The 69,145-nt window shown below is 42.3% G+C and overlaps 5 protein-coding genes, 1 long non-coding RNA gene and 6 other non-coding genes across 15 annotated transcripts in view; 2 read left to right on the forward strand and 10 right to left on the reverse strand.

Annotated features, from left to right (window-relative positions):
- Positions 1–5,895: 5,895 nt before the first annotated feature.
- On the forward strand, positions 5,896–8,160 carry arl2 (ADP-ribosylation factor-like 2). Its single transcript, XM_004554333.6, has 5 exons — positions 5,896–6,095; positions 6,383–6,493; positions 7,088–7,250; positions 7,669–7,749; positions 7,838–8,160. The coding sequence occupies exons 1-5, from the start codon at positions 6,031–6,033 to the stop codon at positions 7,970–7,972; spliced, it is 555 nt and encodes a 184-aa protein (XP_004554390.1). The 5' UTR covers positions 5,896–6,030; the 3' UTR covers positions 7,973–8,160.
- A 383-nt stretch (positions 8,161–8,543) lies between these two features.
- LOC101481460 (uncharacterized) lies at positions 8,544–17,083 on the reverse strand. Of its 3 annotated transcripts, XR_013096937.1 has the most exons (13): positions 17,062–17,076; positions 12,533–12,655; positions 11,930–11,963; positions 11,632–11,662; positions 11,223–11,270; positions 10,988–11,033; positions 10,678–10,726; positions 10,386–10,435; positions 10,133–10,187; positions 9,740–9,783; positions 9,187–9,225; positions 8,905–8,987; positions 8,544–8,707 (listed from the first exon to the last, which is right to left on the reverse strand). It is a non-coding gene; the product is annotated as an uncharacterized LOC101481460 (long non-coding RNA). The 3 variants fall into 3 exon arrangements; XR_013096938.1 differs by lacking the exon at positions 12,533–12,655 and having other exon boundaries at positions 17,062–17,083; XR_001167628.5 differs by lacking the exons at positions 12,533–12,655; positions 17,062–17,076 and adding an exon at positions 12,428–12,450.
- LOC111501099 (small nucleolar RNA SNORD31) lies at positions 8,777–8,848 on the reverse strand. Its single transcript, XR_002721380.1, has one exon. It is a non-coding gene; the product is annotated as a small nucleolar RNA SNORD31 (small nucleolar RNA).
- LOC111501098 (small nucleolar RNA SNORD31) lies at positions 9,052–9,123 on the reverse strand. The gene has a single exon (XR_002721379.1). It is a non-coding gene; the product is annotated as a small nucleolar RNA SNORD31 (small nucleolar RNA).
- Positions 9,893–10,018, reverse strand: LOC111501100 (small nucleolar RNA SNORD22). Its single transcript, XR_002721381.3, has one exon. It is a non-coding gene; the product is annotated as a small nucleolar RNA SNORD22 (small nucleolar RNA).
- On the reverse strand, positions 10,262–10,332 carry LOC111501097 (small nucleolar RNA SNORD30). Its single transcript, XR_002721378.1, has one exon. It is a non-coding gene; the product is annotated as a small nucleolar RNA SNORD30 (small nucleolar RNA).
- LOC111501095 (small nucleolar RNA SNORD29) lies at positions 10,538–10,602 on the reverse strand. The gene has a single exon (XR_002721376.2). It is a non-coding gene; the product is annotated as a small nucleolar RNA SNORD29 (small nucleolar RNA).
- A 2,249-nt stretch (positions 17,084–19,332) lies between the features above and the next one.
- On the reverse strand, positions 19,333–24,672 carry sb:cb1058 (uncharacterized). 2 transcript variants are annotated; one of them, XM_004554331.6, is made up of 3 exons: positions 24,526–24,672; positions 21,927–22,675; positions 19,333–20,532 (listed from the first exon to the last, which is right to left on the reverse strand). In XM_004554331.6, the coding sequence occupies exons 2-3, from the start codon at positions 22,578–22,580 to the stop codon at positions 20,380–20,382; spliced, it is 807 nt and encodes a 268-aa protein (XP_004554388.2). In that variant the 5' UTR covers positions 22,581–22,675; positions 24,526–24,672; the 3' UTR covers positions 19,333–20,379. The 2 variants fall into 2 exon arrangements, with proteins under 2 accessions (XP_004554388.2, XP_004554389.2); XM_004554332.6 differs by having other exon boundaries at positions 21,927–22,672; positions 24,526–24,636.
- A 4,341-nt stretch (positions 24,673–29,013) lies between these two features.
- On the reverse strand, positions 29,014–33,597 carry b3gat3 (beta-1,3-glucuronyltransferase 3 (glucuronosyltransferase I)). Its single transcript, XM_004554330.5, has 8 exons — positions 33,420–33,597; positions 32,951–33,058; positions 32,642–32,822; positions 32,365–32,548; positions 32,106–32,267; positions 31,930–32,016; positions 31,585–31,788; positions 29,014–31,332 (listed from the first exon to the last, which is right to left on the reverse strand). The coding sequence occupies exons 2-8, from the start codon at positions 33,042–33,044 to the stop codon at positions 31,234–31,236; spliced, it is 1,011 nt and encodes a 336-aa protein (XP_004554387.1). The 5' UTR covers positions 33,045–33,058; positions 33,420–33,597; the 3' UTR covers positions 29,014–31,233.
- Positions 33,598–34,626: 1,029 nt separating this feature from the next.
- naa40 (N-alpha-acetyltransferase 40, NatD catalytic subunit) lies at positions 34,627–43,344 on the reverse strand. Its single transcript, XM_004554329.3, has 8 exons — positions 42,981–43,344; positions 40,946–41,041; positions 40,075–40,127; positions 39,826–39,921; positions 39,353–39,511; positions 39,159–39,242; positions 38,842–38,919; positions 34,627–37,744 (listed from the first exon to the last, which is right to left on the reverse strand). The coding sequence occupies exons 1-8, from the start codon at positions 42,984–42,986 to the stop codon at positions 37,597–37,599; spliced, it is 720 nt and encodes a 239-aa protein (XP_004554386.1). The 5' UTR covers positions 42,987–43,344; the 3' UTR covers positions 34,627–37,596.
- A 2,478-nt stretch (positions 43,345–45,822) lies between these two features.
- On the reverse strand, positions 45,823–45,904 carry trnal-aag (transfer RNA leucine (anticodon AAG)). Its single transcript has one exon. It is a non-coding gene; the product is annotated as a tRNA-Leu (tRNA).
- A 13,353-nt stretch (positions 45,905–59,257) lies between these two features.
- rcor2 (REST corepressor 2) overlaps positions 59,258–69,145 on the forward strand; it is a 13,122-nt gene continuing 3,234 nt past the window's right edge. Inside the window, exons 1-12 of the mRNA XM_004554328.5 lie at positions 59,258–59,482; positions 62,644–62,769; positions 64,246–64,302; positions 65,058–65,138; positions 65,414–65,466; positions 65,561–65,722; positions 65,816–65,940; positions 66,212–66,278; positions 66,382–66,621; positions 66,777–66,854; positions 67,158–67,215; positions 68,825–68,892. Coding sequence (XP_004554385.1) covers positions 62,646–62,769; positions 64,246–64,302; positions 65,058–65,138; positions 65,414–65,466; positions 65,561–65,722; positions 65,816–65,940; positions 66,212–66,278; positions 66,382–66,621; positions 66,777–66,854; positions 67,158–67,215; positions 68,825–68,892 — 1,113 coding nt within the window. The 5' untranslated portion in view covers positions 59,258–59,482; positions 62,644–62,645. The remainder of the gene's footprint in view (positions 59,483–62,643; positions 62,770–64,245; positions 64,303–65,057; positions 65,139–65,413; positions 65,467–65,560; positions 65,723–65,815; positions 65,941–66,211; positions 66,279–66,381; positions 66,622–66,776; positions 66,855–67,157; positions 67,216–68,824; positions 68,893–69,145) is intronic.

Consider the following 69,145-nt stretch of genomic DNA (forward strand, 5'->3'; position numbering starts at 1 on the left):
TATGATTGGAAAAATTAATGTAATCCTTTTTTTTAGTGTAAGGCTGTAAAGTGACAAAATGTAGAACAAGACAAGTGCTCTAAATACATCCACTGTATGATATATTCAGTTTTTCCTAAAAAACAAAAAACAAAAAAAACAAACCAAAAAACCCCCCAAATGCTGCTATTCCTGGTGTTAAAGAGTGAAAATGTTTTCCAGCTGAAGTGGTGAGGGAAAGTACCAACAAGGTAGGTGGTGTATCCTCTTGACAGGAAATTAGAAAGGGAAAGTTGGTGGCGAATTAAAGACATACGGGAAAGCATTTGAAGGAAGAGTCTAGAAAAAAAAAGAAAAAGACAAAAAAAAAGTGGGAAATGAACAAAGTGCAATGAAGAACTGAGAAGCTAAGTGTACAGCAAGAAAAAATGTTTAGAGTGCATTGAATTTGAGTCTCGGCAATAAAGGAAGGCGAAAATAACTTGTCAATTGGCTAGACAGAGATCGAGCTGGAACGGATGAGCAGCAGGTTGGGGTGATTAAGGATAGAGTTGGAAATGTGCTAATGAGTCAAGTCAGGGTGTTGACAAGTTGGAAGAAATACTTTTGAGGAACTGATGGGTGTAGAAAATGTAAGAGAGAGTAAGATGGGTGGAACATGGATAAGAAAGGATGAAGTGAGGGCAGCTATGAAGAGAATGAAGAGTGCAAAGGTGGTTCATCCAAATGACATACACAATCAAAGGTTTGGACACACCTTTCCATTTAATGGTTTTTCTTTATTTTTACTACTTTCTATATTGTAGATACATCAAATGTTATTAAGCAAGATATATGGAATTATGTAGCAAAGAAAACATTGATAAAAAGCTCTAAATATGTTTTATATTTTAGATTCTTGAAAGTAGCCACGCTTTTCTTTGTTGACAAATGTTTTTTCTATCACAGGTCTGCCTTGTCAGGGTTCATTTGTGGAATTTCTTGCCTTCTTAATGCGGGGTTGGGACCATCAGTTGTACTGTGCAGAAGTCAGGATGGTACACAGCTGACTGTCTTATTTGACAACTGTTAGAATTCATTTTACGGCAACCAATCGCATAAGTGAAACGATAGTCTGTAATTTCTTTAAGATCTGAATCTAAGTCAGCCAAAATTTGAATGTGTCCCAAAGTGGAGTTACAAAAACCATCAATCGCTCTGGTGAAACTGGCTCACACGAGGACCGCCCAGGAAAGGAAGACTAAGAGTCATCTCTGCTACTGAGGAAAAATTCATCTGAGTCAGCAGCCTCAGATTAGAGCCCAGATAAATGCCACACAGAGTTCCAGTAGCAGACACATCTCTACATCAAATGATCAGACTGCACGAATCAGGCCTTTATGGTCAAATAGCTGCTAAGAAACAACTCCAAAGAAAAGCAACAAGCAGAAGAGATTTGTTTGGGCGAGGATACAGAAGGATTCAATTCAATTCAATTCAATTTTATTTATATAGCGCCAAATCACAACAAAAGTCGCCTCAAGGCGCTTCATAGATAAAGAGAAAAACCCAACAATCATATGACCCCCTATGAGCAAGCACTTTGGCAACAGTGGGAAGGAAAAACTCCCTTTTAACAGGAAGAAACCTCCGGCAGAACCAGGCTCAGGGAGGGGCGGGACCATCTGCTGCGACCGGTTGGGGTGAGAGAAGGAAGACAGGATAAAAGACATGCTGTGGAAGAGAGACAGAGGTTAATAACAGATATGATTCAATGCAGAGAGGTTTGTTAATACATAGTGAGCGAGAAAGGTGACTGAAAGGAAAAACTCAATGCATCATGGGAATCCCCGGCAGCCTACGTCTATTGCAGCATAACTAAGGGAGGATCCAGGGTCACCTGGTCCAGCCCTAACTATATGCTTTAGCAAAAAGGAAAGTTTTAAGCCTAATCTTGAAAGTAGATAGTGTCTGTCTCCTGAATCCAAACTGGAAGCTGGTTCCACAGAAGAGGGGCCTGAAAACTGAAGGCTCTGCCTCCCATTCTACTTTTAAATACTCTGGGAACAACAAGTAGGCCTGCAGAGCGAGAGCGAAGTGCTCTAATAGGGTGATATGGTACTACAAGGTCATTAAGATAAGATGGGGCCTGATTATTTAAGACCTTGTATGTGAGGAGCAGGATTTTGAATTCAATTCTGGACTTGAAGCCAATGAAGCGAAGCCAAAACAGGAGAAATATGCTCTCTCTTTCTAGTCCCTGTCAGGACTCTTGCTGCAGCATTTTTGGATTAGCTGAAGGCTTTTCAGTGAGTTTTTTGGACATCCTGATAATAATGAATTACAGTCGTCCAGCCTGGAAGTAATAAATGCATGAACTAGTTTTTCAGCGTCACTCTGAGACAGGATATTTCTAATTTTAGAGATGTTGCGCAAATGGAAGAAAGCAGTCTTACATATTTGTTTAATGTGTGCATTGAAGGACATATCCTGGTCAAAAATGACTCCAAGGTTCCTCACCGTGTTACTGGAGGCCAAGGTAATGCCATCCAGAGTAAGAATCTGGTTAGATACCATATTTCTAAGATTTTCAGGGCCGAGTACAATAACCTCAGTTTTGTCTGAATTAAGAAGCAGAAAGTTAGCGGCCATCCAGGTCTTTATGTCTTTAAGACATTCCTGCAGTTTAACTAATTGGTGTGTGTTATCTGGCTTCATAGATAGATAGAGCTGCGTGTCATCTGCATAGCAGTGAAAATGTATGCTATGTCTTCTAATGATGCTGCCTAAGGGAAGCATGTATGATGTAAACAGAATTGGTCCTAGCACTGAACCCTGTGGAACTCCATAATTAACCTCAGTGTGTGAAGAGGACTCTCCATTTACATGTACAAATTGGAGTCTATTAGATAGATATGATACAAACCACTGCAGTGCAGTACCTGTAATACCTACAGCATGTTCTAATCGCTCTAATGGGATATTATGGTCGACAGTATCGAATGCTGCGCTAAGGTCTAGCAGGACAAGCACAGAGATGAGTCCACTGTCAGAGGCCATAAGAAGATCATTTGTAACCTTCACTAAAGCTGTTTCTGTGCTGTGATGAGCTCTGAAACCTGACTGAAACTCTTCAAATAAACCATTCCTCTGCAGATGATCAGTTAGCTGTTTGACAACTACTCTTTCAAGGATTTTTGATATGAAAGGAAGGTTGGAGATTGGCCTATAATTAGCTAAGACTGCTGGGTCTAGAGATGGCTTTTTGAGGTTTAACTACAGCTAGCTTGAAGGCCTGTGGTACATAGCCGATTATTAGAGATAGGTTGATCATATTTAAGATCGAAGAATTAATTAATGGCAGGACTTCTTTGAGCAGTTTTGTAGGAATGGGGTCTAAAAGGAATGAACATTAGACCGGTGGACATCTGTGCTTTGGTCTGATGAGTCCAAATTTGAGATGTTTGGTTCCACTTGCTGTTTCTTTGTGCAATACAGAAAAGGTGAATAGATGGTCTCTACGTTCATGGTTCCCACCGTGAAGCATGGAGAAGGAAGGTGAAGATGCTTTGCTGGTGACAGTGTTGGGCATTTACTGAAAGCTGAAGGCACACTGAACCAGCATGGCTACCACAGCATCCTGCAGCAACATGCCATCCTATCGGGTTTGCCTTTAGTTGGACCATCATTTATTTCTCAACAGGACAATGACCCCAAAACACACCTTCAGGCTGTGTAAGGGCTATTTGACCAAGAAGCAGAGTGATGGAGGTCTGCACCAGATGGCCTGGCTTCCACAGTCACCTGACCTAAACCCAATGGATGGTTTGGGATGAGATGGACCTCAGAGTGAAGGCAAAAGGCAAAAAAGTGCTCAGCATCTCTGGGAACTTCTTCAAGACTGTTAGAAAACCATTTCAGGTGACGACCTCATGAAGCTCATAGAGACAATGCCAAGAGTGTGCAAAGCAGTAATCAAAGCAAGGGGATGCTATTTTGAAAAACATGTTTTGAGTTATTTCACACTTTTGTGTTCACTACACAAGTTGATGCCTTCAGTGAGAATCTACAATGTAAATAGTCATGAAAATAAAGAAAAAAGATTAAATGAGAAGGTGTCCAAACTTTTGACTAGTAATGTACATGTGGAGAAGTGTAGCTACTGATTTAGAAGAAAATGGTAATGTGCAAAGCTGTAGTAACTACAGAGAGATAAAGCTGATGAGCCATACCATAAAGCTACAGGAAAGATGTGCTGAAGAGTTGCTGAAGCTAGGTTAAGAACAGAGGTGACGATCAGTGAGCAGCAGTATGGAGAGTAAGAGCACTACAGAGGTGTTGTTTGCTTTGACAGTGTTGATGGAGGAGTTTAGAGAAGGTCAGAAGGAGTTGCACTGTGTTCTTAAGGATCGAGAGAAAATATAGGATAGGTCAGACGAGAGGAACAGTGGTGCTGTATCAGGAAGTCAGGAGGGTGGTGCAGGACATGTATGAGGACAGTGAGCCAGGGGATAGGATTACCATCTTGCCCCTTCTTGTTTGCAGTGATGATGGGCAGGTTGACAGATGAGGAGCCAGAAGTCTCCAGCAACTCTTATGTTTGCACATGACATTATAATCTGTAATGAAAGCAGGGAGCAGGTGGCGGTATGCTCTGGAGAGAAATGGTAAATGGCCTGTATTTGTATAGCGCTTTTACTAGTCCCTAAGGACCCCAAAGCGCTTTACACAACCAGTCATCCACCCATTCACACGCTGGTGATGGCAAGCTACATTGTAGTCACAGCCACCCTGGGGCGCACTGACATAGGCGAGGCTGCCGGACACTGGTGCCACCGGGGCCAGAGAAGAGTAATTAAAGTCAGTAGTGAAAGTGAAAACTGTTCTAAAATAAGCTGACTGCTTAGGAACGCTGCAGAAGTACAGAGTGTGAAAAACAGCATCACTATCAATCACAAATATCCACAAAAAAATCTTGATTTTCACCATCTTGTGAAGGCACCGCTGCAGAAGTATTTGCATACAATGACATTTGACCACATCCACACCAGCTCCCTGTGAGGGAGAGCTATTTATAATAATATGTTTTACTTAATGTAAATAGATTAAATGAGTTATTTTAGACCAATTATTGTTAGAAATGTCACATCTTATTTAAATATATTATGTTTTCTCTAAACAAATTCATATTTTACATTTAGATTAACTGACTTGTTTAATTCCCACATAAAAATGTTGTTAATTTAAATTGTTTTGTTATCTTAAGTAAATCGCGCAAGAAAAAAATGAAACAACTCAGATTTTACTTTACAGTTTAAGAAACTATGTTTTTGTTTTAATTTATTTTTTTTTAAGAAGAATAAGAAGAAGAGGGAAAGAGCTGGTATGGTAAAGCTTTGGACTACAGAGCCTGAACTGTATTTATTTTCTTTGGTTCTCTGTACATTAACTTAGATTAATTCGATTTTTAATTAGATTTATTAATATTTATTAATAAATCACATTTATCACATAATTCACAAAAAGGTGTCATTGCAATTTTTCCAGCGTATTTTGTTAAAAGTTAGAAAAGAAGCGCCTAAGAAATATTTGCAAAAATCTGTAAAGTGGATTCAGTGGTTGAAAACTGTGGTAAAAATAGCTGACTCGTTTATAACTCCTAAATGTAAAAATGTTCACATTTCTGATGCTTGTTTTCATTTTCACAAGATCGTTAACATTTTATATTTTGAAAATTAGAACATTCCCCAAACCGACTCAAATGTGTAATTTCCACAACAGACACAAGTAGGCGCTGCCGCAAACCATCACAGTAGTTCTCTGGCCTCCACAGCCCGGCCACACCTTAAATATGCACACTGACCAATCTGCCGGCGCCGGAAGTTGAAAGCAACCAATCCACGTTCTCTTGCTGCAAAACAAGCCAATCGGTGGCTACATGGGGCGGGATTAACACTCTGGCTTCTTCCTGAGTTGCAATGCTGCTTACGAGAGCCGAACATTATCATACTAAACTTTAAAATTATAACATACATTTATTACAGTATAACAGTTAAACGGGGCAGCGTCACGATGGGTTTACTAACAATTTTGAAGAAGATGAAACAGAAGGAGCGCGAGATGAGGCTGCTGATGCTGTATCCTTTCTGTGACAGGTTTGGCTAGGCTGAAAACAAAGTGGCATTCGTGCACTTGGTTTATTATAACTATACATGTATCAAATAAGAACCCGCAAGCTTCTCTGTGTGTCTGTGTCGTTAGATAAAGATGCCGGATAACGCCTTTCTCTTTATTTTTCCCTCTGTGCGGATTCATCCTTCTTGCTATGCTAGCTGTTACACGTATTCTAGTAAATATACGAGACGCTGATTAATCGATTAAAACCTCTCAGGTGTGTGAGTTGTCTTTAACCTGGCGCGTGCAGAGGTCTGGACAACGCGGGGAAGACGACCATCTTGAAAAAATTCAACGGGGAGGACGTCAGCACCATCTCTCCCACACTGGGCTTCAACATCAAAACGCTGGAGCACAAAGGGTAACGCGCGCACTGGCTCAAACACGCGCACACGCACGTTGCTTTGACACCCATGTTTCTTTAAAAAAAACTAATCTAGTCAAGGAAAAATTTCAAAGATGGTCGATATAATAATCTAAAATTAAAATGTGCCTATATGAATATGAAAGTAGGTATTGTGTATTGTCTTGTGTGAAAACCATGACAAATAATAAATGAAGCTTCAGTGTAATAAAGGAATAAAAGTCACAGGAAATGCTTTATCCCTTCAGATCTATTTGCCTCTATTTCCTTCCGCCTGTGGCGCCTTTTGATTTGGCTTTTATTTCTGTGTGTCAGCCTGTTAAATCCAGAATCAAAGTTAAAATCCTTCATCTCTTAAATAATCAGGCCCCATCTTACCATAAAACCAAATGGGACTATATCAGAGCACTTCGCTCTCAGGCTGCTTGCCAACTTGTGGTTCGTACGGTATTTAAAAGTAGAAGGGAGGCAAACGTTTGCTGAAAACCTCCTGTGTTAATGTACAAAAGTATTCTTTAGACCTGTTTTTTTTTTTTTTTCTAGCTCAGTCTGTACATTTCCATTCATGCCTCCCACTCCTTGTGTTTCCAGGTTTAAACTGAATATTTGGGACGTAGGCGGTCAGAAGTCACTGCGCTCCTACTGGAGGAACTACTTTGAGAGCACAGATGGGCTGGTGTGGGTGGTGGACAGCGCAGACAGACTCAGACTGGAAGACTGCAGACAGGAGCTCAGCGCACTCCTCCTGGAGGAGGTATATGAGAATGACACACAGTGGAGTGACAGAATCCTTTATATTGGTTGTTTTGTTTTTTAAAGGATAAAAGAGTAAACGCAATAGGTTTGCAGTAACCGTTAGACCAGAAGGGTAGGTGTGTAAAAATGTGACACTCACTAGTCCTGAATACCAGCCTTAACCCTGGTATTCCACCTGTCATTTAAAAGGAATATTTTGCCCAAACCAATCAGAAGTATCCATTTATCTTTAATAGAAAGCAAATCTTTAATCGTTTTTCTGAGTTGTCTGGACTTTCTATATCTTTTAAGATATTTTCAAAACTGGGCAACTCACACTGGCCTCCATGGACCCCTAAAAGCTAGAGTCAAAATATTTGATTTCAGTATGAACACGTTATGCTATTTTTAAATAAGCTGCGCTCCGTTCTTTGCAGAGGTTAGCTGGTGCAACGCTGCTGGTTTTTGCCAACAAACAGGATTTACCAGGAGCTCTGTCCAAAGAGGCAATACGAGAGGTGAGCTCTGCACCCACTTGACACTGCATTTCAGCAATGATATAGTTGCATATATCACGGTTGATGCTGACACTTTGTTCTTCTGCAGGCGCTGGCCCTGGATAACATCAAAAGTCATCACTGGTGTATTATTGGTTGCAGTGCAGTAACAGGAGAGAACTTGTTAGCTGGCGTGGACTGGTTATTAGATGACATCGCTGCGAGGATCTTCACTGCTGACTGAATGTTTAACTGCAGACCAGCTGGTCTCTGTTCATGACCTGCCGCCTTTAGTGACTGAATGCTTTTATACTTGTCCCATCAAGTAAGGATTTACCCAGCAGTCCTGGGTTTGCACTGATTTAAAGGAGACTTACCATAGTTTACTTGTATGAACCCAGTAATAAAAGTTCATCCATTCTTGTGGCAAAACACTGCAGTTGCCTTCTTACAACATCCACACTTGATTCTTGCAGACAACTTGTTATGCTTGTTCTTATGTAGTCTAAAGTTCTCTTTGACATGCAATTCTTTGCAAATTCTGGTTGTATCACAAGCGCCTACAGAGAAATTTGGTGCTTTCCACCATTCTTGCACAGGCCAGTTCTGCATAATTTGTCATCTCATCGATCAGCCTCAAGCCAATTCTTTGACAGTTAGCATTTAGGTTTGATTTAATTTGTGCTACAACACAAAGCATCCTGTGTTATCCCTTTAAGCCAGAAACCTGACATTCTAAAAACTTGCACTATTAAAATGTTCTGGTTTATCGAGTCTCCCCACAGTCACACTTGAAATAAAACTGCTTAGTCTGCTAAATTTTAAACACTTTATTGTTTTGTTACTGCAAATTTTAAGTGACAGAACCCCACAAATGTAAACATCACAGCTGTCCACACAATTCCAGTGTAGTTCAAACTGCAGTCATCTTGGTGGCAGCACACAGGAGATCATCACGATGTGGCACGTACCCTCCAATCTGCAAAGTTTAAAAACAAACACTTAGAAACATGGAGGGCAGGAACACTCATGTTACGATTAAGTCAGTTTTAAATCAGAGTACACCAATCAGTCATGAATCTTCAGACTGGGGCGGTAAAACAACCTCATCACTTCTGCTTAACACTAAACCGTTGCCTAATTAAGTAACTTTTCCAGTTTAAACTGGTTACTCACCATCATGACTGTGCGCAATGTCAGTCTCATGACATGAGGTGCTGGACACAGACCACATGACTCCATTGCCTCAAACAGGAAACCTGCAATAGATGAAATGTGTTAGTAGAGTCTGCTTGTGGAGTGACTGAGAACACATTTTAGCTGCTGAGATCAGAGTATACCAATCAGTCACGAATCTTCAGACTGGGGCGGTAAAACAACCTCATCACTTCTGTTTAATTTTTAACTGGACATTAAGCTGCTGCATGCTGTTAAAACAGAAGCAGAGTTTGTACTCACCAGCATGAACTGACTGAACCGACGATCTGGTGTTTAAAGCTGTTTAAAGACAGACAAGTATTAAGTATCCTGCTGAAGCTCTTTTGGGGAAATTGTCAGACTGACATTAACACTTTAGTGAAGCAAATCTATAAAGCAGCATTCAAAGCCACTGTGTTATAAAGTGTCAAAGAAGTTTAAATATGACATTTCTGGGATGTGATCAGAAGGTTTCATTTCAGCCATGCCTTGGTCAGCACTCCTTCTCCATCAGAGCACCAGCAGGTCACCTTACACCTGGAGGGGTAACAGTCAGGGTTCTCAGCACCATGCTAGGCCAACAGGAGGGGAGACCAACTGAGTTGGAGGGGGTAGAGTCAACCCCCTCTTTGACTGTGGTGTCATGTCATCATTTGCACAAACCCAGCAGTACTAAAGTCAAGATCCAGGGCTTTCACAGTCTTATCAGACAGGACGCATAACTGCACAGTTTTAGACCTTAATACCAGAATCATTCATCCTTTATTTTCACTATGATCACTTTTCTGTTGATGTTAACATGCACAGCACCTACCTAGGGCTTGCGTCCAGCTCACAGCTTTGACAGGCAGCTCTGTCCTGAAGGACGACACAAAGTTACATTAGCAACGTTTGCTCACAATGACGTTAGGCTACAGGTTTGTTCCCGTGCAGATAAACATCAGATGATTCACAATTCCAGTATGTTTCCATTCAGACTGTTGGTAACCCCAACAGGTCATCCCCTTATTGCCAAGGCAACACCAGTGGGTTCACCTTTTCAGGTCTGGCATTGACACGAGGCGTAAGACGTGTGCAAGTATCATCATACAGGAAACTTGAGTGACACCCATCAGTCTAAATAAAAGTTTAGAGTCCATCAAGCTCTAAGCCTCCTACATAAAGATGTCTAGATGAGCACTAAAACGAAGCTACAGAGTTCACCCACCTGGACAAACAGCTGGGATGGTGATGGCAGCATCTGGAGTCCAAACTTCAGCTACCTGTAAAATGATTGCATCAAGTCAAGGTACAGAAAGGAGGTTCAAGTCTCACAGCGTTTCCTGTGGACCGTCACTGACTTCAGATTTAAATTTTATCAACAGCAGTTCAGACGAACGAGATTCCAAAATTTCTCTCATCATTTTCAGCAGGTCTGAATATTTAAAACTGCACAGATTTTTTTTTTTTATTAAACATACCTTCAAACCGGAAAGCCTCCATGGAGCTGCTGAAGCAGTCATCAAGTCACCTGACAACAGAAATCATTTACATCACTCAAGTGGCCATGCAGATTGTATTATGACAAATAAAATACACAGATGATAGAAATCCTTCAAAGTGAAAAGCTGCAGTTGCTCAGACGTTCGTGTCGTTTCACATCGGGTCAAAGTGAGCTAAGTATCATCATCACTGAAACTGCGCTGCAGATGAGACGTCTCGTCTCTGCACGACAAGCTCAACAGAAAGAATATTCAAGTCTTAAATCCTTACCTTGAAACTTTCTCGACTGCCTTCCTCCCCAAGCATTTGGTGGAAGTCCCTAAAGGAGAAGTTGGGCCGTTAATAAAAAAAGCAGGGACTACTTCTTGTGCCATTAAGGACTTGCATGTTTGATCAGGGCTTTGGTGACAAACTGCCATGTGACATATGTCGTCCAGGTGTTTGATGGGTGCTAACCCATTTCATCCTTTCAAACAGTCAGAAATGCCTCACATTATGGAACCAATAAATTAATTTAGCATTTCAGATTCAATTTCTAGAATTTCACATTAACCTGAAAAAATTAAAGCTTAATACTTACATGCGGATTTGGCATCACTTCCTTCTGAAACAACTCCAACTTTAGCCTAGCAAAGAAATACGACTGTTAATCATTTGCAATAACTAACATTTACATGTTTGTTAGCCTAAATTAAAGGGTAATCAGATTAAAGGTTGACATCACATTAATCAGGCATATGCTTGTCATTAATGGTAATCATCATGCTTAAAACCCTACTGTGGAATTTTAACAACGGCAGAAAATCTTAACTGACCTCTGAATTTAAGCCACTCTGAACACTGCGGGGTTCACATCAGAGGACCTACACAGAAAAAAATAAATCTTTGTTAATGAGATCTGTATTTAAGCCCTCAAGAAATTAGAACTAGAGATTTGTCAATTCAATCACTGTCCTTAACTTTAAACCACAGTCATTGTCTTATAAAAGTGTTTTAAGAGCCATTACAGCACAATCAGGTTGGAGCCTACATGCTGCTCAGAATCTGGTAAAGAAGCTTCTTCAAAACGCTGATTCAGTAAGAGAGAGTTCCAAGACTCATCACCGCAGCACAACATGCTCATTTATAGCCACACAGATGTTTAACTGCAGAGCCACTGAGAGAGATCATTTAAATTCCTAATCCAGATTAAAATCTGAAGCACTCGGAGCCTTTTCTAATTACCTGATGTAGGAAGTGTCCTCACAGGCCATGCCTGAAACCAGACAAGAAAAAAAAAAAAAAAAAAAAAAAAAGATGGCGCCGTTAGAGAGTTGTAAAAGAAGAAGCACGAGACGATCAGTGGTGATTCCTTCATGCTACTCAGTGTTTGAAATGCTGTCTTCAGCGTTTTTATTCAGTGAGAGAGTTCAAACAGGTCATCACAGTAGCATGACCTTTCACGTTATGCCATTTAATACGGTTACATGACCCTACTCTCCATCTTATAATGCAATAAAGCGAATCTGTAAACAGACATTACCTGTGCAGGAAGCACGTTTCCAACAGCTCCACATCTGGAAAGAAAAGAAAGAATGCGTTAGCATGCTGCAGCTAGCAACCAGCTAGCCATGCCGTTTACCACGTGACCGCTAAAATTTAACGTGCTACTGTTCGCGTGAAACAGTATGAAAACTGAGTTTAACAGCGTCTCAAATCAGAATAAAAAGAGTGCAATCACTGCCATTCAGGACAGGTCTGTGAAAAGTTTCATCATTTAGAGACGCTGTTAGTTGCCGTGCGGTCACTTCTGAAGCCATTAAAATGCAAGCCTGCTTTACGTTTAAGTCTCAATACTGGATGCATCAGGTAGAGAACATATTTTTATTAGTAGTGACAGAAGTTTCAGTCGAAATGTTTAAATTCTGCTGGTGGATGGTTGAAGATTACGCTAAAATCTGGTCGGTGCTCAATGAAGAGAAACTTCTAGCAAAAACACCACGCAGCGTTTAAAATGGCTGAAAATGAGACGTGAACTAACGTGAAACTGCAGCATCACTACAGCAGTTTCTTTCTTTAAAATCATCCAGTTAGTGGATAAACTCTGCAACTAAACTAAAGCGGCTAAGTGTTGCACAAATCTTACCTCTGCCAGAACATCGAAGGAAGTGGAAGAAGAGCGCGGTACATCTCGTTTTTATGTCCCGCCTGTTGGACTCCGCCCACCGGCAAACGTCAACGAGTGGCTAACGCTTATCTTGACTCTCATCTGTATTACCAAACAATATTTGTCCAAATTTATGGCTGAAATAAATGTAAATTGTACCTTCTGTCAAGAACAACCTGAAACAGTTTCTCATTGGTTTTGGTCTTGTAAATTTACGTGTAAATTCTGGAAGGATTTCCACAAGTTTATTACTGACTCTGTTCTCCCTAATCTTCAACTATACTATAAGGATGTTGTCTTTGGCTATTATAATTTTAAAGACAAGGACAATGATGCTTTCTTCTTTATAAATTTGGTTTTATTTTTGGCAAAATTTCATATACACAAAAGCAAAGTCCTCGGCAGAAAGCCTGAACGTCTTGTATTAAAAATGGAACTTGCACAATATATAAGGACAATCTCCTCATCAAAAAACACTAAGGCTCTCAAGACTGTTAACATCTATAACCGATTGAAACTGCTAACTTGATTTTGGCTCTTGCAAACTTTTGTTTATTTATGTTCCCCTTAATTTATTTTATTTTTTGTACTCACTTTTGTCTCACTGTCCTTGTCCCTCTCTCTGTTCCTCATTGTACTACCACAATGTCATCTTTTATGTGATTCCTGTTTTACTTGACTGTATGTCTAAAATGTGATAAATAAAGTTAATTTAAAAAAAACAAAAAAACCCCTCTCATCTGTATTCAGCTATGGGTGAATTAAACTGGATAGAGTCTTTTGTACACAACCTAAACTCTGTATTTTTAACGCAAGAACATCGCTCTCAGCATGTAGCTGGAGAAAGCCTACAGAGAGTGGATTTTACTACGTCACTTCCGCTAAGATTGAGCGCCATTTTTACCTCCACCAGATGGCAGCAAAGACACAGAAACAGGCTGCAGATTTTACAGACCTTAGTGAGTGTGTGTGCGGGGGAAATCCAATTTCTACATCAGACAAGACAGAAAAGAATTATCCAGCTAAAGCATAACATATATTTAAACAGCGAAGCACTTTACTATCAGTAATACCTGCGTAGCCAAATAATGCAAAAGCAATTTTGACTCAGAACACGTGATTTTCTACTCTTCCACCCTCCACAGTGTTATTCTTTCATGTAAATATCCTCCATTCCAGCAGTGGGCGAGATCAGGATCTGGGTATGACTATTGCAAACTAAACATTGTTCATTTACTGGAGTGATTTCTTTTCACTGAGTTCAAGATTTGAACACAACCTTAAATTAGGAATGATTTTTTTTACTTATCATCTCTCATTCCCCTCTCTAGTCTTGACTTGTCCCCATGAAGAGATAATGTCCAAATGTCTCGCTTATTATGCTCGGATTCTCCAAAGTGTAAAAAAAGACATGGTTTTATCTCTCTCTCTCTGTTTTTTTTTAAGGCAGAAAATGAAACACCGTCCAGCCATCAATCTGGAGCACACAGTGCTTGGATGAAGTATGAAGTGCTACCACAACATGAACAACGTGTTTCTGATACTTCCTGCCAGCCAGCAGCTCATGTGTGAAGGCAAAATAACCTGATAGTGACAGCAAATGATGAATCCAACCTGAAACAGTACGTTCCATGGTAACCAGAGCAGCTTTTGAAGGAGCCATCCAAGCCAGGGTGTTTCAGCAGAGGCTGGACCACTGCCTGTTTAAAAATTACAGGTACATCGCCTAAAGTCAGGCTGCTGTTTATAAGCCTTTGAATATAAGGTCCAATAGTGTCCCAAACTTCTTTAAAAAAACGAGGGGGAAGGACATCCCTGGGAGAACCAGACTTGATTTGGGTGACAATTTTACCCAGATAAGACAGAGACACAGGTTCAAAATGGCTAAAAAATGCTAAAGGCTAAAAATAACAGAAGGGTCATAAGAAGGGGGTAAAATATGTGCTCTAATAGATAAAATCTATTAAAGAAAAACAAAGAAATTTAAAAAAGCTTCACAAGTTTCAGCAGAAGCTTCTGTACAGTTGGATTGGGGAGGGTTAAGAACAGAGTTTAAAATACTAAATAAGAGACGGGGCTTATGGCAGTTGTCGTTAATAACACCTGCAAAATAGGCGGATTTCTGGTTCTTAACAATTTTCTGATATTTATGCCAGCTATCTCTTAAGATATCATAAGACACTTGTAGTTTGTCTTTTTCCCACTTGCGTTCTGCTTTTCTGCGCTCTCTTCGAGCAGCCCGAGTGATGTCGTTCAGCCATGGCTCAGACTTCAGTTTAGACCGCCTGACCTTCAGAGGAGCAACAGAAATGCTCACTGACTCGACCTGTAAGAACCAAACACATTACTTGGTGGAAACTCACACTCCCTTTCTCACAGGTTCACCCACTGTGGGCAGCTCTTTATGTTTGAGTTGGAGCTCAGTGATGCCCTGGTTCAGATCTGGAAGGAGATTGACCAGGAGACCAGACTGTCTCATTAGGAGCATGCTCCAACAATCTGAGACATGCATACAAGCACGTGGGGGCTACACAAACTACTGAGTATCATTTTGAGCTGCTGCATAATTTGTTAACTTGATTTTTAAGGTGTCTTTGGAGCTGTAGGTTCTCTGTAGGTTGATCATTTTCATTTCTATCAATGTGGGATCCTTTATTTCCCAGCACATTACCCAGTCCATATCAGTATAGATCTGCATGATTTGTTCCCACTGAGATCTAAAGTGTTCATTTCCTTTAATTTTTTTAAAGTGTATGTTTTTTAAATTTATATATATATATGCGCTCTTCTGGACAGAGCTCGCCGATGTTGTTCCTGGGATCTGCTGGAGCCACTCGCCACATCTTCTCAAGCTCTTCTCTGAGCCCTTGGTATTTCTCAAGCTTCGCGTGTTCCTTCTTCCTGATGTTGCTGTCATTCGGTATCGCTACGTCTACCACTATGGCCGTCTTCCTCTGCTTGTCTAACGCCACTGTGTACGGTTGGTTAGCCACCACCATTGTGTCCGTATCTGGAAGGATCTTAGCTCGGCCATTCTCCACCACCGGGGGCGTCTCCCATTTTGACCTCGGGACTTCTAGGTCATACTCGGCACAGATGTTTCTGTATACTATGCTGGACACTTGGTTATGGCGTTCCCTGTATGCCCATATATATATGTATATATATGTATGTGTGTGTGTATACATATGTGTGTATATATATATATATATATATATTAGGGGTGCAACGATACACAAAATTCACGGTTCGGTTCGATACTTTGGTGTCACGGTTCGATATTTTTTCGATACAAAAAAAAATGTTCATGCCTTTTTAATTTGTCATTTATTAAAATTATAAATATATATTTTAACACAAAAGTACAGTTTTTAAATTTAACCCTAACCCTTGTGCGTGTTGTTTTTTAGCTCGTCATATTGCAGCCACAGAAATTCTTTTGTCCATGAAACCATAAAGCTGCACTTTCTTTTTGCCTTATAGTCTGATTTGTCATAACTTCTCCGTTTTGTGGTAAGCTTTTCTTTGGCTGTCACTTCTTCACCCTGACCTGTCTTATTTGGCTCAGCAGAACTAAAATATATATCTGTCTGTGAAGGTTCTCAGTCATCCAGGTCATCGTAGTGAAATATATATCCTGCCGCACTCACATAAGCTCAGCGATTCTCTGCGCGATCAACCTCTCACATGTTTAAGCTGCGGGAGATTTCACTTGTCATGTTTGCATAGTAAGCTAACGATTAATAAGACGATGTCAGAGGAATTGGTGCACAAATTATCATCACTCACAGATCAGTGCTGTCGCTCTCTATACACAGTTCGCGCGATTGCAAAGTGAAAGCAAAAAAACAAGCGCAAATTCAAACGCAATTTCAATATGTCACATATTGACAGTGGCTCACCCAATGACATAATTACCCAGCTACATTTCTGAAAGAATGCAAAAGCATTGACATATATTTTTCCTTCCTACAATAGCCCGACAGGCAGGGCAGAGATAGCCCCGGGACGTCGGGCTAGCGATATTGCAAGCCCTGTATCTGATTGAGGAATCACTCATCTTTGGAAAAGAGAGTTTATTACAGAGAAATGTCTCTTTCCAAAATAAAAGCTATACTATCCGCTTCTTCTGGGCTATATTCTCAGCAGCATATTAAACATATCAGGTCTCCATAAGGAGAATCCTGTGCTAACAGCTGTCTAAATGACTCGGCTAAAGTTAGTAGCATGCATGCTTGTTGTTTTTGTCTTTGCACTAGGATGATGTCGGTGTAAATGTGCAGTCATATTCGTTGTGTTCCCACTAGTGCTTTCAGGTTAATCTCGTTGAAATAACCTTAACGCCACAACACGGCAAATCTCCGTTAATGAGCTACCCTATACAGAGGGGCTAGACGGCCAACACGTTAACGAGCTAACTGCGCTAACACACTAGTTCCCACCCATGTAATTGAGCATTGCATGGCACATCCAACATACTGTTTTACTTTAGTCCATGACTCGCTTACCTTCAGGGTCATACGTCACATAAAAACCAAAATAATTCCAAACGCCAGATCTGAATGAGGGTGGGGAGGTCCACTTCTGTCTCGCTAGCTTGCCCTGCGCTCTTCCTTCTGACGATGCTGTCTGTGTTGAGTGCTCAGTGAATCTGCGTTTGACTACTCCGCCTAGGCTGCACTCTCGAGCCTAGGCGGAGTAGTCAAATGCAGATTCACTGAGCACTCAACACAGACAGCATCGTCAGAAGGAAAGTTGATAAAATAAATTACAAATTTTGTATTGTTCTTTTTTTTTTCTCCCCTTTGGTTTTCTTCCTTTCTCTCCCCCTCTTTCTTTCATTCTTTCCCCCTGTCCTATCCCACAGTCATGTCTGTCCCGTTTGCAACTGAAAATAAAATAAATTCATAATTATAATAAAGGTCAATCAAATGGACCAATATGATGATCCACTTAAAATAAATCCTCTTGGCATCTTTCTTGGCCTCAAGACAACAATTCTGATGGCTATAGATCCAAACGGGACACAAAAAATAAAAAATAAAAAATAAATTGAAAAAAATTGTATTGTTCGATACATATGCGTACCGAACCGAAAGCACTGTATCGAACGGTTCAATATCGATACGAATATCGTTCCACCCCTATATATATATATATATATATATATAAAACGGAAGGAAGGGGGCCGGGGACTGGTGAGTGTCAGCACCACAGTCCAGGATGAGACAACGAACATCCAAGAATACATTGGGAAGATGGCCCCAACTGACCGAGTGCTCAGTGAATACCTCAGGCAGCAGAAACCCAAGAAAGAGGAGGGAGACGAGGAACCATCATGGAAGGACAGGCCCCTGCACGGTATGTACCACCGGCAGATAGAGGAGGTGGCTGATATCCAGAAATCCTACCAGTGGCTGGACAAAGCTGGACTGAAAGACAGCACAGAGGCACTAATCATGGCAGCACAAGAACAAGCTCTGAGCACAAGATCCATAGAGGCTGGGGTCTATCACACCAGGCAAGACCCCAGGTGCAGGCTGTGTAAAGATGCCCCAGAGACAATCCAGCACATAACAGCAGGGTGCAAGATGCTAGCAGGCAAGGCATACATGGAACGCCATAACCAAGTGGCCGGCATAGTGTACAGGAACATCTGTGCTGAGTACAACCTGGAAGTCCCGAGGTCAAAATGGGAGATGCCCCCAAGGGTGGTGGAGAATGACCGAGCTAAGATCCTGTGGGACTTCCAGATACAGACGGACAAAATGGTGGTGGCTAACCAACCGGACATAGTGGTGGTAGACAAACAGAAGAAGACGGCCGTAGTGATCGATGTAGCGGTTCCGAATGACAGCAATATCAGGAAGAAGGAACACGAGAAGCTGGAGAAATACCAAGGGCTCAGAGAAGAGCTCGAGAGGATGTGGAGGGTGAAGGTAACGTTGGTCCCCGTGGTAATCGGAGCACTAGGTGCGGTGACTCCCAAGCTAGGCGAGTGGCTCCAGCAGATCCCGGGAACAACATCGGAGATCTCTGTCCAGAAGAGCGCAGTCCTGGGAACAGCTAAGATACTGCGCAGGACCCTCAAGCTCCCAGGCCTCTGGTACAGGACCCGAGCTTGAAGGATAAACCGCCCGCAGGGGCGTGCTGGGTGTTTTTATATATATATATATATATATATATATATATATCGTGGTGGAAGCAAAACAGCAAAAGTCAGAGGGAATTCATGACGACATTGATCAAATGTGAAGCGCAGTTTGCTGCTTCTTTTGCTGCTGGTTGGAGAGAGACAAAACCTGCAGCTCAGAATCAGCGCAAAAAGACGTAAACACAGCGCGGACCCGAAGAATCGCGAAGCTCCGACAGCGTGTCCGTGTTCGGGCCGTCGGGTGAGAAAGCCGAGAAAGACGAAGCTGATTCTGATGTGTCGGGTCCGCTCTGTGTTTAGGTCTTTGTGTGGAATCTGTTAATGAATTGATATCGCTTTATTCAAGCTACTCACCTCTCTCTTCCACCTGCACTTTCAACTGGACCACGGCCAATCAGAGAGGTCCCGCCCCTGACTATCTCTGATTGGTTTAGTCCACGATAGGGGCATAATGTGTGTCTGCTGTTGACCACACGGAGAGTTGCAGAGATTTTTTTTGTTACCGGAACAGTTGGTCGCACCTGTGCGACCAAATATTTATTTTTAGTCGCACCACTGAAAAATTTGGTTCAGTATCTGTGAAGTGGATAAGGGCAATAAAAAAATAGATGAATGAATGTTTGAAAATTAAAGACCATTTATTGCATTTTTGTCACATCTACAAACGTCCATTATTAATAGTTCTTAAATACAGTCGTCAGTTTTACAAATCAAACACATAAAAAAGACACAACTTTGCATTCAAATAGAGAAAATATGCACTATTTAATATGACTTTTTTGACCAAAAATAAGCATTATCTTTTTCTGGACGGACATCTAAGCTTACACCTCCCTGCTCTGTCCCTTCAGGTTTAATAACCTTCACTAGAACACACGCAGGGACCTCATGAGGAAAAAGCTAAAAAGCTGTAATAGAAACTCTTACATATTCCTTTGCACAAGGTTGGACCCTGTCCGTCTTTTTCACTTGCAATAAAGCCTACATAAATAATAGAATGTGTCCATAATAATGTGAATCCCTAATAAAGTTTAATTACTGATTTACTGCATACTATTTACTCATAAACAGCTTGTCTGATTAGGCAACGAGCACCACGGTTAATCCTACAGAAGTATGTATTACTCCACAGCTAAAGTCCATCAGTCAGCTGCTACGTTTTAAACTTTCCACCCCCTTTGGTTACACATCAACACTCGAGGAGTTTCACAGCGCTAAACCAAAGGAAGCAGAGATCATTTAACGAGCTCTTAGTAACGAACTGGATATTAAGAGCTAAAATGCTCTTACTTGACTAAAACTGGAGATCAGAAGGGGACGAGCAGCTGCTGAACTCAGTCACATAAAGACCAGGGATTTCTGTTCAGGCCAGTCTCATAGACTTCACTGTAAAACCAGCAGCCCATCGAGCTAAAGTGGATCCCTGCAGTTTGTGTCCTGACTAAGGTGCATCCTAATAAGGCGATAAAGGTTCAGCTGAGTAATCAAGACTCAGTAAGTTACATAATTGATTAATATTCCTGAGGTGATGACTCAGACACGTCATGTGGTAAATGTTATACAGGCAGGATTGTCCGATACTTTGCAGCAGTCGCGGTAAAACGCTGCATGACCCTGATATTATTAAAAGTTAAGAAGCCTCAAGCTTCATTGTCCATCTCTATCTCCATTTCTATTGAAATTCTGCTAACGCTGAATTGTGCTGGTGCTTCTTCTTCGACGACGGTGAAGACGACGATGGCGAGGAGTTCACCGGTGAGAGCGTGACACTGTAGAGGTTGGCGACGAAGGCCTCCCAGCCGCGGCGCAGTGCTCGGTCCAAGGCCTGGTGGGAACAGGAGGAGTAAGGGTTAGCTACATTACAGCCACTGACAGGTGACAAGAAGAACCTCAGATGTAGTTACAATGTTACAATGATAAAGGCACTCCCCCATGGCAGCAGTCTCCCCTAGCAGGACATTGCATCACAGACAAAACAGCTCAGCAACACCTCAGGGAATGTGACACAGCTGCTCGAGCGCCCTCGAAACTCTACATCACAGTCCGATCGAGCATGTGTGAAACAATGGAGCAAACACCAACTGCTAGGACCCAAAGGATCCCACCACAGGAGACCTCAGTGCTCTTGTGTCGATAATGAGTCAGTAATCAAAGCAGCTCCATGAAGCTGTTTTGTGACTGAGCTCTTCAGTCTTGAATTGAGTTTGTAGTTAGACGCTGAATTTAAATTGGCCAAGCGCTTCATTAAACAGGTAAAATAGTAATAAACACCTGGAAGTAGCCATTTGCTTAATATAAATGTGTTACTGGAAGGTTTTCTTTGAATTTTTACATATGCTGAATGTTAATGTTTGACATTATCCTGCTCTAGGCTCATTTCTTGTGCATGGAATAAAAGGATTTTTCCTGGAGTTCACTGGAATTCCTGTGCTCAGTATACAAATTAATGATTGTTTCTGTTGTGTCGCAGCACGGCTGCTTCCTGGGAAATTCCAAGAGACACGCTATTGACCTTTTCTATAAAAAGAACCAATGAGCTTTATTATTGTCTAAAAGTCCATCTGGAAAATAATGAGCTCACTGGAAACAGGTTGTGCTGTGGTAACTCATGACTAAATATTTAACCAGCGCCGCACACTGAGCAGAAACCAACCAATCGTCTGCAGAGCGGAGCTGATTAACAGCACTGGAATGTTTTTTCACGGTGTGGGGTTTAGCAGGCGGGTCAGCATCACCTGACCTCGTTCCACTGATCAAAGGACATGATAGAGGAGCCACAGGAATGTCACCTGCGTGTGTGTGTGTGTGTGTGTGTGTGTGTGTGTCAGCAGGAGCAGAAATTCTTTACAATAACCTGCTTAATTTTTCGTCATTAAAAATGACGTAGAGGAAAAACTCATTTGGGGGTGACTTCATGTGCCGTGACACGCACCAGTGACCGCTGGACCTTGGACGCGCAGTGGCAACATGTTATAAAGGTGATAAGATAGTTTCCATGGCAGTTAATAACCCAGAGTGCATTACGTGGAGGATGGCGAGGGAGAACTTTACCCCTCTGTTCCACACATGCTGGGCGTGCAGTTACACAACCTTCAGCTTCGGCTTAAAGTTTAACCCGACGCAGCGAAGCTAAATATGGAGTTTATGTAAATGTGACAAACTGAAGAGGAAGTTGATACAAGTCTGCAGCCTAAAACAACACCGCACATTTTCTCTCACCTTGCGGTAATTTTTCCTCTTCACCGCTTTCATCCCTTCCTCTTGCTCCTTCGTCATCCTCCTCTCCTCCTCCTCTTCGTCTTCTCTTCCTCTCTTCTTGTCTCGGATAAGGACTTGGTCGTCAGCGTCCTCCCGAGCCGGGAAGTGAACGAGCACGGGTTCCTTCTCCCAGCCCGCCTTTTCATTTTCTTCCTCCACCTTCTTCAGGTTCTCCATCTCTATCTCAATCTTCACCCTGATGTCCTCGGGGAAGTCAGCTGGACCCTCCGTGCCCAGGCTGGGCCTCTCCTCTCTGGCTGCGTCCTCGTCTGCTCTCCCCTCTTTCTGCTTCCTCCTGGAGCTTCTCCTCCACCTGCTGCTGCGGCGGCTGGGTTTCCTCCTCAGGAGGCTCTCGTCGTCATCTTCCATCATGCCTTCGCTGAAGCCAAACACCTCGCCTTCTTCCTTCTCATCAGAACAATGCACCGCTGTGATGGATGGGTCACTCGAGACTGCCTCCTCTATGTTGCAAACATTTACACCAGTCTCCTCTACCTCTGTGGCGGCCTCGGGCTCGTCGAGGCGACCGTAGAAGCCACTCGATTTGTCCAGAAACTTTGGGGCCCTGATGGAGCTTCGGACTGAGCTCATCCTGGAGTTCCTGCCAATAGCCATCTTTTTGTTGGAGTTTCTTCAAGTTTCTGTCTGTTACTTCTTTTGGCCTCTGGTGCACTTTCTCACACACTCTTTCTGCTCCTGGTTTGTTCCTGCTGAGAGAGGAGAGATTAGAGTTTAAGGCTGTTACATAACCCTGCCCTCTGTCAAACGCACAGTCCGATCCATTTCCATACAGGCAGCCAAAATTTCAAGAACAGTGATAGGAGATAAAAGCTGAAGGAAAAAGCGTAAAAGACCATAGACGAAAGATAATTACTTTTCACATCAATGTGAGTATGTGTGTGTTTTATCAGCCTCTCTGGATGGTAAGTACTGTACAACAGAAATGCTATGCAGGCGTCACAAGAATGTCTGTGTTTGAATATCGGTGGCCGTGACCGAGGCTGGAGGTCAGAGTCAATGTTATCGGGGTTGTGATGATAACAGATGTCAAAAAACTGAACGCGCAGCATTCTTAGCGCTGAAGATAAACACGCAGGGAGTCGGACAGCCGGATGTGCAGCCAAAATCAATGACTTCAGACTAACTGTCGGTGTCAGCGACCTGCTTGTCTGTCCATTCTCCACCTGTTCTGAAAGTCAGTCATACAATCTGCGTCAAACATCGACATGTGTTTTTCAGGGGTCCCGTGTAAGCACAGTGTTGTTTAGATGAGTTCCTTATATTCTGGCTGTGTTGGAGTGGCTGATGACTGCTCCACTCCCTGTGCAGGAAGAGCAGCATTATTACCTCCACCAACGAGGTTATGTGCCGGTGGCGTTGGCACGACTGATCCGCGTTAGCGCGTTAAAACAGGCTAATCCGTGTTAACGAGTTAACGCAGATCAATCCGTGTAAGGGGTTACTCGCCGTTAACACGTTAATGCGGCTTAAACGCGTTAATGCTGTCATTACGACTAACGCGATTAACAATTAACCCATCTGGAGCGCAGACTGACTCAAAATCCCTGAAATGTCTCTGTCAACGCCTTTTGGGCAGTTCGTCCATTTTAATCGCGTTAATCATTAACCACGTTAACGCAGCCCTATTAGAAACTGTTGCCAACATATTGAAACTTCTTTATTACATCTTAAATATCATGTCACATTTGACCTCTGACCTCTACTTTATGATCAGTGGACTGATCTGTGTGTCACAGTGATTACAATGCAAGCCACACAATCAACGAGCGTCTCTCAGAGCGCTCCTCTTTGAGGTCCTCAATGATCACTGCTTGCTCGACTGCCCTTTTGGGCAGAATTGCAACTGCAGCAAAAGCTTCGCTTGTACTCTCCGCCTGGTGGGACACTTTTAATTAATAAAAGAAAAGCGGCCAAACAAACATGTGTGTTAGTCCAGGATGAGGCAAGAAATCAGCTGCTGTGACATCACTGATTGCGCTGCTGGTAGAAATGAGACGTACTCAGGGGTTTTGACCCTGCAGTGAAAAAGTGCAAGATCGCTTCCCCTCCCCTCTGTGATCACCTTGTAAACCGTTTCACCGCAAGTTACATAATAACAAAGTCCACACTAATGCTCCTCTGAAGGAGTACACTTCCTGCTAATAACCAGAAACTGCAGACATATTTGGTGTCCTTTCCAGATCAGCTTTGTTTTTTAAAACAAATGAAGACTTTGGATTGTTACAAGGGTGGCAAACAGAAGAGGAAACCAAAAAACGTCCTTCTGTGCTCTGACAAACGGCGTCCTGGAAATCTCGAAGACTTGCGAAGTGCAGGTAACGTTTCATATAATGTGCAGATTGCAAAATAAAGACTGAAAGGTGTTGTGTAATAGGAGGCGAATAAAAAAAAAGGATGACTTAATTAAAGTGTTAAAAATTAAACAGGGCTGAGAAGCAGCCCAACAGTGAGAGCATTAAACAGGAGTGAACAGAAATGCCTGCTACCACATATTAAACAGTAACGCCTTCAACAGGTGAAGAAATAGTTGCAGCCTTACCAGATCTCTCGCTCTCGTCTCGTTCCCCTCTCGGTGTGTGAGTCTGAGTGAGTGACACGGAGCCGGGAGCGCTGCTTATTGCCCTCATACACGTCACACGCCAACCCTGCCCAGACCTGCAGAGTCTTCGTCACTGGTACGAACACACACACACACACACACACACACGCTGTAAAACACTCTCCCTCTCTCCACCTACACACACACCTTGTCATTACATCCTTGAACACACACTGACTTAGAGATAAAGCCATGTATTAAACAGGTCAAATATTAACTTACTGAAAAAAATCTCAGCAGCAGCAGCGCACGTCCTACCTTTGCTGGGTAAACTCGCGGGATCCAGCTATAGAGGCTTTGCAGGGATGCAACAGAGTTTTGCCTTCAGTGCTCAATGCGCCAGGGTCTCCATGGTCAAATAAACGATTTATTGGTGGAGATGGACACGAAGCCTTATGACTTAGAAACTTTGATCATTCAATCTCTGATTTACCTCATACTTTGTTTTAAACAGCTCTTTATAGATGAACCTTTTATAAAAACTCTATCAACTTTATTCTGCCTGTGAGCTCAGTTATTGCACTCTTATGCATTACACCAACATACAGTGGGGACTCTGTATATCCTGTTGGTCCTGGAGAGGCTTACCTGAACAGTCTGTTAACTTTCTGGATACTACTCTGGATACTAGGACTTCCCCCCACAGTCCAACAATATGTAATTAGTGAGGTTGGGTTAAATGTTAGCCCTGTGACAGTCTGGCGACCTGTCCAAAGTACAAAAACCATTTACATACTGCATTAATCGATCATTTTATAATCTAATTATTTGGAATATACATTTTTCTTTCATTCAGTTAGCACTTTATCATCAGCTGGTTACGTTAACAGGACAATTCGTCACTCGCTCGGTGTCCAGATATCAGAATGAATCAACTGACTTCAGTTTCTCTCCACACTTTTTATCCAGGCTGCCTGTCACGTGGTCTGTGTCTGCGGTTGCAGTTTTTTCTCTGTTTTTGTCTGTAAGTTTGTTAGCTTATTATTAGCTGTGATGGAATGACAGGAATAGTTGTCCTTATCCTCCTTCCCATGAGAAGATCAGCTGGACTGTATCCATTTGCCAGTGGAGTGGCATGGTCGGCCATAAGGGCGAAATAAGGATCACCAGATCACTTCTTCACAGAATGTGTTGTTAACATCAGGAATATAACATTTATGTACCATTCTGAACTGAATGAATGAATTTATCCAGCGTGCCTGCAATGATTTTTAAACCCAGCAGATGTCGCTATTAAGCAACACACCAACACGGCGTAAACACGGTAAGGGTCATGTAGCGCACACTCCGTGAGGCCTCATTTAGTCATCACTAGTCTGACAATGATCTGATAAAACAGTTACGTTTGTTTCTGTCACTTTGTGCAGATCTAAAGGGTCTTATAACTTATAGCTGCTGCATGCTAGGTGGGCTAATTTTTGTGAATTGTGGGTGCAGCTCTGTGCAGCTAACCAGCAGGTTAACTTTAGTTATGTCTGTTGTAGATTCAGCACTCTGGTCTCCAGCTGTGGAGCTACAGAACACAGGGAAACACAGGGAAGAGGTATCCTGCCATAAATCCTATACATAGAAAAGTGGTAATGGTAATGTAGTTGTACATAAACTTTTTCTGGAGTAAAAGTACACATGTTCTGTATTAACAAACATTTCAGACTCTGTGTAATTGTTTAGTCATTGAATTGTACACCACAGCTGGAGCTAATTCACTCAGTCACACCATCATTTATTATTCGATTAATAGTTTTATATGAATCTTTTAGTTCTGCTGAATAGCATGAGAACATAAAAACATTTCTATAGCTTCTCTGTTTTTGAATGAATCAAAAATCACAGTGAAAGAGATGATCTGTGCTACACATCAGTAACTTGCTGTCTTGAGGGTTTGTTGACTTTTTGAAGGTGAAGTTTGCCAATTTAACATTTGCTGTTGTTTCCACTGAGCACCGGTGGATGCACTGATTTATCACTGGTATTTCTACAACAGAAGTATTGTTTTACTCCCTTAAAACGTACGTAGCTTTTTGTTCTCTTCACAGATGGCACAATAGATGTTGATGTAGCCCTGAATCCCCCTGGACGTCTAACTTAGTGTCGTGGAGGGTATGCCGTGCTCTTCTCTGGTCAAATCTGGACAAGCACGCCCAAAGATCAATGATTTGTTTGGCCTTGTTCTCTCTCCACAAGGCAAATAATTGGTCACATTCTAATGAAAGTTTTAATGAAAGAAAGAGCTTCACAAATTAAAGTGCATTAACAAGAGAAGACGCGGTCGATGCAGGACACTTGCAATACTTAGGGAGGTGTCGTTTCAGTGCAGACAATCCCACCAAACGCTTTCAAAGCATACAAATATGGCATGAACTGGATTCAGTAGAGCATCCCTGTTTTTTAGTTACACGATGAACACAAAGAGGGTGTTGCACCAAAGACCTCACTGTGCTCGGATTTCTAGCAGACCGCCATCTGCAGCTTGTATGAAAGACGTCGACTCGTCTGCAAACACTCGGCATTGACACAATCACACTTCAAATCTATGCGTCAAAACGAGTCAAATGATCCATAGGAAGACCAAAGCCAGTGTCAGAGACCTTTTAGATGGTCTGAACATAAAACGGTGCCATACGTCGATATCGGACTGCACATTCCGTCCTACGATCCCACATTCCTAGCTCTGCGAGAAAACAGTCTTCCAGATATGCCAGAGGCCTCCTGAATTTGGATGGGAAATGCCTACTAAAATCAGAAGTCTGCTGGCTGGCCTCTGGCTGAACAGTGTCTGAAACAGGTTCTCAGGTGGATCAGTAGAAGTTTCTGGTGCCCCAGGAGTCCTTGAAAGATTGTAACTATTTCTTACCAGTGTGCTTATCTTGGCTAGCAAGGTCTTGGGTCCAAATCCACCTGCAGCCTCTCTGTGTGGAGTTTGCATTTTCTCCTCGTGTCTGCATGGTTTCTCTCCGGGTACTCTGGCTTATTCTCGTAGTCAAAAGACAGTTACAAGTTAGTGGGTCAATTGGTCATTCTAAATTAGCCTTAGGTGTGAACGGTTGTCAGTTCCTGTGTTCGACCTGTCCAGGGTGTACCCTGTGCCTCACCCTAGGAAAACTAGGCCTGTTGAATGGCCTAAACTAGACTGACTGATATGTAGAGAACAACTATAGTTTTTCCACTCTTGCACGAATCTTGGTCGTGATTCAAATTGAAGGCGTTCCTGCAAAACGTGTTATCATCTCAAAACAGATACATTCATCCAAACACAACTAACACATTAATCTCTCTGCAAATCTTGCACAAAACCTCCCGTAATTGGTTGCATCCTTGATTTGCTCGCCGCAAGAAGACATTTAAAAACCACACGTGAGTCAGTGTAACACCCTGAACTGTTAACTTCTAATGCAGGTAAACCCTGGAGTAGGAATGTGTGTATACAGATTAAAATCAGTTAGCCTGGTCAATGATATGGTAGTGTTTGCACAGTGAACACTTGGTCTGGGTGGGACTGGAACTGGGAGCTGTTTATCTCTGTGTGTGTGTGTGTGTGTGTGTGTCAATGCCTGCTTTTTTGCCCGTGTCACATTTAATAGCCCTTTGTGCACCTTCATGTAAACGCGTGCAGAGGGTTCCTCTGCAGCTGTGATGACACACCATCAGGAACACACACAGATTAAAAGGAGTTTAATGATGTGTTATTCATGACAGTGAAGCTCATACTTTTACAGGTAATAATACAACTTCTTTCAGTATCACCACTAATATCGTCTATTGCGTGTTCGTGCAGCTGCACTTGTGACTCATCAAGGTCCAACAGTGGCGTGCATGTAGCTCTGACTTCAGCTCCTCTTACTCATCTCCCACTGCATCTTCATCTTGGAGTCCCTCCGCGAGTACACCTCCACACGCTCCAAATATAGTCACCAAGTGGGCCGCTTCCCCTTAGAGAGGGCGTACCAGCTGTCAATCACGCAACTTCAGCTGTTCTGAGGTTAGAGAATCCCCGCCCACGAGAGAGTAATCACCCATGACTGAGCAGGTTGCAATGGTCGCTGTCAGGCACAGACAAGTTGGGGCTCGGTATCTGGACGGTGAGGTGAGGATGTGGTGAATGTGCAGAACATCCGGCTGGAAGACGGCGTTATAGACGATGCTAGGTGCAGACAACGTGATAAAAATAACAGACACGCTGCGTGACAGGTCAGAGGAGAGGGACCAAGTCATATATCACAGCTTGACTACTGAAAGTGACACGCTCAGAGAACAGATGTGCACAATGAATGTGGTGGGTCAAGTTGCTGCAGGCAGCAAAGGTTAAACGCCGCAAAAGCCTGTCTCACCGCAGACTACCTCCATGATTTTCAATATAACTGCTGTTTAAAAAAAAAAAAGCTTCACTTAAGTTCAAAAGAACTGGAGACAAACAAAAGTGACAAAGTGTGTTTTTCATTACTTTTATTTCCAAGGCCAGGGACAGACATGATCACACTGTACAATGTAAAGAACAGTAATAAATACGTTATACACCAGTAGAGAAGTTACTTACAGGCACTAATTACACGTAAGCAGGCACTAGCTGTTTTTACAGCGTCTGTTGCATTGCAGGGAGTGTGGAAGATGACGAAGCACAGCTCGAGTTTCCATATTCTGCAATCTTTAAGTACCAGGGATTTCCTGCCCGCTGGAGGCAAATTCAAGTCTTTTTCTGATCGCAGCAGTGTCGAAACGTAACACGTTTGTTTATTGCATAACTCGTTTATATGCGCTTCAGCAGAGATGTTTGTTTAATCACTGCCTTAAATGGTTTCCACTTTGAGCGTGGTTTTTAAAAAGCATCACTAAAGCTGCTCACAAAACACTGGGTTAAACTAGCTGTGGTGTGATGACACCAGTTACAACCCAGAACTTATGCGTTGGGTGTGGAACCATTACACGGGTGTTTGTCGTGCCCGTGTTGCTAAGTTGCACCACTTTGTCTGCAACACGGGTTGTTGAGGGCTTAATAAAGACGCAACAGCAAGTCGTCCGTGGGGTTTGTTCACTGCTCGGCGTGTTTAGAGAACACCGTCTCAGTCATGGATATTTTTATTCTTAAAAAAGACGTACCGGTAGTAAGTATTCACTGCCTTGGCTCTACAATGCTTAATCCTAGACATTGTTATTACAGTTTGAGTAAAGATTATTGACATTGCTTTGATGCTGATGACTTGTTTTTAGGGGTAAAAAAAAAAAAAAAAAAGGGGTCTACATCCTGAATATTGACTTACAAACACAAAAATCAGAAGCCATGCATGAACTAAGTGCACAGTTGTAACTGATCCTTGGCCTGAAAACTGGAACGACACTGAAGGCTGCACTGCTAAACCAGGGTACACATTATATCCATGTGACTGACATACTCTAGATATCAGTATCAGGTTTTTGCTTTAAACCCCCTAAATATCGGTATCTACCACAAATGTCCTGTATCTGTCAGAGTCTAGTAGACGCTTCCCTTGTTAATCATTTGTATATAAAAATAACAGTTTGCACAAAACGCTTAGACATGAGCTCAAATAAGCAGCTCAGTATCACTAAACATAAAATTCAGACCCAGAATTGAAAAAAAGATAAATGTGTTCTGAAATCATCACCAGCCCAAATCTGCTGTGTGAGCAAAACTGGGGTGATAAACAGTCCAACACCTTCAAAGTAACCTTTCGTACTTCATTATCACACCCGCACTACTGAAATGTACACGAGGGTCCTTTGAGCTGCTCCCTTACTTCCCATGGGGTCACCCTTGCAGACTTAACCCTTGGGACTGCTAATAGGAGTACACTGACTTGTTCTACGCCGACGGTGCATTTGTGTCAGCTCCTAGTCCCAATCCGGGGATCTTTGGCATGCTAGGCAAAGGTTTTACCCACAATAACATGAAGCCACAAACATTTATGATCATCTAACAATAATGATAAAATTTAGTAATTTTTCCCCCTACAAGGCAGTTTGTGAATGAGACACTCACAAAAAATGACAAGCTTGGTTGTCTGTATTTCCCCCTTCTTTCTTCATCATCATATTGACTCAACTCACTATTTAAAAATAATGAAATGAAAAACCAAATCCTTCTTTTTAAAATACCACTCCATGTTTTGGAAAAGGTATATACACGGTTTCTGCCTGTCACATCATTTATACATCCAGCCCCTGATAAAAACATCTAAGTGCTGCCGGGAACGGGAAACATCACAGGCGTCTAACTGAGCTACAAGTAAACAGAAGTGATACAAGACGACCCTGCTATGAGACGCACCCTCCCTCCAGTTTTAAGCCGCAGTGCTCCAGCAGCACGGCTTCACAAACTAATACACTGGCGCCCCCATCGGGTAGTAGTTTAACATTGACACCGACTGTACTGCTAAACAAGGATCGCAAACTCAAAAACGAAAAAGACGCACACACTAACATACAATCAGCACAGTTATGACAAAACACACACTCGATACACATCTATATGTACAACCGGGTGTAACAGTCTCTCAAAACCAGGTTCTCTCCTGTACTTTAGTGTTTACAGTATTTACAATGCAGTTACCTATGCAGCATTAACAGCAGGATATAATCACACACTGTGTGCACATGTGTGTGTGAGTGTGTGTTGATGTGCATGCGTTTCCCTCAGACCTCCACAGCAGGGTCTGAACCCAGTCCCTGAGCCTGCAGCGCCTCCTCTCTCTTCATCTTCGGTTTCTCTGTCCGTGTGTGCCACACCAGCACCTGCAAAGCACACAAACACACTATTACTACATGTGACCTTATATATAAACTGTTACTAGAATCGTAATGCAACTACTGCAAATGCCAATGCACGAACACTTCTTTCTTAAAGGTCTCTTTTTCTGCGATTTCCATAAATCATAAAGAAAAAAGACTGAAGACTTCAGAACAAAGCATTTCACACTGAATCATCTGTTCTAAAATAATTATAGACAAGTCTTCATTCTTATCTCTTAACGCACACACGCGTACTTTAGTGCAGTTGTCTGCTTTGGGCTCCAGTTCATCCATGGTAACCAGTCCCTGAAGAAAGCTGCTTTCCAGCAAGCCCATTGGTGCCTCTCCGTCAAAGCATGCCTCTGGATTGGCCAGGACCAATTTAAGGGAAACGGCGAAGCCAGCCATGTCGATCGGAAAGGGCCGACTGGGACGCCAGCCGGTATGGAAGCGAACGACCTTAAACAAACCATCGTAAATATGATCTCAGTATTTTAGATCAAATGAAAAAGCTGAAAAGCTTAGCTCTTAGGTGCAGTTAGATGCAGGGGATTTTTGCATCTTTAAAACAGCAGCATGGCAAAATGTCAGTGACCTTACCTTTCCTCCTTCAACCACAGGCCTCTCATACTTCATCCCTCCAACCAGGCCCACCGGCCAAACTGACACCCGCTGCGTGCTCCTCATCTGAGGAAAAGAGGACATTTGTTCGCAAGCATCAGCAATAAGCCTAATAGTGAAAGAAATAAACATAGTCACACACTTAAATATCCCACCTCCTCAAACAACTGCAGGCTGTATGTGTTATCGTCATCAGCAAAGTACACCACTCCTTGCTGGTTATCCCCTCCTGGCTGAGCCCTCCTGTCCTCTCTAAGCCACCGTAGCCCTTCGTTTCTCTGCTCCACTCCACGGGGCTTGAGCCAGCTGGGGTCACCCTGAGCAGGAGAATGACTCAGTGTTTTTAAATAAGGAACAAAAAAATTTGCAAGAACATGCATGGATAAGACAAAAATAAAATAAAATTGAACGAACCTCCTGTAGTTTGCGGTCCTTGGCGGTGGGCATGTGTAGGTGAGTGTAGGTCAGGCCGCTCTTCATCAGCAGGTCGGTCACCAGAGGCGTCTTGTGTGGCGAGTCCTCCACCAAGATCCAGTGGAGCCGAGGGACATGGAGAAAAGTCTGGGACATACGAGTCAGCTCGGCCTTCTGCACCAGCCTGAAAACAGATGGAAATCGGAGAGAGGGTGAGATCAGTGCAGGAATGCACAGCGGAGGGTGGACACCAAGCAATGGTCGCTTGGAAGACTACCTTGCATATGTCGGCGTGATAACAAAGATGGTGGGCAGGGACGGTTTGGCTGGCTGCTTCTGAGGTTGCTTTGTTACTTCAAACTTCCTCATCTCCTCCTGAAGACGGTGTAGTTCCCCACGCAGTCGAGATATGGTGCGGTCTTTAGGGAAGTCATGTTCTGTACAGTCACAGCGCTGGCCTGCACAAAGAAATCAAAGCAAAGTGAAGCTCTGCCACTCAGGTTTGCACATTTTTGACTCCTTTACACCTGCTGATGCTGAAATTTTATACCATTATTCATTCTGCTCATAGGTAGGATTCACTTACCGAGCTGCATCAGTGCATAGATGAGGCCCAGGAGCGAGACCATGAAGTAGAGCAAAAATACAGTCTTCAGCTTTAGCTTCATCCTCGTTGCCATGGTGCCCTGACTAGCTGAAAGTTGACAGAAAGTGCAACTTGTTCACGCTTTTCTTATTAATCCAGTTGTTTATGTTCTGATGAAGTTGTGCAGGCTGTAACCGAGGAGCTAAACTGAGTTCAAATGTACCCAATTTGACACAAGCAACATTTAGCTTGCTAACAAGCTAAGAGGGAAAGCATCCCCATGCAGCGGGACGTTTCTGAGAAGCTAACTGAGGAAAAGTTGAAGCTGTGCACGGGTCAGTGTGGCCTAACTCCCGACGAGGTCGAATAACATGAATCTAAACTGAACTCAATGATAAACCAGTGGAAGCTAAGCTGTATTAACCAGACAAGCACAAACATTCCCATTTTTTTCTTTTCTTTTTCTTACCGGAGGCGACAATCGGCGGAGCTGAGCGATGGAAGCTCAGAGCTTCATGTCATTTTGGACAGATGTGAGCAAAGGCACCTCACAGCATCCATTCATTCGGCTCAACTATGACATTTTTTCTGCAGCTAATGTACCAACAGCGTCCGGTTTCTGTGCGACGCGAAAAGGAATCCCCCTCGAAACATTTACAGCCACACAGACAGTTCCAGAAGCGGCACAGAAATCTGTGCAGCGTAAAAATGAAAGAAAAAAAAAGTACTTATCAAATTAATTATCACTCATTTTGATAAAACAAATATTTTTTAAAATCTTAAAAAGGAGGTTCACATAGGCAGCTCATTTTCTTGACAGTACTTTCGTTAGAGGATTTTTTTCTTTAAAGGTTGCATTATAGGGTCAACTTGAAAGAAAGCTAGAACAGCGAGGTCAGAGGTCAAATGTGCCATCGTATTTGAATGCAAATTATAATTTAAATATTTTGAATCCCAATATATAAAATTCCATATGTACCTGTATGTTGTCAGTAGAAACAGTGATAGGATGAAACTAAAAAACAATTATTTGACCTTTAGTTCTACTGACTTTGGAGGAGAGGTCAGAGGTCAAATTTAACATATTGTTTTAAATCACTCCACAGTGCGTTCTATATGTTGGCAATATACACCACACCTATATGTTAAGCATTAGTGAATGGTCTATACAGGCAAATCGGCAACCTTAACACATTTTGACGCAGCTACATGTGTAACAACAGCATAATGAAAATCTGAAAAATTACCTATAAAAAGAAAAATATTAAATATATTAAACATTTCCATACATATCCTCTTTTCCTGATGGAAATTCACTTATGTTAAAAAAAAAAAAAAAAAAAAGTAAAGAAAAAGAAAAGGAGGCATTTCTTGAAAAGTCAAACAACTTTCCTTTATTTGTAACATTATTTGTAACATAAAACACTGACAAGGCAGAATGACTTAGTTTTCCCTTTCATTGTCATTTACGGACAGGACTGGAACACTCACTCTCAAACACCGAGGTTTTTTTTTTTTGCCTTTTATTAACATCATGTTTAAAAAAGTGTTTCTCCTGTAAAAGGCCAGAAAATGAAGATGGATCCACAACAGCTTATATATTTATATATATATTTATATACATGTTGAGAAAAGACCAAAAGCAGTATCTGGAATTTTTTGTATCTGGAACCATTAAAAAAAAAAAAAAAAAAAAAAAATTAAGTCCTCACTGACTTCAAAGTAAATTAAATTCAGGCTCATTTCCAAAAATTACATTTTCACATAAGATTTTTTATTTTATTTTATTTTTTATTCCCAGTGAGCCTTTTTAAAATTCTTTATGATTATTTGTTTTAACTGCCCACATGCCTGGATTGAATATGACCACCGAGTGCAGATCCAGTCTCTGTTCAAACTTTGTTACATTTACTTTCATGCAACTTCACATTTTCAAAGAATAGAATAAAACTAAACAAAAATCTCCTCCTGAATACCAGGACTACTTTCCGGTTGTTTCTTTAAACAGGATGGTAACAAGACTGAGCCGTGGGTCAATCCAATCCAGCCAGCGGCTGACTGACTGACAGCGTGGCTGTTAAGTACAACAGATGAGGTTTGATTATGTTTGATTAACCTGAGAGAGACTGTCAGTCCATCGATCTCCTACCTCTATGTACAACATCCTCTTTTTTTGAAATTGTAACATATGAAGTACAAAATTTTTTTACTGTACTATTCAATCAGATAGTCTAGTCCCCGCAAACAAGCATGTTTAGTTGTTTCTGTTCCTCAGAGTTCAACCAAGCAAGAAAAACCACCATGTCTCCAGGTGCAGAATGTACGTTTAGCAGGAAACAACCAAAGCTTTCATCCCAGGATCCCGTAAGATTTTTCTCCTCAAACCCTTTTTTTTTCCTTTGGTACCAGATTATTTTAGTACCAAGCATTTACACCAAGTGTGTCTACTTCACATAACAGCCTCTAACTCCACGTACTTGTAGCAGGCTTTTCATTATTATTTCCATTATTGTCTGTCATTGGTGTGCTGTTACAGTAGTGGATCCAGCATATGTACACGTCCTCTCTGTGAACCAAAAAACTCAGAGTTTAACACAGAAGCACTGTTTCAGACATGTTTATCTACTCCTGGCTTTGTGCGATGTCAAGGAGAGCCTTAATATAGATGACAATTGAAACCATCAGTTTGTCAGGGATAGCCAATGAGAGGACAGCTGTCTTATTAAAGGGACAGGAGCTGTAACAGCTCATTTGAGACAGTGGATAAAATAAACTGCACCAGAGGCCAGGATAGGATAAATAAGGATTATTTTTAACTGAATCATGCAAAGCCAGAGGAAAAAATAAAAAATAAAGGACACATGGAGCTGGAAATGTGCACAACAGAACCCCGTTCAATGCAGTCAATCTCAATTCTAAATCAATTTTTTTTTTAAAAACAGCAATTTAATCCAAAAACACATCAAAGGCTTTGTGAACAGGCGGGGAATTAAGATTATTCTAGACCAACATGAGAATTTTAGATGCTGCTTCTCGCAGTGGACCTAAACCTTTTAGAAGCCACTAGTCCGTAATCCTAATTTAAGACTAGATTTACTCCACCCGCCCCCACCCCCAAAAATACCTAATTTTACAGGAGGGGGCCAGGAAAATAAGTTAAGACTGTGGAAGAACTCAAACAATTTAAAAAGCAAAAAAAAAAAAAGAAGCTCCCTCAAGTGCGCTGCCGTTACCCTCATCTGCATCCATTCACGTGTCGTTTTCAAGCAGCTATATGATCAAACGGTGACCTCTGTTGATGCTACTCCACCTTAAATCCACAAGATATGCAAGAAGTGCAATGGAGGATGGACTTAGTTGTTTTTAAACAGGCCTAGTAGCGTCAGATTTGTCGTCAGAAACTAAAAAGCAAAGAGGGAAACGGGTGTACTACGAAAATCCGAAAGCTCAGTAAAAATGAGAACTGTGTGGCAGCCGTGGGTGCAGGTCAAGAAGCAGGAAAAACTCAAAAAAAAAAAAAGGAGGCCGAAAGGTCAAATGATGAATTTTCACAACTAAAGATGTCTTCTGTGAAGCTGAAAAAGCATCCAGTTACAGCATGCATCTCTAATGAGGCGATATGACACAGGTGGGGACAAACTGGGAATATTTACTTAGTCGGATGCAGATTTACAGCAACTGATGATGTTGAGAAAACATTTTTTTAAACGTATTTTACTGAGAGACTCGAAAGAAAAAGGCAATCTTGGAAATCTCATTTGATAAGCTGTAAGCATTAAAAGCGAGGGAGACATCGATACATTTACCTGAATCGAGGAGGCGGGTGGTGCCGATGGTGTATTGTAATCATGTAACAGCAGTATCACGTGCCAGCTGCTGCTAGCTGCAGTGTCTTCTGTTACAGAATAACTTACAACTAGAGTCAGAACAGATAATATTACAGTGCAACGGCGCTTCTCGTGCTGGTTTAACCAGGACCTAAACTCGGGCTCTCACATGAAGCCCGATCCGAGGACCCCGGTGCAGTGAAACAAGCAAGTCGTCTCAGTGCAAAGGCCCCAGAAAAACCCCGAGCTGGATTGTAGAAACTGACTAACTCTGAGTTATTTTTATCTGCTTATTTTGGATGGTTTTAGTTGTGATTTCAAGACTCAACTAATCCCGTTTTACACTTGAGAGACCACAAGTGGGGAGTTTCTTCAATACAGCTCGAGGCCAAGAGTCAACTTTAGGTCTCGAACCACAGTTTAAGAAGCAGATCCAATACAGTATAGCAACACAGAGATGATGAGAGCTGCATGGGATAGGATCGGTCTCCGTGATGGAGACCGTCAGCTTTTTCTTGACTGGAAACCAGTTCTGGTAATAACAGCGTTATGAGAATGGGAAGAGATGATTTGGACAATGAGCCGAGGGGCTGGAAAACAAATTAAACAAACAAAACAAAAACATAGAAAAGGCTGCGTGCGAAAGCTCACACTGCACGCTGCATCGAGATGCCGGCTTTTAATGCGCAGGTGGGTTTTCCCACCTGTCGGCCTCCATAATTCAAAACCACTCGTGGGCTAGCAGGCAGCTGAAGCTTTCGCACGCAGCCGGTTAAAGTTGCTGGCTTTTAACCAATCGCGTGGCGTAACCGAAGCCGATCAGTGGCAGCAGCCCCCGCAGTGTCCGCCCCCGTGGGTGTGTCCCGCCGAGGCCTCGCCGTGCTTGGTCCGCCTGCTCAGGATCTCGTAAGAACAGTCGTCGCCGCAGCAACCGGACATGCTCGGTGAGGTCTCATCGATCTCAAACCTGGAGGTGAGGGGAGACGGCGAGCTTCGTTAATGGGAGACCGAAGGAAGTCGGGTTTCAGATGAAGAAGGACCGTTTCCTGCCTGTATGTGACCTTTATAAGTGGGAACTTCCTGGAGTGTTAATGCACTAATGATGGCGATCACATTAAGACGCCATAACTGTAAGACCCGCCAGTCCCACACGAAAGAGAAAGTAAAAGATAATTCAATAAGGCAGCGCCGTGACGTCTCCATTATCCCAATAATAACCCTCAACAGTCCTCGTGTTTGCAGCGCAGTGATCATAACAAAACTGAACACTAAAAATGAAAGTCGCCAGTTCAGTGTGGGACTAAAAGGGAAATCCGGTTGCAATCTTTGCTTCTGTTCCAGTGTTACGACATTGAATAAAGGCCAGAGAAGTTCCACATTTCTCTATGATTTCATCTTTCATTTATATTAAATTAAATGAGTTAAAATTCCTGGATTATGTCCAGAAATACATTTTTGGGAACTGCCAGCTTTGCCCATTCCTTTCTGATCTAAGACAGCAACTTCATGAGAAAGAGACTAACCCACAACACCTGTGGAGCCATTAATACTGAGCTGTGAACCACGTCATATTCTAAGAGGCTTGGAAAGAAAAGCGTCTGGACTTCTTTAGGTTTCTTGAAGACGTTTCACCTCTCCTCCAAGAAGCTTCTTCAGAGCAATTGGTGGACAGTCCCAGATTATAAACCCTATGGGAGGGTCAGGGTGTGGGTCACAATCAGCCAAGATTTCGGGTGAACCCATTGTGAAACCTAGCCCCACCCTATCATGTGATGGCTTCACCCGAAACCTGTTTTCACACCTTGGCTCGTGTGAGTAGGTAGAGGATCAATAGGGGGTCCATGACCCTCTTGGGGTCATTACAGACTACGATGACCTGGATGACTGAGAAACTTCACAGACAACTAACCTTATATCATATTCCATAATAATATAATATAGTGTCCATATATTATATTATAACCTTATATTATACTCCAGACTACACGTTCAAAGGCTGAACATTTGTGTCATTACAGTTAAACCCTCCATATTTCCTAATCGTTAAAGAGCCGGCATACTCACTGTAAAGCTTCTCTGAAGAACTGGTAGGCCCCTTTGTTCTGTTTAAAAACTGTCAACATCACCTTCTTCATCTGTGTACTGGACAGAGGACAAAAAAAGAAACACTTGTCTTTAGTGTAAAGTGACCTGAAGGCGTGATCATAGACTGTATATAAAAGATGGATGTAGCCCATGTTTTAGCATTTGTTATGATAAATGTGCTGTGAATGCGATGTTACATCCTCCAGTTGTGTTTGTATTCAGTGCAGGTCACCTGTAACCAACTTCACAGTCACCACAATCTTCCCTCCCATAGTCACACAACCGAAGTTCTTTACCTGTTAGCGATGAGCTGGAGTATCTGGATGAGAAACTTGCCAAGCCCTTTCCTCCGCACTCTGCTCTCTAACTGCACCTCATAGCTGCAGAGCAAAGAAAGAGGCGCAAATTTAAAAAAGATAAAACTTAGAATAACAGAAATGAGGTTTGAAATCTTTTCTGAAATCCACAAACACACGGCTGGGTACCTCACCAATATAAAACCTCCTCCCCGCACTCTATGTCGAACCGGAAGTGGGAGAAGGCCACGGGGGAGGAGTCGGCGTCGCGAGCCAGCAGGTACCAAGCCCTCTCGTCATTCATCTCCTCCCTCTTTTCCCTCTCCTTCCATCCCCACTCACTCTGCTCGTACCTGCAACAGAAAGACAGCAGACGAACTCGAGCATGGCACAATAATTGGAATTCTTTGCTCTCAGATTTTTCTAAACTGGACAAATACCGTTTAAAACTGAATATGAGACAATATTAAATACAGTAACTCAATCTCTACCTTCTTTTTATACTCTGCGTTTAATTCATGGCCTCAGATCCACATCTTGCCATCTGCCCTTATCTCATGTCACAAAAAGAATTTCTGGCCTATCTGCACTCTGCTCTGAAAAAGATAGGTCACTCTGTTCCTGAACTACTTCGAACTCTGAGAGGAGGCGAGAACAGACTTCTTACAGCGTCTGCATGTTGGCTCTTGTGAGTTCGAAAGCCCACTCCACAGACAGCGGGTTAAGCGCGGTCACTCTCTTGCACTCTATCTGCAGGTTCAGCCTGGAATGGGAGGACAAGTCAACGTGTGAGTTTATGAGTCTGTGTCTCTGGGAAAGCGGCTGTTCCCTCCATGCGGAAAACACAAAACAAGAATGAATTTCATGGAACGGGATACTGAATAAATCCTCTGCGGGTGTACAAAGCAGTGCGTACCCATTTCTGTCGTATTTTTTGAAGGCTGGGAAGGCGGCCAGGGGGTCCTCGAGCTGTGAGAAGAGAGGGCAGAATGAGAAAACGCTAAACTATCAGCACTCTTCTCCATTCAGTCATGTCCTTTAAGCAGCCTTTACGCTCAATGACCTGAAAAGCCAAATAAGGGCAGGACAGGCTACACGTCCATTAGTCAGTCACGATGACACAAAAGGTCAGCTTCACCTTGTTACTATGAAGATCAAGACTACTCTCATCCTTGGACAGATTATGGCACACTGGGCCGAAACCACAGACACTCAGGCTCAGAGAATTTAAGTATGAAGGCCAAAGACGGACCCTCAAAATCAGGTTCAATTGCTCATTTATTCATTTGAAACTATGGTCCACTTTAGGAGATTTTCTTGCATTCCTTTGCTGTTATCACATCCACCACAGTGGGGGCAACTCATTTTGAAACAAAGTGACACAAAAGTAATCGACCCAGCCAAACCCATCATGATCCCAATGAGGAGGCTGCTGCAGCTCAGATCATGTTGTGCGAGCTGTTTTCCTCCAGTTTGCCAACGCTCTAGCCAACCTCCAAGCTGCAGGAGCCGTGCATTCGAATAGACAGGTGGGGGATTTAATGATGCAGATTAATTATGCATAAAGGCACACATGGTGCGGTATTTGCCTTTTCCTGTCATGCCCATATCAATTAAGGCTGTAATCGGGGTGAGGAGGGCATCCCCGAGCTTCTTTTTTTTCGTGCCTTAAGCTTACAATGGAACAGCGTGCGAGAGAGACAAAAATCAAACCGCGCATTTTTAACTTCAGTGCAAAGCCACAGCAGAAGATTTCTCCTTTTCACTCATATCCACAACTGAGGTACCTTATTGGCTGCGTCTACTTTGGCGCATACGGCGTCCATAGCTGCCCTCTCCTCCAGACGTCTCGCTTTCTTCTCCTTTGCTCTGTTGGACTTCCTCTGAAGACACAAAATGAACGGAGAGGAAAAAAAAGCAGGGGACATTTGGTGAATTACAGATGGATCAGAATGAGATTTTTCACCCTGACACAGACACACAAAAAATGCAAAATCCAGAGATCACTACAGACAAAGAGGTGCTATAACCCTTTGCCTTTTTTTTACCACTTAATTTATTCCCTTCTCTGCTTCGCGTGATCAGTGCCAGCCATTTTTCACCACTTCTTTACTGGTGAATCGATCTTCTCTTGTCAAAGAGTGTAACCTGTGCTGACGAAATGACAAGGTAATGCAGCATTCTGGCACAGCAGCTACAGCCTGTCAGGTCACAAGAAATCACGATGAAACCTGGTGGCAGCAGAGCCCACAAACACAGAAGCAGGTAGTAGCCAGAGGATACCACTGTACTTTTTCGCCAACACACACACACACACACACACACACACACACAAAATCGATCAAACGTAGAGTGCAGTCTTTCCCACTCATCTGAGTATTAGCAGATCTTTGAATTTCTGTTTAATAATGACGTGTGCTGCTGTACACGTTTTAATTACAACCCCAAAGCCACGTGGCAAATCAATCAGAGAACAGATCGACCCTCAGACACTACGCATGAGCACATCCGGGAAGATCGAAGCTCCAAAAATACATCAAGGCCTGGAAAACAATGAAAAAGCAGAGCTTATTACTCTTAATAACGTGATTATTGTCTCTCTGAAATGCTTTCATTCTAAAGCCATTACAGCGGTATAGTATTTCTATAGCCTGTGCTGCTCCCTGTGGGAAATTTCTCTGATACTGTTACTCTCATTAAGCCTGCTCCTGGTTTGATGTCCAAAGCATCTGCATTGATGGTGCAGCCATAACTCACACAAATGACCCTGATAGCGTTTATGCTGTGCAACAGAGAGATTAGACACTTTAACAGTTCCTATACCCATCCTCTGGACCTGATGTAGTGATTTTTTTGTGGCTCCATGCCATTTAGATACTTATTTGTCTGGTTGAGTCAAACAATCACAAGTAGTATTAGTGTATTGCCCTGGTTGGAAGACTCCATGAGTTATTAGAGTTGGTCGTGGTGCGTTTAGGGTGCAGAATTGGTGCTTCACTGGAGAAACAACTAGGCATTAACTGAATTCCTTCATTCCAGGGCTGAGCAATTATGAAAAGGAATGCCAACTTTAGCTCCAAGCATTAACTCTGTACCAAGCACAGGGAGGCTGCACACTGAGCTGGGGAAGGGGGGACACGTGGATTGGTTTATCTGGAGCCAAAGAGAAGGACAAAGTCAAGTCTAGCTAAAGTTAATAAACTCAGCTTTACAGCTTCAGAGTGTGTGCAGGCCTGGCTGGTGTAGACAGGTAGCTCATATTATCAACTTCCAACATGTGTGAATTAACCAAGGCCAGGTGGGAAAGAGACCCCACATCCTGGCCTGTTTGGAAAATGTACACACACACACACACACGCACGCACACACACACACACACACACACACAAGTGACTAGCATTAATGGTTAGCAACGTACTCGCCATTTGCTGTAATGGCATTCCCCGACAGCTAACAAGGCTAGCGGGCTAACAATGTCACAACACACATGACATGTTAAGTGTGCGCAACGCCAAGGACGATGCAGTAACCCAGCTGAAAACGTCATAAAAAGCCATGTGTGTGCTCGAGCTAACGCTACAATGCTATGTTACTGGGTTTATGTTTAGGCAGCTAGACGGCTAACAGCCAAACCAGCACCTTCAGCCACATCCATCCACCATGGTCTTTCTCGCTTTCCCTCTCTCCTGCCTTCCTTCTTTCTTTCTTTCTTTCTTTCTTTCATATCTCCTCTGCTTAATCAGCCACTGACGAGCTAAAAACCTTTCTTTGTGCCACCTCGCTTCATATATATATTTTTGGGGAAAAACACATGCAACTCACCCCCATTTTGCTGCCGTATCTGCTCGATCCCCCTGGAGAAACACACCTCTATTGTCCCGGTGCTTTGCTGAGTTATTAGTATCGTGACTACAGGCAGAAATAAGGGGGCCAGATGAATATGACAATGATGGATAGTGTGCTAACAAAGCTAGCTGGCTGGCTACAGCAGACGACCGAAGGCTTTGAAAGAAGCAGCAACCGGCTGCGAATTTGATTCCAACGTGAGTGAAAACCGAGCCGTTTAATTTCCCTCTGAAGTCGGATTGGCGCCAAGACTGCGAGGCTGAATTATCCGGGCTGCTTCGTTGCCCTTTTCTTTTCTCCTCTCCGCCGCGTCCAGCTATGCTGCGTTCACGTGTTCCACCTCACCTCGGACTTCTGACACCCTTAGCCCCCAAATAGATTTAAATAGTCTTAAGAAGACTATTTTGGGTTAGGGTTACCCTAACCCTAAACCCTACTTTTCCTCTCCCTACACTATTTACTATAGTGGTTTAAAACAAAACTAAAACCTAAAAATGTTAACCTAAATAAAAATATAAAATGGAAAACGAATTTAAACTACATTGTTTGTTTACAAAGCTTCAATAATCATTCAATTCAATAATAAGTTGTTGTTTTTTTTAACTCTTAGCTGTAATATTTATTGATATGGTCATCAGGAGCCTCTGCTGCATGTTTATCTAGACTTGGATGTATACATGACTTTAAGTGTTGTGTTTGTGTAATATTTAATCTGAACTTCCTAAACCTCGACCGTCTATAATCTTTTTTTTTAAGCCAAACACTTAACATGTTCAAACAATATAAAGGTGAACTGAAATGAGCAAACCCACCCTGGAAAGTAAGTGAATTTACACTGAATTGAAAACGAAAATTCAAAATTAAACGAAAATTAAGACTTTTTTTAAGGCAAACAATAAATATAGAACCTAAACATCATGTGCAGTATCCTCACATACATCTACTACATGAAAAGTGGCACTGGAGAAAAGCGTAAACTATAGCAAATCAGCTACTGTGAAAGTGTCTTGAGCCTGCATTCCATCTGAAGACCACTAGATGGCGACAGCTGTGTTGCAAAAATACTTGAGGTCCTATTGAAGTCTAAAGGAAAACAGTTTCCTGTCTTGACCTCTGTAAGCACGTTGATGCTTGATTTATGATCTCAGTTACTCATTTGGAGTTATACTGAATAAAAAATGAAGCCTATTTTGGCTTTTAGTCAATCTATCTTTCAAAATAGATCTGTATAAAGCTACACAATCATTTGCTAACTTGTCAATCACAAGTCACAGCCAGTGAGTGTATGGTTTCACAAACCGGCATGTACTTGTCACATGTGGATTTTGGCAATCAACATGGCCACAGTGGAAACAATCCAGTGTTTGTTCAGTGATTCCAGTTAATGGAGATGAGTAACTGTAGCTGCCATTGTGGGATGAAATGAAATAATAACAATAATAAAACAAATAAAAGTAGTCATTATGCAAATCCCCTTAGAGGATGCCATCGCCCACGTCCTACACACCACTCTCAGCCACGTGGACAAGAAACAGGGTAACTATGTGCGAATGCTGTTTGTTGATTACAGTTCAGCGTTTAACACAATAGTGCCCTGCAGACTGTTCACAAAGCTGAGGGATCTGGGACTTAACAGCCGTCTGTGTGCATGGGTGTTGGACTTCCTCACTGGCAGAACTCAGGTGGTGAGGGTGGGCAGGTGCTTCTCCAACAGCATCACCATCAACACAGGAGCACCTCAGGGATGTGTCCTCTCGCCACTGCTCTACTCCCTCTACACTTCAGACTGTGTGGCCACCCATGGCTCCAACACCATTGTGAAGTTTGCTGACGACACAGTGGTGTTGGGTGCCATCTCCAACAACGATGAGGCGGCCTACATGGATGAAGTGAAGAATCTGGCATCGTGGTGCCAGGACAACCACCTCCAGCTGAACGTCAGCAAGACCAAGGAGCTGGTGGTGGACTTCAGAAGGGGTCAGCACAGAGACTACAAGCCCATTATCATCAATGGAGCTCCAGTGGAGAGGGTGCAGTCCTTCAAGTATCTTGGTGTCCACATCTCCTCAGACCTGATATGGGCTGCCCACATTCAGGTCCAGACCAAAAAGGCTAGGCAGCGCCTGTATCACCTACGACAACTGAGGAAGTTCAGGGTCTCTCCAAAGATCCTCAGGATTTTCTATACAGGCGCTGTGGAGAGCATCCTCACACAGAACATGACATCGTGGTTCGGGAACAGCTGTGTGAAGGACCAAAAAGCTCTCCAGAGAGTGATCCATACAGCAGAACGCTGCTGCAGGATTGCTCTCCCCCCGCTTCAGGACACCTACACCAGGAGATGCTGGACTAGAGCAGCGCAGATACTGAAGGACCCGTCCCATCCTGGCAACAAACTGTTCCAACTTCTGCATTCTGGTAGAAGGTTCCGCATCTTCCGGGCAAGGACAGAGAGACTCAAGAGGAGCTTCTATCCCCAAGCCATCCGTGCCCTAAACACACACACCCGCCCTCTCACATCATCTATAATTGACTGAGACAGGACTCTTCCAGACACTAAACCAAGGCACAATGTACATTTCAATTCCTTTAATTTTAAATATGTTTATATTGTCTATCCTGTAAAATAGCCAGATGTCTATTCATATTAATGTACAGAATTCACCTGCTTGCTGCTACTACTGCACATTCACCCAATGTATATACTGTATGTATATATATATATATATATATATATATATATATATATGATGTTCTTCCTTTAAAGTATATTCTGTGTGTATTGACTGCAGCTTTCTATGTGTACTTGAAAAATGTCTGGCAGCGGTGGGATTCGAACCCACGCCCCCGAAGAGACTGGAGCCTTAATCCAGCGCCTTAGACCGCTCGGCCACGCTACCACGTGCGTACCTGTTTTCCTGAAAGAGCTGTTGGTCACTTTTCTGACAGTACCTGAACGCACCGCTGCGTTAGCGCGAACATGGTTTCCTTGTTTGTGACGACAGAGCGCCAGACAGCACAGGTCAGGAAGCACGCGGCACTTTCAGTACCAGGAGGATGACCTCTGACCTTTACTACTTCTATGACAGAATAATGCTCAAAACGTGAAAGGCTCATAAATAACAGGCTGGGAGTAACATGTGCGGCAGCTACAGTAATCTGGTAACTCATTAAATACATTTTTTTCCAGTTCTGGTTATCTGAGTCAAAATCAGACGTTACCGTCACTCAAACGCGCATGTGTCAAACAGCTGCATATATGACAGAAAACGCATGTAAGCATTGTATTTTCAAATAAGACCCTTCTTTTTTATAAAGCACCGACTGTGTTCTGAACAAGTTTTCTCAACGTGAAAACAAAGCATCCGCATTTCACGCGTGAGCTTGTTCATTTTCCTGTGCTTTGTCTGTGCAGCAACGGAGGTTTAGTGAAATTATGGCACATTTGCCTTCTGAAGTCACTCTTCCAGTTTAGGGAGTTACAGCATCTAATGCTAATGTTACCACTTGGACCACTTTGGACTTCACTTTCCACATCTGCTCCAGCTGTTCCTTCAGCCCCTGGTACGCCTCTATTTTCTTGTGCCGCTTCTTCCTGATGTTGCTGTCCGCTGGGATTGCCACATTTATCACCACTGCGGTCTGCTTCTCCTTCTCAAACACCAATATGTCTGGTTGTCAGTCTGGTTTAAGTCCCACAGGACCTTACCTCCATCAGCTTTGTCTCCCACCAGGAGTTGGAGGCTTCTAATTTGGGGCAAGTTTTTCAAAATATTTCTTTCTCACAATATATACTCACTACTTCACTAGCACTTACATCACAATACTTTACATCATCATTATTACTAATAGTAATAGTGGTTAAATAATTTAATAATTTACATGGAAAAGAATAAAAGAAAATGATTTCTAAGTATATTTACATAATTATTGGTTGGAATTTCCAGTAGAAAATTTCAGTGTCTTTTCTGCTATTTTGCTAAGATTTTATAAGAATACAAACCAAATACTCCACTTTTCTCAGTTGTGCATCTATAGCTCATAGTTAATCATGCGAGTGAAAGATAACTGCCACAGCGTGAAACCCCATGCTGCTCTGGGCAAATCTGGCATGTCTGGAGAAGGAGTTTGCCACAGTGACCAATAGGTGGAGGTGTAGGTTTGGGAAATTAGCCAGTTCATACTACAGCTCTTATTTCATTCTACTGAAGCTAGAAATGAAAGTTTTTGTCCATTACTCTCAAATTTTTTACAGCGTTTGTAAAACAAGATGCATTTCCCCAAACAGCTCATACAATCAGTCGCAAAACATTGCAACTAATGTGAAAAAGGTTGTAATTTAAAAACCTTTAACTGTTTATCAAAACAAACTATCTGCATTAAACTATAACACTGGTCAGCGGGTTTTTTTCAGAGATGAAATGTGACATTTCTTATTGACTTTGCTGAATCCAAATATAACAATTTAAATGCATGATTGGCGGTTTCCCACGATGTTGAACTTTTTACATTTCACACTTATATACGTTCTAACATTTTAAAATAAATTAAAAAAAACAGTTCCACGTAGAGACAAAATTACACCACAATACAAAGCAGCGTTGTTCAAGTTCGGTTCACACAAAGGGTCTGTTAACGGTAAATTTATCTGGGCTCCAGCCTGCCAGGCCAGACCAGCATGTTGTGTTTAGGTGGGATAATGTTATGACATGTAACATGACATGTTGGTTTCTTCTTCTTGGCTGCATGTCTCTCTGTAGATCTCCACAACCAAACTTAGTTCATCACTTAACAATGTGGGGCACCAACAGTGAAAATGCAAATGTTTAATTTGCATGTCATTGGTGCGCACTCTGGGAGTCACGTCACTTAATATATTTTTTAAAAAAATCACGCAACTTTACGCTGCAGCATTACACATTTTCTGCTACTGGGAAGGACAAATTTAAGGTCACAGTACGGGTCAAAGGTCAAACAGAGAGAATATATTTAAATTTGATATTTGCTTGTGATGCTTGATACCTCCACCTGGGCCACTACTGTCAACATTCAGGGCTTTACTTTATTTATTTATTTATTTATTTATTTATTTATTTCAGAATCACTGACTTTTTTTTACCCACATGTCGCCAGGTGTTGAATTCTGCTGTGCAGAAGTAACACAAACCTTTTAAGGATTTTGCATGTTGTTTTAGGAAAAACTTTGATTTGCATAAATCTGTAAAGATTTAAATTAGTTTCCAGCTCATGTAAATATCGCAGGATGGTTAAACTTGTGGTAACATTTTGTCTCCTTGCTGTTTTTCCTAATAACAGCCAGGGGTCTGACCTTGATTTTCCTGCTTTTTTGTGGTTTCTTTACCACAGTGACTTCTTTCTAATGCCTTATCCAACAATTGGATTGTTCGCACTAGATCAGTCTGCTCTAAATGGAAGCCAAGCCAGTAAAGGTTGACATAAGAGTTTATATTTCCTATACTGCCTCATCAGTTATCCTTGTTAGGGTATACTTTTTACTACTGAGCATTTCTCCTTCTTTGTTAGTGTCTGCACATGTTTCAGCACATTCAGGCAAATAATTAGGCACAACTGTCAATCCTTTGAACAGTTACTGCCTGTATAATATGTATGTTTAAATGAAATTGCATGTGACATGAAGCTACTTTCAGCTGCCTCCTCCTTCGTCACAAGAGGTCACCACAGCAGGTAGCTCTGCATATTTGGCTTGGCAGGGTTTTTACAGCAGATGTCCTTCCTGATAGATCCCTCAAAGGGATTTGTGTTTCCTCCCAGGATCAAACCAGAGAGTTTTCACTTGGTAGGCAAACATTTAAACCAGTAAGGTGAAGAGTCCATCTAGTATTCAAAATCTGAATGAACATGGAGGAGCTGCTCAGGTAAAGAGGAAGCAAGACTATAGATTCTTCATTGCTTTTACTGCAGGAGGGGATTTATGAGGACTGACTGTCAGTCGCTGAATGGAGTGACAGACATTACAGTTATTTTCTTGTTGTAATACACGGTTGCATATTTTATTTCCACTGTATATGTTTGTTTTTTGTTTTCCTTATTTTTTCCATAAGTTTCTTTATCACCGCGTGAACAGACTGGTCAAAAGTAGAAGACTTATATTTCAATAAGTCTTCTTATAGAAATATGTTGTCTATATAAGAAGACTTATATTTCTATAAGTCTTCTACTTGTTAGTAAATATCTGCTGTACCAAGCTACAGATATTTGTCTGAGAACACACGGCTGCTCGTCGTGTGACTTGTTAAGGGTCACACATTATCACACTTTGGCTCCTGTGAACTGTAACGACTCGCATGATGACAGAGGGTGGGTCAACGACTCTCTGGACCAACTTCAAGGTGACAATCCCACTAGGTGTTAAATACCCAGTACTCAGAGTCACAGCCTGTCGCTCCACGTAACCACACACTCTCAGTTATCTCCCTTGAAAAATATCAGGGAGGGACTGCTATGTATGCGGCACTCGTCTGCATCTTCCTATATTCTGATGCCTGTCACCGCCACACATACTGGCTCCTCATCCATGGGCAGACGGTAGCCCTGGTAAAATATTTATATGCAGGTTCCTGCTTGTTGCAGTTTTTCGCTGTTGCTTTGGCTTCGTTCTCAAATTGCGTTTAAAGTTATCGAAAACATAAGAAATGCTTCACGGCGTTTCATTCAAACTGAGGATTTTTCATTGTTATTGTTTGGAAATGTTTTAAGACATTAACACAAGTGACTTAATATACTGTCTACAGTTTACATGTGGGCAAAGTAGAAGTATTGTTTTTAAGCAAATGCAATATTTGTGTTGTGTTTTCCACATTAATAAGACTTTTGACTTTAAAGACTGATGTCCCAGAAATTAAAGGTGGTATTATTGTGCAGCTGACATCTAAGATCCTGACAGATGAATCCTCCAACAAATAAACAACAAATAAAGTTGTTGTTTTTTCCTGTCATTGTAACTGTAGTTGATTATAATGTGTGACCACTGAGGGAAAAGTATTCCCCTCACAGTGTAAGGGTGCTTTGTATAAACTAAACCTGAGACTGAAGAAGTCACTTGGGCGAGTGATGAAACGTTTCTCCCACAAAACGCTACGACCAGATGAACAGAATCAACTTTTGGAGATTTACTTACCTGGATGATTGAGAATGCATCAAGATGTACAAAGTAAACATGCCAGTGAAATCAGCACCTGAAGAATATTCACTCAGGAAATCCTGCATGATTCTGACTTCATCTCCTCACAGTTTAAACACATTGGTTTACACATCGCTGAAATAATTTGGGATTTTGGTGAAAGTGACTTTCTTTAGTTACACTAAAAAATAAATCTTGACAGATGATTAACTATCCTGGCAACGCTGCATTTAAAGTGAAAAAAAAAATGGGAAAAGCTGCTTCAGAATTGAGAACATCAACATTTTTAGCAAAAAATGTACAAAAGCTGCTTGTTTTAAATACTTCTGACTTTCACCTGGGGGCTCTGCAGACGACATAATGTGCATGTGATGATTTCCACAGACTGCTACTTCTCTGCTGAGAGGAAACAATCTATTTGGATCACAAACACATATACAAATTCCTCTTAATTCTCAAGTAAAACCTTGTCCTCATGAGTTCAGCATGTGGAGAGTTTTCACTTTGGGGCACAGTAGCAACATTCTCCTCAGAAAAATAATAATCTGGTGCAGTAGGCATTCGATGTCAGTGATGACACTCCTTTATTATTGTTAAAAGTTCATTTGAGACGAGAATAAAAGGTTTTGAGCAAGCTTCCACATTTTGCAGGTTAACTACAGTGTTTCCTGTACATATGAACAGTTTGGGGTACTGATTGTGTACTGGGTTTTTGCTAAATGTAAGGGTCTTCAGCTGTTAACTATGGTTACATATCATCTATGATCAGCTCTTCTATATCTGGAGCATACGCTCTCAAATCCCAAAAGACTCTGTTTATCAGTATTTGTAGTTTATGACATCATACTGGTGAGTAAAGGGTGGTGAAGTAATTCTTAATACCATGAACTGCCTTTCCAAATAAATTTTAATCTCATTGATCAGACGTTTTGAAGCCGACTGAAGGGTCGCCGCCTCAGTACTTTTCCACATGTTGGCGTTGACTAGAATAAGGCCAGCCCAAAACAAAAGGGTTAATTATTAGACTCTGGATTGTTGACTCTGGGAATTCTTGGTTTGGTGGGATATGAAATGGCCACCGACACAAGCCCACCCACTTTTCCATAATGCAAATAAAGGCCCTGTGTATGGGGGGTTCTCTCTCTCTCAGTAACCTCCCCAGCGCAGATGGCCCAGTCTCTAAACCCCGCCCACAGTCTTTTGTCTTCAGGAAATCTGTCTCTTGGCTGTTAGTAGAAAAACTATTTATTTCATGTGTCAGTAGGGGGCGCGACAAAGCCTACTGAGGCCCCATACTCACTGTAACAAGCAGGTCTTCTTTTATTTTTGGATGCATAGCCACGGCAGAAACACAGAATTATAAACAGGACCTGAACAGAAACTATTCGACTACATTTTCTTTTGTTTTGTCTTTAAATATGCACAGAGACCAGCATATGAGGGGATACTAAAAAGCAAGCTGCCCCCCCTCCCACTACCACCCACACATATATATATATATATAAACGTTCACGCGCACAACTGTGAAGCTCAGTAATGCTCTGTGCATACATACATAGATATATAGACAGGCACAAACCAAGAATATCAAGACAAGGACAGATGAGACCAAACTTGAAAGGGTGAAGAGCAAAGTAAATGAAGATAGAAGAGAAAGGATGAGGAGGAGAGAGGTGAAAGATGAGGCAGCAGGGAGACACAGAGAAGCAGAGGGGAGGAGGATGAGAGAGGGAATCAACAGATGCAGTGTGGAAAGGACCGAAGGAGAATGGTGGATGAGAACGAGGCCTCTTTCAGCACAGAGAGCTCTGCAGCGTAGAACTGAAAAAGAGAGACTCGATATCCAGTTCGTGGCTGTCTCACTGTTAAAAATGCAGCACAGGATCCATATTTGACCTGAAATATCTGATATCTGCCTCCAGAATCACACGTCTATCTCTATTCACTGGGAATATTTAACGTTTTATTTATTTTCAGGCTACTCTCACCAGATTTGTTTTTATTATTCTCCACCCGATTAATTGTTAATGCGAATGTCTGATCGGCTGTCACGTGGAAGCACCTCAGTGCGTTTAGGCATATAGACATCGTCAAGATGTCTATATGTACAATTCACACTAAAATTGGACAATAGAGGAAAAATGGTGTTGGTCTGATGAGTCCCAATTTCTGCTCAAACAATGAGATTTAGCACAAAATGACATGAAAGGCTGGGTCCAGCCTGCCTTGTATCATAGTTCAGACTTTTGGTGGTGTAATGGTGTTAGGGATGTGTTCTTAGCACACTTTTGGGCCCTTAGTACAAACTGAACATTGTTTAAACACCACAGCCATTGTTGCTGAAGATGCCCATCCCTTTATGACCACCATGTACTGTACCATCTTCTGATGGCTGCTTCCAGCAGGATAACGCACCGCATCACGAAGATCAAATCATCCGCAACTGGTTTCTTGAACATGACAAGTCACTAGTCACCGACAAATTCACATTATGGATGCACAGCTGACAAATCTGCAGCAACTGTGCGATACTGTCAGGTCAATATGGAGCAAAATCTCAGGAATGTTTCAAGCACCTTATTGGATCAGCTTTGAAGGCAAAAGAGGATCCAGCCCAGTGCTAGCAAGGTGTACCTAATAAAATGTCCACTGAGTGTATGTGGATCCAACACCTCTGAAATGTAAAGAAGTGCCATTTGATTGGATACCTAATAAACAGAGTTTTGATAAAACTCATCAAAGCTCAGTTTCATATAAGAGCATAACTCTGGTAACAATGTCTGTTTATCAAAAAAAGTGATTATTACATATTAACATTGTTATTTAAACAACCCCCTGATAATTAAGATTTTTTTCAGTAATGTTAGGACCTCAGAGTGTTAGATTGCTTCTAAGATTGCTGTGGCTACCGATTATATCATCCCTTAAAGAACTTTTACTGACAACCCGATGAACATCACTTGTCACGGTTTGCACTGGCAGACCATATGGAGGGAGGAGGAGGACCCAAATGCAGACACTTGGAACAAAATTATAATTTAACAAAAGTCGAGCCGTTTAATTGTGGCTGGGAAAAGGTACAAAACAAAAAGCAGTTACACACTGAGGCTAAACTAACCAGAACTAAACTGGGAACAACTAAATGCTAAACAGAAGAGACAAAGAACAAAACCTTGAACATGATAAAAACCTGAACATGAAAAAACCTGGAAATATGACGAGAACTCAACAGACAACCTGAGACCGAACAAAGGAAGACAGGACTTAAATACACAGAACGGTAATGAGGGAAGTGGAAACACATGAGGAACATAGCTGACACAAATTAACACAAGGGAAACAAAACTATACACACTGAACATGGAAACACGAGACTGTCAAAATAAAACAGCAAACATAATGAGACGAAAACTGTGACGACACGAGCTTGACAATATGACATGGAAAACACAGACATGAAAGGTATAACAGACTGGGGAGACAGAATGATACACAAGGAGAGGAACATGGAACCAGATAACGGGAACGAGGCACAGACATAACTAAAAATCACATATAGAGGACAAGAGACTTACACAGGAAACAGAAAACAACAGAAGGGATCATGGATGAAACTTTAACTAAACAAAACCTAATTACACTGAAAAAAAGGCCATGTTGGATTTACTTGATTCAATAGTGGACATTGGTTGCACACAAACATTTTGCTTTGGCAGAAACTTAAACAACTGAGTTAAATCAACACAACTTATTCATATTCAATAAACCTGTGCATTTTGTGTTCATAAAACGTGATTGAAACATGTTTAGATTAAGTAAATTGAGCTCTTGGAATATTTTAATCCTTCACAATTTTGTCATTTTATTTCAACACTATTCAATAACCTTTACCACAGTACTACTTGATTACTTAAATACTACATGTTGTCTTCATATTACATAATGTTCAAAAAAGTCCAGAGTCTGGTTATCATAAAAGTTGAATGGATCTACAACAACTAACATCCTCCTGTCTTTTTCCTGGTTGCATTCACAGTGAATTTAGAATCACAATAAGTTAACTCTAATAACTGCATGACTTTTAACTGTGGGAGGACACCAGAATACCCAGAGACAAACCAGTGCAAACTAGCCAGATTGTGGATTTGAACCCAGGACCTGCTTACTGTGAAACAACGGCGCTAACCACCATGTCGCCAATCCAGGGTTGACAAAAGTAGGAAAGCTATGATTGCAAGGCTTGATGCAGAATTTTCTGTACGTTTTTGTCCTTGACAGGTTAAACCACAATAAAAAGCAATAGCATACACTTTGTGTGTGTGTAGTTGTCTGCCTCTTATTACTCCAGTGATTTTCCCGCAGTTAGAAATCTCATGTGATCTTGTTAATTTCATGAGTCCAGCAACTAACCACTCTTACTAGATTGTATCATGTCATCTCCACAAGAACAAATTAAGTTGTTGAATTTCGTACAGATCCTACATGATTTTATTACGTTCAAGATAGAAACATGAAAATTTTGTGTTCAAATTACAAAGTAGACTTTTTTAATGTAACAACCACCCAATTTACTTCTTTCGGTATACCAAAAAAAGTAGAGGTGGCTGTTCGACTTGACTGAGATGGATGCCTTCCTCAAACCACGATCCAAAGAGTGCAAGACTGAAATCCCGTGCAGTGTCGCGAGATTTAACATTGCTATATCATTGACTTACTTCACTCGAACATGATATGAACAATTTAATCTACCCGCTCTGCATATCATGTAGTTTTTACACTATATAGTTACACTTAACTTTAAACCATGAGGCAATTGTGTTAAATACACGCAAGTTGCTTACATAAATCCAAGAGCTGGCCAATCCCTTTTTTCAGTGTAAGACATGCTAATAATAACACTAGAACTTACCATTACTCTAATACATCATAAAAAATCAGGCATACAAAATAAACTCAAAATGCTGGGTCGCACCCTGACAGTCACTAACTGTACCTCTTCAGAGCCCTGGAGGCCCTTGTACCAGGCTGTATCTCTATTTTTTTTTTTTTTTTAAAGGACAACCCACCATTTTTCAACAAAAGATGCCAAAATGGCATCACCGGCTTACTGTGACTCAAAGGGATTTGTTGTGCTTGATTTGAGTTGCATCAGCTTTGGTGACGTTATAGATAATAATCCAACAGATTTATTAGCAATAGTGCTTACTGACCCAGTGCTTTACACTGCAATTTAGGCTACAAAGCTGAATAAGTAGAAGTAAACGTGTCAATATGTACTAGAGCTTTTAAGTAAAAAATGTGCTGGACAGCTAAGGTGTAAAGTTTGAAATGAACAAAAGACTCAAAAGCAAACTTTAATTTGTCAGAATCAGAATACTTTATTAATCCCGAAGGAAATTAGGGCTAAAAGCAAAGTCCAAAAAGGAACCAAAAGAAACCCACAATCTTCATAAGAAGCCAGAAAAAGAGAAAATTCACCTGGGAAGATACACTGATGCTATATGAAAAAGACTAAGAGGAAGGACAGGACTGTAAATACACACAGACGATACACTGGGGCTTGGAAATAAGACGGAAAGAGACAAAGTTTAAACTAATCAAGGCAATCTGACAATCTGGAAATAAAATTCAATACCAGAGAATAAAAGAAAAGATGTTACCAAACTAAAACATGAAACTAAAGACAGACAGTAGATGCAAACAAGAAACCCCAGATTAAACATGACTCAGAGAAACCCTGGGGAGGATCGAATAACAGAATCGAGGGAGAAAACAAAACGTAAAAATATTACAAACCTGAAGTGACTCACAAGACTGACAAAGCCCAAGCAGGAAGTCAAATCCTAAAGAGTGTTATAAAAAACCCAACTCAAATAAAGCAACAACAGATGTTAAGCAGAAAGTGACATACTAACAGCATTAAACAAGAATCCAGACCTCAAAAACACAACCAATCCCAGATCCCAGCTGTTACTGGGTAAACTTTAGGGTGTTTTTTTTTTTAGTTGAAAAAAGTCAATATCACCCAAAAAATGAGGAAACCTAAGAGATTGCCTGAGGCTCTTCAACTTCTAAGAGTGCATGAACAGTGGCTGGATCGTTCTGTTCTCTAAATATGCTAATATTATTAAACTGTGTGAGCCACGTAAGAGTCAAAAGCTGGCCATGATGCTTTTTGTGTTATTTTTTTTACTTTTTTTTATTTTAAGGGTTTGGATGAGTTGCACCCTTTTGCAGCTTTCTAGCCTTAAGCTACAGTTTGTGACTGGTACTGGATAAACTACCTCTGAGTTAAGCTGATAAACCAAGGAGGCTAAATCCAGTTTTTCCACCTTAACAACGCTTTTGACCGTAAGAAAGGTGTCTCAAAAACTGAATGTTGTGTTTTTGTGCAGTTTTTCAGTAAATTATGCCCCAAAGCAGGGATCCTGACTATCTTTGGTGACTAATTTCCACCGGCATCAGACTGGAGTTTTGCATCAGTCAATACTGACACTAAATCTACTGAGTGCAGTCATGTTCCTAACATGGCTGATAATGGATGTCAGTGTTAGTGCTTCTGCGTGTGTCTTTTTAAGTTCATCTTGTTGTATCACAGTTTATACTAAGGCCTGGAACCTACTTGTGGGGGTTTGAGCACTACATGCTGAGCACAGAGCCTCAGGAAATTAACACCTGATCTGTAAGCAGAGAGTGCTTTACAGGGGAAAAAAAGGTAAAAGTGATGAGGCCTTGAGACACGGCTGCATATCTATTATGCAAGAGTTCCTAATTTCTTGTGCACACGATGACATTGCAGATATACAGCAGGCCGAGCTGTGCAGCAGACACTCCAGTGATGTTATTGTCCTTTTAAACTCAGCTTGAATTTACATACCCTGATCCATTTCTGTCGCAAACCGATGAGGCCTCATCGCATTTCACCGTGGCACTAAAACGAGCAGAAACATTCAGTGGTCCTCCAGTACAACGGCAGCTACAACCAACCTCGGCAGGAAGAATCCTTTCTATCGCATCTGATTCTACACCTTGCATCTCTTGAGATCAGAGAGACTCGGGGGAGTCAAAGGAGGAATAGATGGAGGGATGGGAGTCAGGGGGAGGAGGGGGACTGAAGACTTGGGGAGATAGTACGGGAGACACGTTTTGCCTCAATGGAAGAGAGAAGAGCACACAGACTGACAGATAGACGGGCTAGGAGGAGAAATGAGACAAGTGGAGAGCTTGGGTGTGTGTCTGTGTGTGGGGTGGGGGGGGGGGGAGGAGGTGGAAGAAAGAGTGAGCTAAAAAAGAGAGTAGGAGGTACACTCGGCTCTGAGAGATCGAAGAGAAACCGAGCGCGAAGAGGAGGGAAGGTGGTGGGGGGAGATGGAGTGACAAGTGGAGGGGAGGACTGAGGATGAGGAGAGGAAAGGACAGAGAGAAAAGGGAGGAGGACGGGTAAGGGGAGAAGGGCTGAGGGGAGAAATATAGCAGTTGTTCATTAGTGAGGATGTGTTAGGGACTGGAGGACTGAGCACGAGGAGAGACAGTGGAGTGGAGGGGTGAGTTATGGACACTGACTAATGAGAGGAGAGGAGGGAAGGGAGACACCAGGGGAGAGGAAAGGAGGGTAGAGGAGGTGGAAAGGGTGTAAATGAGACTGGAGAGGGAGGAAGAAGAGGGAGGGAGGAAGAAGAGGAGCAGGGGAGGGGAGGGGGGGTTAGAAAAGAGCGAAGCGAAACTGATGGGGGAGGGGAAGAATTTGCACGTACGCACACACAGAGTTGAAAACTGCAAGCGACATGAGAGGGAGACACAGGGGAGAGGAAGAGGGTAAGGAGGAGGCTGAAGAGAAGGAAGGAGGGGAAGGGAGAAAGACAGGAAAAGAGTCATTACTGGAAGGTAAAGGGGTGAGGAGGATGTGGAAGAGCAGAAGAGGGGAGGAAATGGAGAGAGGAAGGGGGAGAGGAAGGGAGAGGAAGGAGGAGAAAAAACAGGGAGGGGGCACAGAGAGAAGACAAGAGATGAGGGGGGAGGAGAAGGAGAATTAGGGCAGATATTTAGGAAGGAAGAGGGAGAGGGGGAGGAAGGAAGGCAGGAGAGAAAGGGGGTAAAGTAGTGAAGAAGAAACAGGAGCAAAAACAAGGAAATGGAAAAAGAGAGAGAGAGCAGCAGTGAGGAGATAAGGTGAGAAGTGAGAGGAGGAAGAGGAGGAGGAAGTGGTGATGCCACAGAGAAAGAAAGAAGAGAGAAAGAGCTGGAGGAGTTTGTAACAGGCTGTTACATGTCAGCAGCAGGCACTGGTGACGGGAGCAGTGGCTTCTGTGAGAGTGTTACTGCGAAGGTTAGTGGGTTTATTCCCAGCATCAGGTGAGAGAGCTCCTGCTAAAGCTAACACTGAAACATCCCCCATTCTGCTCACACACACACTCATCCACCTGTGAACTCACACGCGCACAGGCTCGTGCACACAAACACATCCAGGTCGCAACTCTTTGAACTGTTCTGTTTTAAATAAATAAATAAAAACGAGCACACTGAGGCTATTCATCTGAGTCACTGTCAGTTTATGCACAAAGTAACGCACGCGCCTAAAGACACGTTCGCATACTGACGTACTCGCGCGCGCACACGCACGAACACTCGTTTCAATTGTGCTCCGCTCCTGCCCTTTTCTCCACCAAGCAAGTCTGGACAGCCTGCCTCAGTACAGAGATGCACTGAATCCCTCCGCCGACACAGTGGCAAGTAGTCCCTAATTTATGGGATTTTGATAGATAGCGGATTAAGACTCTCTAACACCTATTGTTTTACAAAATGAAATACCGACACGTTTCTCTTCCATTTAAAGGTCATTAACGATGTAATGATCAAGACGTGAATTATCAGGCAGGCATATTTAAAAGGCAAAATATTTTTAGGACAAAGATTTTAAGTATCGCGCACTGACGTGAGCACGCTTAAAAGTCAATTCACACACATGGCACATAAGGTAAAATCCAAAACCAAGACTGAGATAAAGTTAATAGTTAAGGGACTACTTCTTGTCAATCCAAACGGCTCCTAAGCTTGGGAGAGGCGAACGCATCCAAGCGGATGTCCACCTCACTTTTCTCCGGGTGTTGTCCGTCTCCCGGCGCACATACACACTCACAGCTTCCATCTATCCGTGCAGTTCTCATCATTGTAGTGTGACTGTGCTCATCAATTAGGCGAGAGTTCAGGCTTTTTAGACACACTAATTGCCTTTGAGCGCTTCGGAGGGGACTGCAAGCTGCAGACAGAGGCTCGGAGAAGTTTTGGCTGCGGGGAAGCGGAGAGAAGCGAAACACAGGTACAGTGTGACTATTATCTCCACTTCTAACTACTGGCGTTACTAATGTAACGCGAGGGTACTAGCCGCAAGCTAACTAGCTAACGTTAGCATCCCAGCGACCAACTAGGCTAGACTTAAATTGCACTTTGGTGATGAGGACAGATGTCATATATATATTTTCTAGTTTCCAGCCTTTTGGAATGACTTGGACCTTGGAAATTGCTACTATTTTTAGTTTAAGGACCCTAAACATACCGGCAAGTTGGGCAATTATGACATAAAGAGCGAGTTTTTTTTTTTTCACTCCAGGGCAGCAGCAGACAGTAGCGTTGGTAGTAACAGCAGCGTACGCGTGGGGAAAACAAAAGGACTTCAAAGTGAGACACAGCGTACAGATGACTGTACAACGAAGCTGTTAAAAATATTGATTTTTTTTAAAGCTAGTAAACGGGACTCAAATTTGAGAATCACCCGGTGCGAGTCCGTCGTCTCTTTTTATTTTTATTTTTAGTGGTGGGATCTCAGGGTTTAACATATTATAAAACAGTCCGCCTATTACAATGTTAACTTTAACATGTAATGTCCCCCCCCCCCCCCGCTTTAAGGTCATCCTGTGCTGACTCTTGCGAGCCATGAGCACCTGACTAGTCACTGTAGGAGTACTATTGTTTTTCCTTTTACCACTGTGAGTCAAAAAGTGTTCATCATCAGACTACCCACTTAAAAATTGCGGTGAAGAACCTAAATAGATTTTAGACATATTACCCAAAACGAAACGATCGAATTGCTCGTGGTATTGTTCACTACAGTGCAAAGCATATCTGATGACCCAATATTGTGTTTAAGTGAGGAAAAGTTTAGAAATCTGGCCATATGAGGGAAAAGGATGTAGAAGAGGAAAGCCTGCATGTAATCGCGTAGTTGAGTATTATGTATTACTACGAGTATCCAGTCCTTGTCGAGGTTATCAGTTAATATGTTGTAGTTATAGCTCTCGTTCTTGAAACGGTTGATAAATCTGCCAGTGATTGAGGCTACCACAACACTCCCCCCACCCCCTTCCACCACGAAACTCGCTGAAAGTGAAGCGGGGCGGTCTCACGCAGCCAGTTCTCTTGTAAATAAGTAAACTTGAGTATATCGACAAAGACGAAGGGATGTGTTGAAGGTGGCGATGTTTCCAGTGAAGCCGGACGGGGGGCAGCCGCTGTAGTTTCCGAGGCCACCGGGAACAGCGATAGACAAAGACCACCAGAGAGCTTCAGACACTTGTATTGTCTGCTCGGAGTTTGGTGTGTATGGTTTTTAATCTCGAGGATCGTGAGGGTTGCGACTCGTTTCCCCGCAGAGGCTTGACTGGCTCAGTATGTTGTGCGGTGGTGGTGATGTGTATGCGGGGGTACGGTAACTACATCGGTCACCCAACTTCGAGTCCATGCTTTGTTCTGGCCGCGGTTCAAGTTGACAAGTGAAGTTGCGGGTGAGATGGTGAATGAAAGCACGCGCCTTTTAACGTGCGTTTGCACTGGGACTCGTGCCCGGTGTCGCCAGTCATTGTTTTAGGGGCTCTTATCGTTTGCGCTTGAGGAGGAAGAGGGAGTTTAGATAGGCTACTTTCTGCAATATTTCATTGGCCCAGAGATGTAGAGACATCGAGAAGACGACAAATATCATGTAATAGTATAGTAATGGCTGTGGATCACACTTCGTCTCTTAGAGGAGGGTCTTATTTATTTATTTGTTTGTAGATGTTTCTTCTCATCAGCGATTATATTCTTTGTTTACTGATGTTGACGTAGATCCCCACTGAACGGGTTTTACCTTTGCTTTGCCTTTGCTGTTGGAGGGGCTCATGTAATGGATTTCTCTTTATGTGTGATTACTTGCAATGTAGCAACCAGCGCCTTTCTGCACCAGCAGATGGGTGGTGTACTGGTATCAGCCAACAGCAGCCTTGTTGACTGATAGGAAAGTAAAATTTGCATCTCGGTGGATAATATTTACTTGTTGTGTCAAATCAGTTTTTTAAATGTCTATTTGCATCCTTGTAGCAAAAATAAGATGCATAAAAGTTACAAAAAATAAACAAATATGTAAAATATTGGTACCAGCTATTATCAGCCTAACAAATAAGGGATTGGTATTGATATCAGTATTTTGTGCCAGTATTGAACTAAAATTTGGTTCACCCTTTTTTCTGTTTTTTTTTTTTTTTTTTTTTCTGAATAGACACAAAGGTAGGACCACATCTAGTTAATTACTCACTCATCTAATCATTATATGTTGGATTAAAGAAAGCTACTTTCAGCTTCTTCTTTGTCACAAGGTGTTGACACAGCAGGTAGCTCTGGATGTTTGAGTTGGCAGAGTTTTACAGCGGACTTTCTAAAAGGATTTGTTTTGTAAATGGCTCTAAAAATGTGACTTGTTAAACTTTTAGCTGAGAAATACTTGATTATGTTAACTGCAATCAAACTGATTTGATCAATTGCTTATTATTATTTATCTTTAATATTATTATTTATTTGAGCGTCATAAAGAAATTGTCAGATTTTGGTCCAGAGCTCAGTGCCGTGTCCTTGATGGCTCTTACAGAGCGACTGCGGTGAGATAACAGATGTTCATTTGGGAAAAAATGGGATGTTGACATGTCACTTGAACTGTAAACAGTGGGTAAAATAGGCCTCTGTTCTGTTTGTTTGTGGGTATTGCTCCACCCAGACAAGAAGACATCTTTAATCAGCTGGAGCGACAAAGGAAGACTCCGGTTAATCAGTCTGGCTCTTTTGTTGAAGATGAAGTTGTTCCTGTTGATTTAGTCGGGATTTGCTCTTGATAAGTCAGAACCTGAGCAGAAAACTTGCATTTAGAGATTCAATCGTAAGTAGTTGAGGTCTTGAATGAGTTGTTTTATAGAAAGCTGCTTTTTGGAAAATAAACTCAGCTCCAGGTAGATAATGGGATTCCCTCCAAGGTGGCAACATAAGGGCCCATTTTACTTTACAAGCGTGAGTTGGTTTTTATAGGGTTGCAAGTGGAAACAAATAGCAGCCAGTGCACTAATGAAACAAGGCATAACTCATAGTTTAATAGGAGATTGAATCGCTTGGGGCAGAAATGTTGATGAATGGTGGATTTTTAACTAGTGACATGTTATGTGTGTGTCTGTGTGTGTGCAGTCATGCCCTCAGTGATGGAGCGCTCGGGGGCTGGGGTCCTGTCCAGGAGCAGAGCCAAAACCGTAACCAACGGGAATAGCCAGCCACACTCTGAGGAGGAGAGCAGCGATGAAGAGCATGCTCACGGTACACACGTACACACTTTTCGTTATAGTGTTTGATTTATCAGATATCACGGTAAACGTTCTAACATGGAGCATTAACCTACATCTGATACTTGCAGGCATTTTCTTGCCAGCTGTTCCTGTTGCATGCATTGCATTGCTGCAGTGCTCTCTGTCATCCCCTCTCTTCATCCTTGTCCTCTGCCCACATACGTCTCTCCTTCCTTCATTCTCTCCTTCACCCACTGACTTCCTGTTGATCTTTGAGGAGCCCATTTTAAGATAAGAAATGGCAGTTTTACACAACTAGTTTTCCTCTCTGTTACCTTTCTTCCCTCCTCTGTTCCTTCTATCAAGCATCCTTCTTCTTTATCATGCTCCTTCTGGCTCCATTCATTTCACCCATCTGCTCATGTTTCTATCATCCCCTTCTCCTCCCTTCCTGTCCTCTGTCCCAGAGGAACCTGTAATCTGTCTCTTCCTCCTTCAGGTTTGCTTCCCTGCATTTCTCACAGTCTCTTCACTCCTCGCTTTCCACATTCTCCAGCTTCCTAGTTTCCTGCTAGCTTTACCGCAGCGATAATTACCTGATGTCTGCCACCCATCGATGCTCTACCCGCTCGTCTTCGTCGGGTGGTGAACAATATCAAAATGTTAAATGGCATTTCTGGATTCTTATTTATTGTTTTTACTTATTTATTAATGGAAGTTGTACATGGAAGTTTTTCTTTATTTAAATGTTTTCTTCATATACCAGTGTTTTCCCCCCACTTGTTTTTTACTGTATTTTTTACAAATGTAGTACAGTTTTGTTCTAATGGTTAATTAGAAAATATGTAGCTGACCTTATGTACGAATAGATTAATACAAAATAAAATAAACAATAGATGCATTTAAAAACAAATTGGTTTGTTTTGAACATTAAGACTATATTTAAAAGTTAGATTTAGCCTGTGTGTCTAAAAAAATGAAACAAATACAAAAATGCCTGAATGAATTCTTTCTACTGCCCTGAAGACTCTTCTATGCCAAAAAGACACCTGGTTGTATGGAAGTTTATGCGAAAAGAGAAGTTCAGATTCCTCAGTAAACACGTTCTGAATGAATTTATGGTTACAGATGCTAGTTTGAAGTTTTAGTGACAACTGCGTGATGTTAGACAACTTGACCAGAAGGCATCTTTGTGAGATACCTGAAGCACTCTCCAATGACTGAGCTCCTCCTGTAAGGGAGAGCCCAGCCATCCTTTACATAAAGCTCATTTCCACCGTTTGCATCTGCGATCTCATTCTTTTGGTCAATACCCAGAGCTCGTAACCATAGGTGGGAGTAGGGACATAGATTGGCCAGTAAATCAAGAGGTTTGCATTTATGTTCAGTGGTGTGATCCACTTTGTTTAGTTTTGCAACTTGGAACCTTTTCTGGTGTGTTACACAAATGTTTTTGCCCTGCATTGCAGCTCTTGAAATATAAACTTATGTACGCTTGTCTCTGCAGACAGCATGATCAGAGTGGGAGGAGACTACCAGGCTCAGATCCCAGAGTTCAAACCAGGTGAGCTGGGAGGGAGAAAAGCACAACAAAAGGAGACGACAGAGGGCATTAAAATTGACGATAAAAAGAGAGAGAGGGAGGGAATAACCTCTGTGTCTCCTTCCAAGAGGAGACACAGAGGTTGAAGAGAAGTGTGGAGGAGACTACGGATGAATGCAGATTAGTAGAGGAGTGAAGGTCAAAAAGAGTCATTTTACAATAGAACAAAAAACAGGAAAATGAAAAGAAGGCTGGAGGGGAAAACGAGGAGCTGTCATCTTTGTCCAGTAATGCAGACGTCAGAGTGACGCTTATTTGTCAGTGTTTTAGTGTTATTGAATGCAAAATCAGAAGGTTCAAAAACATTAAGTGTCCTCCATGAAAGAGCCCTGTTGCTTTGCTTGAGTAGATGAAAAATGTTTTGATGCTGAGGAAACAGTCGTCATAACCTTCACGGAGGAACGGCGGCATGCTTCAACAGCTTGTACCAAAGAAGGGGACAAGCAGGCAAACCAGCATAATCTGTTGTACGGAGTGCACAAATGTTGACTTCCCAAAGAGTTCAGCTGATGAAGAGGGAGCTTTAGCCAGATGGAAACATGCAAAGATGGGTAGATGGATAAGAAAAGAGAGATGCTGGGGATTGAGAGAGCTTAAGTGGTGGATAGGAGGGACATGGAGTTGACATGAACGAGTAAAAGAGGGATTGACAAATATGTATAACCTCAAAGTGTGGATTTAAGTGTTCGCTTTGTGTTGTTTGTTTCCATTTTCAGACAGCCCAGCCCGCTACAGTGAGAAGGACCAGAGGAGCATGTTGGTCTGGTGTCCCAACAGCCAGCTCTCTGATGCTATGTGTAAGCTCCACACACCTGCCTTACCTTGTATTCATGTGTGTGAGCTAAAAAACTTGACCTTCAGTTTAATGGATATATGCTGACTGGAGGGTGGCAATTAAAACTCTCGACTGTCTCTTCCTGTGCACTTATGGTCTTTCTCTCTCTTACCCTTTTCCTCTTCATCTCTCTGTTTTCTGTTATTATGCAACCCCCCTCCCCCCTATTCATTCATTCTCCTTCACCATCTTTAGATTATTATGTATTATTTTAACAGTTTTTCTATCTTCTTCCAGTGGACGAGTACATCCTCATGGCTAAGGAGAAACACGGATACAACATGGAGCAGGTAAGGGCATCAGAAACAAAAGCTCAGATGTTTATATTTCTTTCTGTCTTCTGACCTAAACTTTTCCTGGTTTCCTGACTTTTGGCTCCATCAGGCTCTGGGCATGTTATTGTGGCACAAACACGACGTGGAGCGCTCACTGGCAGACCTGGCAAACTTCACCCCCTTCCCGGATGAGTGGACAGTTGAAGATAAAGTGCTGTTCGAGCAGGCCTTCAGCTTCCACGGCAAGAGCTTCCACCGCATCCAGCAGATGGTGCGTGACTGAGAGAGACACACATGCACTTACCACCCTAAATATTTAAAACGAGTGATGAAAAGTAAATTTTCTTTTTTTTCGTGTTTGTAGCTTCCAGACAAGCTGATCTCCAGCCTGGTAAAGTACTACTACAGCTGGAAGAAGACCAGAACCAGGACATCAGTCATGGACCGACAGGCCAGGAGGCTGATCAACAAGAGAGAGAAAGATGACAGGTTTGAGATGCCTTCACCAATCGTGGAGAAACAACTGCTCACCTGAGATCTGACATTTGGAGAACTTTTTTGTTAAATGACACTCAGTGAGCGCGGCATCCTGGGAAACTAGGCTCATGAATATAAATAAGACAGGCTGATATTATTTCTTGTCTTTTCAGCTGACATTTTAGAGCATTTCAGACGTGTGTTTGATGAAATTTCAACAATAAAACAGCACAAAGTTTAAACACTGGTGTGCTTTGTGTAATTTATGTTTTTTGTCTTGCAGTAATGATGAGATTGAAGAAGGAGAGCAGGCCAGTGACAGTGATTTTGAAATTGATGCCAAGAAAGAGGTGAGAAAGTGTGTGTGCGCACATTCAGAGAAACAACTTCTGTGAGGTGAGGACCGAGCTGCCTTGACACTTGAATGATATTTGTGATTCGATGTGCACACAGGCGGCAAAACAGAACGCGAGCAGCACCAGCTCTGACAAAGCCACGCCCAGCCGCTCCGGTCCAGTGAAGAAGGAGAACATCGGAGCTCAGTACAGACACCACCCGCTCAGAGCTCGCCGCAGGCCACCCAAAGGCATGCACCTGGAGCAGGCGGACATCATGTCTCTGTCGGCCTCTCACGATGCTGGAGTTCTAACCATTCGCCAGCTGGACACACAGCTGGTTTCACTCAAGAGACAGGTGCCAGGGTTTTCAGTGTGGATTTAATGATGTCTTTGGTCATCAGATTATAAATGCAAAGAGTAAATGCACATGAATGTTCTCAAAGCAGGTTTTAGCTGCAAGAACTACCAGCTAAAAAATAACCCTACCTCACTGCCCCTCCTCTGTCTCAGGTCCAGTCTATCAAACAGAACAACAGCAGTTTTAAGCAGAGCCTAGCTGAAGGTGTTGATGGCTCCAGACCTACAGACGTAAGTCTTGAAACTCCCCTCTCTATGCCCTTTCCCTCCTTTCCATATCCCTTATTTACTGCCTCATTTCTTGCCTGTATTCAATTTTCTCCTCCCCTGATCTCGCTCCAGTTTGTTCCTTTCCTCATCTATTCACGCGGCCCTTCCTCAACTCCCTCCAGACAGTATTTCACCCCTCGTGGGACTGACTCTAGTCTTAACCTGCTCATTGCTCTCTTACTGCCATCTTCCTCCCTCTCTCCCCCCCTTGTTTCCTACCACCTACCTCACTCTCATTCTAATCTCTAGTTCTTTCTCTCCTAGCCTGCCCCTAAGATGAACTCTCGTTGGACCACAGAGGAGCAGCTCCTTGCAGTGCAGGGTGAGTGAAGGCTGTAGCTTCCTCCCCCTCCAAGAGGCACCTCTTGTCATCAGCTCTCCTCTACCTGCCTCCCATTCACAGCCAGATGTCTTATTAGACATTCATATTGATATTCTGCACACACAGGAGCTGCCTGTACTCATGTGTTGGTACGGTACAAGCTCCTCGATTATTTCTCCAGGAGCTACTTTTGGATATTTTGCAATGGGCTGATGCTGGTGGGAGTTTTTGTCTTCAGGGATGGTAACGTTTAGAAAGCTTAATTTTGCCCCTAAAAGAGATTTTTTTTTTAATTTTATTTTTATTTTGACATGAAAAGTGACGAAGTCCTATTGTGAAGCCTCTGGGTGTATTTGCCCTCATTATATTAGTTCTTTTAAAGACAGACATGAGTATGGGGTGATCTGACTGTGAGTGAAGCACTTACAAAAACTTATCATTAGCTCGTTCCCAAAGTGAGGGCCGAGGCCCCCTGGTGGATCGCAGTAATAACAGAAATTCAATTTGAAATTAGTGGTAATAGGAGGTAGTTGGGTTGTGATGTTACTCATTACTCTACCCTTGTGTTGAAGTCTTTGTCCCAGTGACAGGAGGGTCACACATTGACCTCATCACTTTGCATATAATATAATAATATTAGCCATGTATAGCCAACCGCCTGCACTGTTTGATTTTGGATCAAATTTCCTAGGAAATGCATCACTTCTGTTTTGTATTTTGATTAGCATGAAGGTTTAGGATTGGGTGGGCCTAGTGGGAATTTGTTTTTTAACTGGGCTGCACCACTCTTGACTTTGGGAATGGTTGTCCTAATTAATCTATAGCTTTGTCCTTGATGGAGACCATAACTTACAAAATTTATGTCATTTTATTTGGTATGAAACAAGCATTTGAGCTCAAAGTCATTAAGAAAGTGCTCACTGAGGTCAAAGCGCAAGGGAACCAGGGACTGTTTCCCAGTATACCTCTAAGACCTAAAATGCCCTTTTTGCCCATAGATGAGTCCTCCTGCTGGTCATTAGACAGAATGCAAATTTAAGGCACTTCTAATCTACTCAGTTCTGACGTTTAACTCCATCACCAGTATACAGTCTATAGGGGGAGAGCCCTGTTTGTTTCAGTTTTTCATGACACGATGGAGCTACAGGGTGCAGTTGGACTGGAAAGTGCCGTAAACTTCAGGTCTGTTCATCGTGTGCATTATTTCAGCTTTAAAAGCGAGCACGAGGAGAGAAAATCAGAAGTTGTTAGGAGCGTATCAGCCACAAAAGTGGAAGGTAAAATTAGCAGCTGCAGCCCGTGTGCCTTTGAGCAAAACCTGTACCTCCATGTGGTACAGCTGCTCCAACAGAAAAAACAAAACAAAAACCCTGAAAGTGTGCAGTGAAGCAGGTCAGGGCGGGAAAAGAGCAGGTGCACTGAGCCAGCTGAGCTCAGATGGAGGTTAACTGTAAACATGCTCACCATACGTGACTCTTCCTGTCCCTCCTCTCACATCCTCTGCCACACACCCCTCACTGAGCGAGAGGAAGCTGGCTGACTCTGTTGCTTTTGATTGCTATATGCTGCTTGGTACAGGCAGGACATTAACCCGACTTCTCTTTTCCAGCTATCCGGCGTTATGGTAAAGACTTCACCGCCATCGCTGAAGTGATCGGGACTAAGACTCCGGCTCAGGTGAGCTTCCTCTTTCTCACATGTTGAAAGTGTGTGAAGACCACCTCTCGTCTTATTCTGACCTCACCCAGCAGTGCACTTGAGCGAGCTGCCTATCAGCTTTTCATCTCTTTTCCATTTTCCCTTTCATCCTCCGCCTAACGGTTTCCTCTATAGGATCTCTGTAATCTCCATTATCCCTGCTTTCATTTGTCTTCTCCCCTCTAACGTCCGCCTCTGTGTCCTTGAGATCGGCATCACTTTGTCCTCATTC

This window comes from Maylandia zebra, linkage group LG3 (assembly GCF_041146795.1).
Source record: "Maylandia zebra isolate NMK-2024a linkage group LG3, Mzebra_GT3a, whole genome shotgun sequence".
Classification (NCBI taxonomy): Eukaryota; Metazoa; Chordata; class Actinopteri; order Cichliformes; family Cichlidae; genus Maylandia; species Maylandia zebra.

Coding starts and splice junctions, on each gene's coding strand:
- b3gat3 (XM_004554330.5), bottom strand. CDS start 33,044: ATGGCAACGAGGATGAAGCTAAAGCTGAAGACTGTATTTTTGCTCTAC. Junction 32,268..32,364: donor AGGACCGCAAACTACAGGAG/GTTCGTTCAATT, acceptor TCTCCTGCTCAG/GGTGACCCCAGCTGGCTCAA. Junction 32,017..32,105: donor GCCTGCAGTTGTTTGAGGAG/GTGGGATATTTA, acceptor TCTTTTCCTCAG/ATGAGGAGCACGCAGCGGGT.
- arl2 (XM_004554333.6), top strand. CDS start 6,031: ATGGGTTTACTAACAATTTTGAAGAAGATGAAACAGAAGGAGCGCGAG. Junction 6,494..7,087: donor AAAACGCTGGAGCACAAAGG/GTAACGCGCGCA, acceptor TTGTGTTTCCAG/GTTTAAACTGAATATTTGGG. Junction 7,251..7,668: donor GCGCACTCCTCCTGGAGGAG/GTATATGAGAAT, acceptor CGTTCTTTGCAG/AGGTTAGCTGGTGCAACGCT.
- naa40 (XM_004554329.3), bottom strand. Junction 39,922..40,074: donor AAAAAATACGACAGAAATGG/GTACGCACTGCT, acceptor CTCCCATTCCAG/GCTGAACCTGCAGATAGAGT. Junction 39,512..39,825: donor AGAGCCAACATGCAGACGCT/GTAAGAAGTCTG, acceptor TTTCTGTTGCAG/GTACGAGCAGAGTGAGTGGG.
- sb:cb1058 (XM_004554331.6), bottom strand. CDS start 22,580: ATGGCTATTGGCAGGAACTCCAGGATGAGCTCAGTCCGAAGCTCCATC. Junction 20,533..21,926: donor AGAGGAAAAATTACCGCAAG/GTGAGAGAAAAT, acceptor TGTTCCCACCAG/GCCTTGGACCGAGCACTGCG.